We start from the raw sequence: 71,050 nt of genomic DNA, 5'->3' as shown, positions 1-71,050 counted from the left end.
CATTGCTATATCTTAGCCAGACTGTTTTATTTTGGCAGGATATTGATTTTGGTTCCTCCTTTCTCCTGGGTGGTAACAGCTTTTCATTCTTTCAGTCATTCATTTATTCATTCAGTCATTTCATATACATTTCTGGAGCATCTATTAGGTGTTAAACCCTCTGCTGGAGGCTGGGTGTACAATAGCCTGTTGGTCTAGCATGGATGTAGAGATGCCTAAACGATGTAAACCCTGTTAGAGTAGAGACCCAATATACATAGAACAGGGTGTCATGATAGGCAGGGGAGGATCTGAGCTGCGTTCTGCGCGGTTGAGTCTGAGAAGAGTTCACAGAGAGCTAACATCACTGAGTAGTTTTTCAGGCAGAGGGAACAGCGTTTATGGAGACCGGAGGATGAGAAAGCAAGTTGGGTCTAGAAAACTCCAGATGGTTCAGAAATTATCATAATGGAGCAGATGGGTGTTGAGGCATGACCACCCTACTGGCCAAAGGCTAATATAAATGGCAATTCTATGGTATTTTGCAGCCATCCCAGTGGAAATTGCTTCGCCAGGAACTGTTGAAGTACCTTGAATACTTCTTTCTGGCTGTCATTAATGGGTGTCAGATGTCTGCCCCACCCAGCAGGACTGAAGCCATGTGGCAGGATTTTATAACCTGCTTGAAGGATCAAGACCTGATATCTTCTGCAACACTTGAGGCCCAGTCTTGCTACCTCCTAACGAAGACTGCTGTTTCTAGACCTCTGCTTTTGATTTTAGATGACAACTTTTATTATCAAAGTATGAGATATGAAGTCTATCAGCTGGCTCGGAAATGTAATTAACACTTTTTTTTTCTTACAGAGACATGTATTTGCATATCAAAATCACTACTGTCTTTAGTGAGAATTTAATTTGGATTAGGAGGTTTATACGGATTTACTTAATTTTCTTTTTTTTTCTTTAACAATTGTTAACATTTATTGAGTATTTCATGTGGAGCACAGGCTCCAGGTGCACAGGCTTCAATAGTTGTGGTGTGTGGACTCAGTAGTTGTGGCTTGTGGGCTCTAGAGTGCAGACTCAGTAGTTGTGGCGCACGGGCTTAGTTGCTCCATAGCATGTGGGATCTTCCCAGACCAGGGCTTGAACCCGTGTCCCCTGCATTAGCAGGCAGATTCTTAACCACTGTGCGCCACCAGGGAAGCCCTGGATTTACTTAATTTTCAAAGCTGCATGTTCAGTATTACAGATGGTCTTTCCTGCTGCAGGTGGGATAACTTGTCTAAATAGGTTTATTTCACATTTTGGAAAAATAGTACCCTAGTAATTTTGTGGTTTTTAATCGTTTTCAGATTCATTAGGCTTTTGCCAGCTCTTTTTAGAGTGTTCTCTCGAGACCTGTCTACAGAGGAATGGTCAGAGACCACGACCACTGCCTGCCGAGACCATCCACGTGATGGGAAGCAAGATAGAAAAGCCCAACCCTGAGAAAAACGCTTGGGAACACAACAGCCTCACAATTCAGAGTCCAGCATGTACTGCAGAGGCCAGGTAGCCCTCTCAAAGGTGTCCTTCACTAGGTGCCTTGCTGCACAGGCCCCGTGCTGACCGCTTTCCCTGTATCTGCTTGTTTACTCTTCACACAAGCCTTGGAGAGAGATTATGATTTCCCTGTTGTGTCGAAGAGGAAACCCAGTGAGGAAGTTTAGTTTGCCCAGAGTCGCTGAGATTGTAAGTTACAGCTGAGACGTGGGCCCAGGTTTGTTTGCAAACGTGTACTCTTGTTAACGTTATACCGTTTCCCAGAGGTCTGAACAGGGCATTCAGAGTAGGGCACATCTCTGATACTCTTGTGGAAGTAGCATAGTCTAAGTAGATTACCCAGTAGTTTTCTTATAGAGAGAAAAGGAGTGGAACTGGTACTGAATCCTAATTTTGCCTTAAAGCTCATCCAGGTACACTGCTTGTGTAGGTGTGAGGCTTGTGGCTATGGTGTCTAATGCATTTCATTCCTGAAATAGGTCTTGAGGGTTCTAGCGTTCTGGAGAGTTCTAGTTCAGCATATTCCTGTTAGAAGTTTCACTAATGATGGAAATGTTCTGTATTTGCCCTGCCCAGTATGGTAGCTGCTGGCCACATGCGACTGACCATGGAGCACTTCAAATTTAGCCAGGGTAACTTATGACCTGAATTTTAAATGTTATTTTAATCAGTTTAAACTTAACTGGCCGCATGTGGCCGGTGGATGCTACAGGGGACAGCACGGTTCTAGAGGTGTATTGCCCCCAGTTCCTTAGTCCTGACTGTTGTCCAGAGGGGATCAGCAGTTTTTAAAAGGCTGATTTTTTAAAGTATTCCTCAGAATGTTTAGTTCCCAGGATACAGTTTCCATGCATTCTGTATACTCTAACATTCTAAGAAACAAAGAAAAAATTGGATTTAAGTAGCTCTTGTTTATAGTGCGAATGAAACAAGCTATGGCTGAGATTTCTCATGTTGACTTCTGATAGTATCGTGAAACTTTGAGCAGGTGAACATGTAGGCAATTGATGGCTTCTCTTTCTGGACCACGGACAGTGTTTTCCTTCGGAAGTGAATGCCTGGTGGAGGCATTGAGAGACCCCATGAAAGCAGCCTCAGCTTGGCATCACTGCTTTGGGGGCCAGTTCTTGCTCGAAGCAAGGAGGAATGTGAGCTTTACCAGTGCCAACCCTGAGCATAGCCTGCAGTTTTGTCTTGGGTCTTAAAAACAGGGTCCAAAATAGTCACAGCAGGACTGTGATGGGGTTGTCTGGAGTCTGGTGGCCCTGTATGGGAAGTTGAAAGATGATGTGACAAGTATACCTTTCCCAGGCTTCTGTGAAGTACTACTACTACTACCACCACCACACTACTACTATTACCACCACTAGTATTACCACCACCACTACTACTACTAGTACTACTATTAGCAGAAACAGCTATTGAGCAGATTCTGTGTCCTAGGCAAGTTCTGAACACTGTACATATAATCCTATTCAGTCCTCACAACAGCCCTTTGAGGGTAGATACAGTTATCCCCCTCTCACGATGGGACAGCTTTGGCCCTGGTGAGTAAAGTTACGTATCCAGATAGTAAATGGCAGAGCCAAGATTCGGACCCAGGGCAGTCTCCTGCGTTCCAGAACCTGGGCTCTTTTCTTTGTGAGAAAGATCGTGTTGAGGTGAAGATGTAACTCAGTGATTTCACTGGCTCACGTGTTTTCAGTGTTGCTCCTTGTACTCTGAGTAAAATTTAAACTCCTTACCATACCTTACACACTCTAACCCTGATTTTTTTTTTAACATTCTGTTCTTTTACTAAAAATATGCCCACTCAAGGAAAATATTTTGTTTTTTTCGTTTGGTGACTCATAGGGGGAAACGATTAGGTCAGCAACAGCAGGGAGAGTAGAACACTGGGGGAAAAAAAATCTTGTTTTTTAAGATGAATCTATTCTGGAAAACTTAAATTAGAGCATTACTTTGACATATAACTCTCTCATGATGGCATCAGAAGTTTTCATTCCATGCATGGACTTAGAGACTGTCATACAGAAGTAAATCAGAAAAACAAATATCGTATATTAACGCATATATGTGGAATCTAGAAAAATGGTACAGATGAACTGGTTTGCAAGGCAGAAATAGAGACACAGATGTGGAGAACAAACATGGACACCAAGGAGGGAAGGGGAGGTGGGATGAATTCAGAGACTGGGATTGACATACATACACTAATATGTATAAAATAGATAACTAATGAGAACCCGCTGTATAGCACAGGGACCTCCACTTCGCTGTACAGTAGAAACTAATACAACATTGTAAAACAGCTCTACCCCAATAAAAAAAAAGTTTTCATTCTGTATAATTAAAAATCTCATCAGATAAAAATGTGCCTATCATGCATAGGATGTTTGAGTAACAGACTTAATCATTTATATTCTCAGAGACATGACATTTGGTATTTTCTTCTCTTTTTTTTTAAATTTTAAATCTGATCCCTAAGTTTGTTGGGTTTTTTTGTTTGTTTTTTGTTTTTTATTGGCTGCGTTGGATCTTCATTGCTGCACTCAGGCTTTCTCTAGTTGCGGCGAACCGGGGGCTACTCTTTCTTGCAGTGCACGGGCTTCTCATTGCGATGGCTTCTCTTGTTGTGGAGCACGGGCTCTAGGTGCACAGGCTTCAGTAGTTGTGGCATGTGGGCTCAGTAGTTGTGGCTTGTGGGCTCTAGAGCACAGGCTCAGTAGTTGTGGCGCACGGGCTTAGTTGCTCTGCCGCCTGTGGGATCTTCCTGGAGCAGGGATCAAACCTGTGTCCCCTGCATTGACAGGCGGATTCTTAACCACTGCGCCACCAGAGAAGTCCCCATTACAGAGTACTGAGTAGAGTTCCCTGTGCTATACAGTAGGTCCTTGTTAATTATCTGTTTTATATATAGTAGTGTGTGTGTCAGTCCCAACCTCCCAATTTATCCCACGACTCTCCCCTTGCTCCTTTTCAACCAAACTGGCCTTTTCTGTTCCATGAATGTGAGCAGCTTGTTCTTGTGTCAGGGCCATAGTGCTTGCCAGCCCCTCAATCCTCCCCACGTGTATAAGCTTCACTGGCTTCCCTGACCATCCTCCCTAATGTGAATGGTGTTAAATAGACTAGCCAGGCACTCCCTTAATGATCATTAAGTGAGTCTTCACTCACTTATCCACTTGTTACTGTCTGAAACTATTATTTTTTGCTAATTTATTATCTGTCTCTCTCCATTACGTTATCAGGCTTAGACAGGATAGGGATCTTGCCACACCCCTAGCTTAGCACCTAGTTTCACATACATAGTTGTACAATATTTTTCATGTATGAAGATGCTCAATAATATTTATTACATGAATAAATGAATCCCACCGCAACCCTCAACGACCTCTTGTCTGGTGAAGAATTTTGCAAATTCACATCCTGTAAATGAACAGAAGCCAGAAAATAAAGACCAAGCAGCCTTCTTTAGGGAATATAAGGTTCTAGGAGCCCAAAGTTCAGCACTTCATGAGGGGAAAGAGAGAATGTCTTTTCAAAGCTATGGGTATGAGTCTTAGGAAATTAATGTTTTTTACATGAGGAGGTTTGGGGGGCTTATCATTTGTTTTGAGCTTCTACATTTGAATTCTGCAAGTAGAAGGTAGCTTTCAGATCACTTTGGAAACCCTTTTTATTTAGGATTTTGCATATACCAGTTTTATTCCTCTAGAATTCAGCTTAGTACTCATAAACCCAAGTTCTTTAAAAACAGGTGTTTGATATAAGCATTTATTTTATCCTGCTGTCTCTTATAGACTGAAGTTGACTGATCTGTTGCTTACTGCTTTGGAAAATCCAATAAAATATGTGGAGGAGAATGTGGAGCAAAAGGTAAGTCTTCCAGTTTAGATTTAATATAAATGAGAAGGAACTTTTTGTAGGAAGATCTTTTTGAGCTGAGTGTAAAATATGAGTAACGTGTGAAAGACACTTTGTCCCTGCCTGGGCATCTCACCAGCACTCAGCTCCTGACACCAGTGGTGCTCTGGAGGCAGCTTGCCCTGCCTGGTCAAAGCCGACTGTTAACTTCTCAGAAACATTGGAGCCTGTTGACATTGTGTTGGTAGCTTGAAGTGGGCATGGATGGGAATACCTACACCATAGAAAGAGGCAGATACTATAGATAGGTTTGTGTTTTTGTTTTTCTCTTTGAGAGCCCATTCGTAGACACTTACCAGCATGTTACCTACGTGGAATCCAGTTTTCAACTGGGTGTATTTCGTTTAGACCCTCTCCTACAGAAGAATAACTGGAACAGAAGTCACATTTACTTTTCTTTGAGTCTCTTCACCTATGCATCCCCTATACTTATTTCTTTTAGAAAACTAGATAACTGTTCCAATAACAATGTCTATTACCTAGGAAACAGACAGGTTGATCTGTTCAACTAACATTCTTCATCAAGCAGATCAGAACCTCCGAAGAATTCTCTCTCAGACGATGAAGGAAGCAAAAGGTATGTTGAGTAGTTAAGATTCTATTTAGTTGAGACTGTTCTCTCCTGCTTACTCTTGTTCCCTGGACACAGGTAGTTTATTTGCTTTCATACATAAAGTTTACATATGTTTCCAGTTTAAATATGCAACTTGGTTGTGTTAAACTAAAACTTCTACCTCTGGAACCAGGTATCATCCACCCAATACGTTTTTGTTGAGTGGCTACTCTGTACTAGGCTTTATTCTAGGTACTGGGGGGTTGGGAGGGAGCAGAACATCATAGTGAGGAGACAGGCAAAAAAAAAGAAATATGTGAATACATGCCGGTGCTCTGAAAAAACAAAGTAGGGTAAGGCAGTGTAGTGATGGGAGGATTTATTTTTAAAAGAGTAATCAGGAGGGTTTCTCAGAGGAAATAGCATTGAAGCAAAGATGTGAATGAAAGGAAACAGCAGCCACACTGATGCCTGGAGGGTCATTCCAGGCGGTGGACACATCAAGTGCAAAAGTCCACAGGTAAAGCTGGTATGTTCTAAAACAGAAAAGAAGCCATTGACTCTGGGGTGAAGTAAGGGATGGGGAGAGGTAGTCAGGGGCCAGGTGTAAAATCAGCATGGAGTTTGAACAAGCTCAGTTCATCGTCAGCCTGAACTTAGATGAAATACATGGTAATTAGTTTTATAAAATCATTCCTTTAGATTTTAAATATTGAACTCCGCTGTATTTAAAATTTGACTTAAAAAAATAACAGCAACTTAACATTTCTTGAACTTCTTTTATATGCTAAATGCCTTATAAATGTTGTTTCTCATCTTTAGAATCCTATTAGGTAAGTGAAATTTTACAAATGGGGAAATGGAAGGTCTGAGAGGATAAGTAACTTGCCCAAGGCTGAACTGAACAGCTGCTAAATATTGTACTTGGGGAACCTGAAGCTGAGTTAGGTCTGATTCTAGTTTGTACTTTGCTATGTTCACCCACACCACCACTTATAGAAAACACTCCTGCATAGAAAGAAGTTTCACAAAACCCTCACGTGTTTAATGAACTCTACTGTGTTCTGTTTGATTCCATCTTAGAAAAACACTGGTTGCAACTTGCAACCCATTTATGGGTTGTAACCCAAAGTTTGAAAAAAAGAGCTGGAACAAAAATGGTATCACATCAGAATGAAAACAAAAATAGTTGTAGGAGTTCTTTCAACTATTTACCTGTCCATAAAATGAAGGGAAGGGGGAATGGGGTTATGCCCAAATTACTCGACTCTTTTCCTATCCATTACATTTTTTGTTTTGTTTTTGTTGGGTTTTTTTTTTTTTTTTTTTTTTGTGAAGGAGGTGGTACTAGCTTCTAGAACTGTGCTTAAATACAATGTAAAAATTCAGTCCTCCTTCCATCAAGGAAGTGAAAGGACAACCCACAGAATGGGAGGATATATTTGCAAATCACATCTCATAAGGGACTTATATCCAGAATATATAAAGGACTGTCACAACTCAATAATAAAGACAAATAACCCAATTTTTTAAATGGACAAAGAAACTGAATAGAAATTTCTTCAGGGAAGATATACAAATGGCCAGTAACCACTGTATGGTTGGCATCATTAGTCATCAGGGAAATGCAAATCAAAACCACAGTGAGGACTTCCTAGGTGGCGCAGTGGTAAAGAAACTGCCTGCCAATGCAGGGGACATGGGTTCGAGCCCTGCCCTGGGAAGATTCCAAGTGCCACGGAGCAACTAAACCCGTGCGCCACAACTAATGAGCCTGTGCTCTAGAGCCCATGAGCCACAACTATTGAGCCCATGTGCCGCAACTATTGAAGCCCACGTACCTAGGGCCCATGCTCCACAACAAGAGAAGCCACTGCAGTGAGGAGCCTGCGTACCACAATGAAGAGTAGCCCGCGCTCGCAGCAACTAGAGAAAGCCCACGTGCAGCAACGAAGACCCAACACAGCCAATAAATAAATAAAATAATTAATAAAATAAAAAAGAGCACTGGCTTTAAAAAAAAAAACCCACGGTGAGATACCACTGCACATCCACTAGGACTCTAGAATCCAAAAATCTGAGTGTTAGTGAGGATGTGAACTCAGAACCCACGTACACCACTGGTGGGAATGTAAAATGGTGCAGCTGCTTTGGAAAGTAGCCGAGCAGTTCCTCAACAATTGACTGTAGCTACCATAGGACCTAGACATGAAAACATATGTTCCTGTAAAAATTTGTATGCAACTGCTTATAGCAACATTATTCCTAATAGCCAAAATGTAGAAGCAACCCAAATGTCCATCAACTGACAAACAAAAATGTAGTCTATCCATACAAAGGATTATTCAGCCATAAAAAGGAATGAAGCACTACAACATGGATGAACCTTAAAACATTATGCCAAGTCAAGAAGCCAGTCACAAAAGGCTAGGCATTGAGTCCAGTCATGTGAAATATCCAGAATGGGGAAATCTAGAGACACAAAGTAGATTAGTGGTTGCTTAGGGATTGAGGGCAGAGAGAGGGGGAATGGAGTAAGAGGGTGACAGCTAAAGAGACTACCAATGACAAAAATGTTCGAAGATTGACTGTGGTAATAGTTGCTTCTGTGAACATACTAAAACCACCAAATTGTAGTTTAAATGGGTAAATTATATGCTATGTGAATTATCTCTCTGTAGAGCTATTAACAAAAAAATCAGTTCTCAGTCACACTACCCACATGGCTAGTGGCTGCTGGATTGAATAGGGCAGACAGAATATTGCTATCTGTAGAAAATTATATTGGACAACTGTTCTAGGTATTATGTATCAGAGCTTCAAACCCAAGTTGTCATTTTCTAGCTCAGCTTTTTTGCCTTACTACCTGTTAATTCAATAAGACTGTAAGTCAACTTATTTTGTCAACAAAAAGTCCCTTTCAGGTTTGTCTTTTCTGCTCATGCATTTCATAGCAAGTTACTTAAATGATTTGCTTGTATCGCATTAATGTGACCTTTGTCTACATATTATACCAACTCAATTATGATTTATAGAAGAATCTGAATGGTTTGTCTGAAGTAATCAAATTAATTTCCTGATGTCATGAGACAGTCCAGCTTGATTTAATTTACACAAATAATTTGAGAATATCTTTATTTTAGATAAACAGGTGTTTCCACACAACTTGAAGCTTCTAGCAGAAGAACTTAACAAGCTCAAAGCAGAGTTTTTGGAAGACCTAAGACAAGGAAACAAAAAATACTTGTGCTTTCAACAAACCACCGACTTATCAGATGTTATTTCTTTTTTTCATTATGAGAAAGATAACATTGTACAGAAGTATTTTTCAAAGCAGCATTAAAACTTCTGATTTCCAATCAAATCTATTTTGGTTATGATTTTGCAAACTAATTAAAACAATTCTGTATTACTGGATGTTTTCTAGGCAAATGATGTGAATTGCCAAAGGAAACAAATAAAATCACTCTAAAGGATCCATTTGTCATAGCAGAAACTCCTTCACTCTGTCACTTGTCAGATGTGACATGGATAATTAAGCATCAGAGGAAGTCTTCCTCATTTATGTGCCAGAACACTTGGGGGGGGGGGGGTAGGGGTTACACCTTACATAAAGAGAAGAAATTAGGAAGGAGACAAGATGCTGATTATGGAACTGTTTTTAACTCAATGCGACATCTTCTCATGGGTAAGGCATTCTACAAATCCAAACCAAGGTAGCCATAAAATCTTTTCTAAAAAATTAACATTTTACACACTGGAAAATTACTAAAAAAACTAGTTGGATCCTAGTTTTCAAAAAAGAAAAATCAAGATCATTAGAAAGTGTTATTTTTTATTCATATATTATAAAAGCAAAGCTTCATTCACAATATGAACTACATACTAGAGTTATTTCAGCATTAAACTGCTTTCTGGAATCCCTAGTGTGTTTTGCAACCATACTCAAGTTTTATGTTTTACATACAAAATACGTTCTTTACATCAAAGTACATAAAGTACATATTAATAGAACCAAGTTCTAGAAACTGCATACCCTCCAAGACTGCTTAATGAAAAGTCTTTAGCAGGGAATTTTTTAAAAAATAATACATCCATTTGATAAATATATTTATAGAACTTAAATGAGGTTTATCTCTGAACATCTTTTTAGTAATATTCCCTTTGTCAAACAGTTCTGAAGATGAATGGCAAACACATTTCTAAAATGAAATAGCACTGGAAAATATCCAATGAAATTTCTTCAAAGTAAAAGCCTAGCCTTTACTTGAATTTCAAGAAGTTGTAGCTACATACTATATTAATAAAATCTGAAATAAAATTATTCCTTAATCTCTTCACAGTTTCTTAAAAAAATATTAGTGGAGATAAATTATCTACCAACTTTAAAAATCTAAACTTACGTTCACCGAACAAAAATAAGTTTAGTTTCATAACATTGCCTGTTAACAGCAAAGTACTATAATATAAATAGTGCATGTTAAACTTTTCTCAACTCATTTCTACAAAATATTTGATTAAGAATAAAATGAGAGAAACATTCAATACTTAATGGAAAATACTAACATCTTTCCAATACAGAATTTAATACACAAAAAAATTAAATCCTAAATATTTAAAAAATACAATACTAAAAAAGTTTCTAAGGTAGACTTGCTTCAAAAACTTTAGTGCATTTAGAATTAACTGTAGCTTTCAAGCATCGATACCTTTGGAATAAAACTGTGCTCTTTAAGCCACAGGAATTTTTAAATTATACATTCTAGTTTGTAATTTAAAAAAAAACAACTAAAATGCACTTTAAAAACATCTATCTTTAGTTGTCAGAAAAAAATGTGTCTGTCACTATTTGGCCCAGAATATAGTTAATAAGTGGGTTTTAACGTGAGAGTTCTTCCCTTTTGGTTAATGAACGCTTTCATTTTTTCTATTTTGTGGTATTGCTTTTATATGAAGAATAAAATAGAAGAAAAAAATAACCGCAAACGCTTCCAAATGACAGCAGCCTGTTTCTGACAGTATATACATATGAAGGCCAAGTTACACATTTGGAAATGGCTGCACTAAAACTGATCTGAGCAGCGACTCCTCCAAGCAGCAGAGCAGAACAGACTGCAGGCTTCAGACTGACAAGGAGATTTGTCTGGAAAAACTCCTTGATGCTGCTCTTTCAACAATGCTATGGAGATTAGTTTAGATTGGATATTAAACCATAAGAACTCATTTTAATGGCTTTCTAGCATTTGGAAGAGAGGACAGATGAGCCATTAACTTGGCACTTGGGGGGTTTTGGGGACATATACCATCAATATTTCCCTTTCACTTACTCTAAGTGTAGAAGTCCTTTTTAGTTAATGCTTAATAGTTAGAATATTTGCTTTAAGAAGCCAATTAGTAACACTTTCAAATTTGAACCAAATTAAAAACAAAAATTTTGCAAAGCACACAGAAACCAACAGTTAGTAACATTATATTTTATTGTTTGACCAAGCTGTCCTCAGAGTAGGCTAGTATACAATATAAAAACAGCCTCTTATTCAAAATTACTCTAGATTTATATAGCAAGTTTTATTTTTGTAAACAAATTAAATATCATGTTTAAATGCATCTTTTATATCTATTTCTACACTTTTTTTAATCCTTCTCTACTAAGGCGACTATTCAATTCACAGTTTCCATATAGTTTTCTTGCTGTACATTAAAGACTTGGTAAAACTGCAAATAAGCATTAGAACTTGAATTCACAGAAGATATCTTAAATGGCCAATTCTGAAGCGGAGACCAGAATTCGTTTTGGACATATGTTATCATTTTTATAAATATTACTTTACATTTTCCCACATGTTTGTATACCTACCTTTTCTTGAAAATTATGGGCAATAAATGGATAGAAGGCAGGAAAAGGAAACGAGAGTTTTTTGGGAAGGACCACATTTCCTAGGAATAAGATGGATGATTTCCATTGTACCTCTTTGGTCATCAAAGGAATAGAAGAAGTAACAGATTCTCAGTCATCAACCTCACGTGTAACATCAGAATGAAGATTTAAATGAAAAGTTCAAATTAAAAGGAAAAAAGGCATCTTCATAGGTAATCCTCTGATATTTCTAGCGTTCTCATGTGTGTACCTGTAGTTTTTAAAATAAATTACAAGTATAATAAAAAGAATCCAATGAAAAACTGCTGTGTTTACATTACAAATTGAATAAGCATATATTTTAAGTATTAAACTTCATTTTCAATTTAAACTCTTAAGTTTCATTTCTTTTCAGAACTTTTACCTCATATTTTTATAACTTTAATTTTAAAGAACTGAATGTTTTACATTTTCCCTTATGGAAAAAAGAAAGATTTACTACACTGAAACTGCTTTACTATTATCAGTTGAAATTAAACTACTGTTTCAACTAAGCTATTTTAACTAAATAGTTTTCAATTAAGGGCAATTTTAAAGGCAATTCCTCTACTTAACATTGAAATAAGTTGTAAAAGATTTTGCAAGAGAAAGTAATTTATTCTACCATTTTGAAATTATGGCAGAAATAACATCTAGCTGCAGTGTAGATGTTGAAATACCAAGAGTATCTATCAGCCTTGAAGTTCTTATGGACCATAAATGTGAGAAATATAAATGATCACTTGTAAGATTATGATTGCACTCCAATTCTCAAATGTCTAAATAAAAGGAAAAAATGGGCACCAATGTGTCCAACTGTTCTAATACATAATGACCTTGACAAGGGTACTGTGGGGGGTGGGGGGGAAGAAAAAAGAAATTTTGTTTCCACTGTCAAATTTATACTTTATATGTATAGACTTTAATTAGCAGACACATTATTAGGGATGACACCTCCCACCCCCCTCCTGCAAAAAACAACAGTAAACTGCAAAACACAAAAAGGCAAACCAAAGAAAGCATAACGTGATTGTTTACAATCAGTGTTGGTTATGTTGCCCTCTTGCAAAATGACAGGCAAAATCATACTTGTTTTTACATTTGCATCCACATATGTTACACTGAAAAGGATTTTCATACCCATGACATCCCATGTGAATAGTGTAAAGGATATTGTCGGCAAAGTACATGTCACAGTGCTGGCAGTGGTGTAGAAGCTGCGGGTCCTGGACAGGCAGGGTCGGAGCTGGAGTGCTTGGCTGGCTGTTTCCTATGCTAGGAGTACTCGTGTGGGCGCTTGGTTCACTGCTTGGACCCGCCACCGGACTATAGTTCCTCTGACTATGTGATGGCCGAGGTTCGGGGCTAGTGGGAGAGGAGCTCTGAGGAATACTTGCTGACACAGCAGAAACGACTGCTTGGGCAGAGGGCTGCTGCATCATGAAAGGCTTCTCATCGGGGCAGGGAACTACATCAGGGGATGCGGGGTTTTGGTTTTCAGGTGGCAAACTGGACAGCTGTCCTGCTAGAGTTGAGAGCTGGTTTAGAGGGTTGTCAACCATGAGTTCTTGGGGGTCCCTTGGCAGGCCACCAGTTGCTGTGGTTTTTGCCATACTTTCATAGGAGTCAGTCTGGATATTTGGAATTTCATGGGTAAAATCATTAAGGTAGTCTGGCTTCTGAACCACCATGGAAGGTGGGCTTAAGTTGATTAGTGCTCGTCTGCTGTAGCCCAGATTGCTTGTTTTCTTCTGTAGAACCCCCCACATTTTCTTGCTGCTTAAGGAAGACCTAGTACCTTTAATTGGTACCATTTTATGCTTGCGCCTTCGATGATGGGACAGGTTACTTCGATCACTGCAGCGGAAGGAACACAGTTCACATTTATATGGTTTTTCTCCTGTATGGGAACGCATATGGGCTTCCAGATGACGTTCATAAGCAGATGCAAATGGACATAAGTGACATCTATGAGGTTTCTCACCTGTTTAAAAAGAAAAATGGGGGAGAAACTGCAAGAGTAGCTCATTTATGAAAAGTTTCATATTTTGTCCATTCATTAGATTTAGAAATTGATCAAAAAATAAAATGCTTTTCAGAAATACACGTTTGCACAAAAGATTATTAAAATTTATTAAGAAACCTGTTTTAACAATCTTTATACTATATTGACTAGTGGAATGAATCCCTTTCACAGAAGGGATGGCTAAGGGGACATCTGAGGGCTAGCAGGGTAGCCTGCAACCGTATGGAAACCTTTTCCCTGGTCTGCAATGGAAACATAAGGATAAAGATAAAAACATTTTATCACTTCATGCTGTCTTCAGCATTAACCTGCCCAACCTGAGAAGCAGAAAGATGCTGAGATTATTTGAATCAAGAATAAAGATGGCTAAGGAAGGGGAAGCTGTACAAGGGGCCTCATTTCTGTGTATGCTGTTACGCTACTGCTGTGTAAAAATGGAGTCACTTCTCCACTTATTCCAACCTTACATCAACCTTCATTTTCAAACTATCACAACTATTTATATGATAGATCAACCTGTCCTCCTTGGCCCCTCTCCTGCCCGTAAAGAAATGCCCTCTGCGGCCACTTCTCCATTACCTGTGTGGATTCTAATGTGTTCGATGAGCCGGGCAGTGCCTTTGCTGGCATAGTTGCAGTACCGACACTTGAGCTTCCCATCAAAGGTCCTTTCAAACCCGTCTACTAACATTCCTGAGTTTTCATCCAGGGAAACTTCGACAGATGGGTGATCAAGTCCATTCTGATCACCATCTGTTCCAGCTATAAACAAAGAATAGCAAAAGAAATTATGCATCTCAGAATTAACTCAATTTAGCAATTTAGCGTTGAGTGGTAGAAAATCTTTCATAAATTGACAGTTCACTTAGCACAAAAGCTAAATTCACAAAAATCACAGTCTTTCAGAGGTTAATTTTATACAAAAGCAGTATTATATTAGGGGGATTTCAAATTACTAAGTGGTATCAGTCAACACGCTTTTGAGGAAGATAACAGGGTATTATCATTATTTGACAGGTAAGGAGACAGAAGGGGGTAAATAGTGATGGCAGTTACACATGTTTGAGATTCTAGCCCCTTCTACAAATACAGTGGGCAGTCCTCATAATCTCCCCAAATCCTCATCTATTTTATCTAAAGCAATTCATGTCAAGTTTTGCAGTTCCACTCAGCTTACACATTATGTTCTAGATTTTGGATTTAGGATCTTAAAATTCTAAATAAGCACGGAAAGGGAAATATTGTATATCCGATACCTCTGAATGTTATGAACTGTAAGAATTTCAGAGTTAAGAGATGTTTGGCTATTTGCTTTTAGTCTAATTCAACTACTTCTTTCTACAGATAAAGAAACTGAAGGGGCAAGTGTTCATAAGCTGGAAAACCAGCAGATGGGGGGTCTGCAACCCTGCTTGCTTGCATCCAGTCCAGGAACTGCACACTAGAGTATTAGGAGGGAGGTGTTTATTCCTACAGCCTCATGGGAAAAGCACTTCTAGTCCATCTTCAGGTGGTAGCAGTACAGGTGTAGACAATTCAAGCCCTTTGCTCTACTGTTTCCTCTATCCACTAGGAGGAGAGAAGTGACTTTGCTGGTTGGTGCAAGTCCAACATCCAACAGCTCCAGTGCATTGGAGGGACAACAAGGCTCAGTGTCCCCCTTTCTCCCACTGCTTTCCCAAGCCAGTGACTCCTGAAACCGAATGTGTATATGAAATCACTTGGGGATCGTATTAAAATACAGCTTATGATTCAGTAGAACTGGGGTGGGACCTGACATTTTGCACCTCTCACAAACTCCCAGGTGATGCCTGGTCTCTGCGGTTGCTGGTCCCTGGATTACAAGGCCCTAGACCATCTAGGTCAAGGGTTAGCAAACTTTTCCTGTAAGGGTCAGATGACAAGTACTTTAGGCTTTGTGGGCCACATGGTCTCTATCACAGCTACTCAACTCTGTTGTAACTCAGAAACAGCTATAGAAAATAGGTAAACAAGCCAACATGGCTGTGTTTCAATAAAACTTTATTTATGGATGGTAAAGTTTGAATTTCATGTAATTTTCACGCCATGGCATTATTTTTCTTTTTTCTTTTCTTTTCCCCAACCATTTAAAAATGTAGAAACCACTCTTAGCTTGCAGGGTGTATAAAAACAGCAGTCCAGATGGGACCCACTGGCTATAGTTTGCTGCCTCCTGAGCTAAATTCAGAAACAGATTCCAGTTTTCACGTGAAATAGAAATAGATTCTGTTTCGTGCAAAACAGACAGTCTATCTATAGGTCAGACAGGATAGGCTCAAGTAGGTCACTGCTTTCTCTACTCTGGTTTCTCCTCCTAGATGGGTATACACGGTTGGCTCCCTTTTCATTTTAAGAAAAGAAACCCCTATTTTGTCTCAGGTCTAATCCAGATTTCCTAATGGCCAAACCCCTTGTGTAATGAAGCTGGACCCCCTTTGGGTTCCTTGCATCTGCTGTTAGCTAATGGAACCTGGAGGATGGGAAGGGAATTTAGAACCACTAACCTTCCCACAAGACCATGTTAAGCCCTGCGGGAGCTTTACTCTCCCTCAGCAAAAAGCTGACATGTTTAAAGAAGGGGAAAAAAAATTGCCCATATCTTTCTAAGAAAAACGGAATGATTTACATTAGTGAACAGTAGTGGGCTTCATACTATGGATAACAACACACAAACACGAAGTCATCTATAAAAAGTGAATTGTTTAATAGTATTAGGATGAGTCTACCTCCCTGAAGAGCCTCTGCTTCTTTGTCCCCACTAACGGATCCAGAAATCATGTTGACATGATGGGTCTGCTGAGTCAGATATTCCTGGAAATCTTTCACAAAGTCCAAAGGCTCTGGTTTCTTTTCACCCATCTTTGTTTTTGATTCTTTTTTTTCTTTTACTTTTCTTTTCTTTTTTTTTTTTTTTTTGAGTTTACAGTTCGTTATACCTACAGGGGAGAAAAATGAAATAACTGTACATTATTTAGGGAGCTATAGTGCATATTAAAACAACAACAGTGACAAAGATTATTATGTGCCAGGCACTACAAAGCAACAGAGAACACAGTCCCTGCCTTTAAATACCTTATAATCTTCCCGGCAAACTAAAACACAAAATGGTGAACAATTAACATATTTAATATTTAAAGAAACTGGGATTCAAACTTAGTTTTAGAGGATAGAAAGAAATTACAAAGAGAAAATAAATCCAGATGAAAGAAATAGGCACATGAGCAGGGATTATCAATGAAGGAGACAGCTGAGAAGCCAAGCGGCTAAATCAGGGCTGCTGGAGAGAATTTCTGGATGATGGACATGGTGCATACCTGCTACATGTAGCTACTGAGAACTTAAATGTGGCTAATACAGATGACCTGAGTTTCTTATTATCTAAAAGTGAAATAGCTGCGTGTGGCTAGTGACTACCATACTGGAGAGCAAAGCCTCTTAAAACACAGGGTTCACGTGAATGAGTGCTCTAGAAGTAGGTGACCCAGAGAGGGAGTGGCAAACTTTCTGTAAAATGCCAGACAGTAAATATTTCAGCCTTTGCAGGTCATGTGGTCTCAGCGGCAACCATTCAACTGTCATTATAGTTAAAAGCAGCCACAGACAATATGTAAAGGAATAAGTGTGACCGTGTTCCAATAAAGCTTTACAAAAACAGGAACAGAGCCAGGTTTGGCCTATGGGCCAGAATTTCCTGACCCCTGTCCTAGAAATCCAAATCACTACCTCTGTCACCACCCATCATCCTATTCATTCTAAGAAGAAAAAAAAAAAATTAAAGCAAAGAAAAAATCCCTGATGCTGATGTAGAGAGAATAAGTCTCATGTCAGATTTTGTAGTCATAAACAAAACTGGCCCTCACACAGGTTTAGGGCCCAAATTCACAAATCAAATAACCAAAACATTTTCTACTAAGAACAAGCTGAGGAAGTCTAGCACCTAGGAGACAACAGGTCTTTTCCCGCCAATAACAATATATTTATGCAACTGTATATGGTCTTAAATATGCCATATGCTAAAAATTTCTTTTCCTAAACCCCAAGTATTTAATGAGTAATTTACTATCTAAAAAAGTTCTCATGTTTAATAGCCAGTAGTAGGCCTCTAAAGCTAAAGATGAGTTACTGCTCAGTAATATATGCTTAGCTTTTTCTCAAAGCATAGCACACACACAGAAGAGCACATCAATCCTAAAGGTAGAGCTAGGTGAATGGTCACAAAATGAACACATCCCTGAAATCAGCACCAATGTCAAGAAACAAGGCCACCAGCATCCCAGGAGCCCCGCTGTGCACTTTTCCAATACTAATCCCCCGCCCTGTGCGCCGACAAGGGCTCCACAGCCCTAGCTTCTGAAATTGCTGCGCCACAGGGTATGCATATATTCAGCTTTAGATAACGCCAAATCATTTTTAAAGTGGCCATACCAATTTACACCCCACTAGTGGGGGCAAGACTTTTGTTGCTGCACATCCTCACCAACACTCAGGTATTTTTTGCCTTTTTCATTTTAGCTGCTCTGGTGGGTGTATGGTGGTATCACACTGGTTTTAATTTGTATGACTTGATAATTAAGCTGTGTAGTTTTTATGTCAGTTACGCACTTAGATAACCTCTATTTCATACCGAGTGAAGTATCTGTTCAAGTTCATTTTTCTATTAGGTTGTCCATCTTTTTCTAATTAATATATAAGAGTTCATCATAATATTCTGCATATGTGTATGTTAAGTACTTCTCCCACACTGTGGTTGCATTTTCATTTTCTTAACGGTAACTACTCATGAACAGACATTCTTAATATAGTCCAATTTACTCCCCCTCCGCCCCCACTGCCCTTTACATTTAGAATTGTTGGTGTCCTTGCCTATATTTTACATGAAGATGTTCTCCCATATTTTCTTTTACAATTTTTATTATTCTTTTTACCTTTCATATTTTTATCTGGAATTGAGTTTTGTGTATGGTGAGGTAAGAATCAAAATATACTTTTCCCCCCAAGGAGATATCCAACTGTCCTAGCAACATGCATTTGATAGACCAGCCTTTCTCCACTAGACTCTTTTTTATCACCTTTCTAAATCAGGTGATTATATATGTGATTCTATTTCTGGATTCTCTATTCTGTTCCACTGATCTATTTTTGTCTATCCTCACACTAACACCACACAGTCTTAATAATAAAAATCTTAATATCTCAGTAATTGAAGTGCACCAGTTGTTTTTCTTCTTCAAGAATATTTGGACTACTCTGGGTCCTTTTCAGCCTAAGTTTTTCAGTGGTAAGAAATGTGGGGTTGTGGAAATGAGATAAAAGCACATTTTCCAATTAACAAAAGCTTGATAAACATTTTAAGGACTAAAACTTCTATTTTAATTGACTTAAATAGAAGTCTACTGGAAACAGACTACCTTGACTGTGTTGCTACTACAGATTATTGTGCTGTATAACAATTAGTTCCTTATTAGGAACTAATAAGGAACACAGGACTGGTTTTGGTTTCCCTTGTTTACTGGCCCTAGACTGATATATTTTCTTTTTGTATTTCTTGTCTTCCTGCCTCCTTACATTTAATTTGTTCTTTATTCTGAACACATTTAGCCAAATAAGAACCTGCAGGTAACCAGATTCTCACTTTTCTTAATGTAACATGTATGAAAACTTCCTCTCCTCCCTTCTTAGATGCCAAGGGGTTTATTATTATTACTATCTCTTTTCACTGTTTTCTAGAAAGGTGAAGCTACTGAAAGTCTGTCCTCTGGATGAAAAGAATTATGGTATCAGGTCAAATTTACTAGCTTAAAGACTCTGAACAGGGTCTTCTCTACCCTTAGTTTCCTATTTTGTAAAATGATATAGTAATACCAACTAGCAGTGCTGTTTTAAGTTTTACAGGTTAAGTGTAAAGTATCTTGCAAGATGGTATGTTCTCAGAAGATAGTAGCTATTTCTGCAGTCAAAAATGGTTATACCTTGGATTAAGAAATTCCTCACTGTCCCAGATTCCTAGCATCTTCTGTTACCATTTTATATATCTCTTCCTTAGTTACAATGAAACAAACATGGTCCACCTTAGTCTCAATTATTCATGTATCCCAATCTGCAACTTTCCAAATCAATTTACAATTTCCCTAATTCATCTGTTCTTATTTACTCTTTTAGACCAACTCTTTAAATCACTAGCTTTAGTCTGGCTTTCTCAGTCTTAAGGATTACTGCTGGTTTCTGAACAAATTTGTTTCAGTTGCATTTTTCCCATCTTACCTTGTTGACTTGAACTGCTTCTCTAAGTTTCCTAGTCATTGTATTAGTATTTATTTTATGACTATACTTGATTTTGCTGATTATCTGTCCTTTAAAATTTGCCCTTTGGTTGGGGGGGAAAAAAAGGTGGGCCAGTAAGCTCCAATGAAAAAGATTATCAAGAATAAGAGAAAAAAAAATCTATAATAAGATTATATCTCAGTAAAACTGAGAAAAAAACCACACCTCAAAACATACGTAAAAGTATACATAAAAAGAAATATAGCAGATACAGATGTAGATTGAGTTTCAAAAAGACAGAAAATAAAGAGAAATGCTTTTTAAAAAATGATTGAGAAATTTCCAGAATTAAAGATTCAATTCAATCTGAAAGGGATCATAGAGTGCAAAATAGAATATATAATAAAATAACACTTAGACACATTATTGTGAAATTTTAAAAGCTCAAAGACAAAGAGAATAATATGAAACTTTCTAGTGAGAAAAAGCAGCCCACCCACAACAGGCTGGGTTGTGGAAAACAATCAGATATTGAGTACCAATGGCAACACTGGGTGAAAGGAAACCACGGAGTAATTATTTACTCAAACTTAGAAGGTTTTCACCTCAAGCTGCTAAAGGCTAGCTAGCTTCCAAAAATCTACATCACAATTAATGAAGAAAATTTAGATGCATTCCCTTTGGAATCAAGAAGGCAAGAATGCTTGCAATTACTACTGCTATTCAACACAGTACTGCAGGTAGAGACCCCCCCCCCCATTATAGAAAGGAAAAAGGTAATAAAAGGTATACGGACTGGGAGATACCCCTGCTCCCCAAAAAAAGAAAAGAATAAGATCTGGAAAACTGTGTTTTAAATTGTAAAAGCTCTAAGGCCCTACAGATTGTCTCTGTTTTAATTATAAAAACTATTATTTAAAAAGAAATCCAATGGTATTTCATTGCAACTTAGCATCACTTCTTGCCAATCAGTTCACATGAAAACTGATGTTTCCACTGGAAAATATCTGAATATACTCTGATAGGCTTCAATAAGCAACATAAATCTTACCAAATCCTGATTAGAAAGCATGACACTGCTAAGGTACATGTGACAATGCAGAAAAAAAATGCACAGGACTGCCATTAAGCAAGAAGAAAAAGATACTTTTATACATGCATCTCAAGTTTTAAGAACACAAATGAGCCTGATCACAGAGAACGACTGGCATATTTTGACAGTCTTGGTTATTATCACGTTGTCACATTATAAATTTCACCGTGTTCCCTGCCATAAATTGTATGCCAATTTTCAATCAAAATGCATGATGGACTTAAAAACAACAACAACAAAGGACGCCAGCGAAAAAAGGGAAGATAACATCGTAAACTTGAGAGAAACTCTATTCTTGAGAACTTTAAATATATCGATATGGTCTATACTTGCAGACATTCTGCAACGATTTAAAGCCTATCATTCCATCCCTAAGCATTTTTTTTGTGTGTGCCCCCTCAGGCTATATTGCCTCTCCCCATACAGCATCACAGGCCTTGCAGAGCTCTAATCTGTAGAACAGATGAGTATGCGTGAAAGATGCCTAAATCTGAATGGAGTCTATGGTTCAAACTCCAGCTTTCTCCACCTCAAGTCAGTATTTTTAAGCACAATAAACAAAAAAAGAACAATAATTCTGAAACTACAGAAGAATTCTTGTTATCAAAAAAAAAAATGTATCCAAACCTGTCTTTAATAAAGTAATCATCAGCCTCAGGACCAAATGTTTAATCTAAGAACTCCACAAATTAACTGGTATCTAGAGACGCACCTAAGACAGTGATAAAATTTAAAACCTTTGCAAATGTAACATAAAAATCTGTTAGGAATCAGCAAACTATAATGTTCTCATTCCCATACTTTATGATTATCATTTCTTATGATACAGGAAAATTACGGAGTCCTCCCTGTGATCCCTCTGATTAAAGTTAAGCTGGGAGGGTATCCCATGGCATATAGATACATATCTATATAAAAACCGGCTAGAATGCCCCAAATTATTTTTATGCCAATAGCTCTCCCAAACTATCCATTCAAAACTCACAAATAAGGTTCTTAGAAAACAACCAGAGACTACCCATGCTAGTGAAGGAAAGAAGCATTTGAGAAATAAGCTTTGATATCCCGAAAGAACACAAAAACCTCTTTATCTTTAAGCAGGTAAGTTAAACTCTTCTTGACTTTCCTTGGGTTCTGATATTCAAGTCCTGTTATCTTCTTCAGTCTCTTATTATAAAAGGGAAATTGTTGATCAGTACATACACAACCCCTCTTAACCAGGAGCTAACAATTTAAAACAGAGGCATCATGATGCAAATTAGAAGACAGCCACAACTATGAAATAGAGGTAACATAAGAACCAGAAGGGGCCCTTTAACCTACCTTCCTCCCAAACTCTATCTTTTTAATAAGCTATGGGAGGCTTGGAGAACATGATTAGGCAATAGTAGTGTTAGGGGAAACACTGACTGAAACCGCCTGCCCTGGCCAGGTAAAGACAATAACAATTTGCATAAGTTATTTTACCACAGGAGATCCTGGTAAGGAATACGGAACTCACAAGCCACCACCAATCAGAAGACTATGGAAAAGTTCAAAAGGAGAGAGGAGACGTCTCGTCAGTCCACATGTCCTACCAACCTCCCGAATCCTCCTTGCTGGAATCCACCTTGGCTGAGCTGTTGTGTGCGCCACCAGAAAGGACCCTGAGTCCGAGTGATTGGCCAGAGACAACCCAGAAACATTCCATCACCATAAAACCCGAGACTGCGAGCCACGTGGCAGAGCAGTCCTCCTGGGTTCCCTCACCCCGCTGCTCTCCGCCCGGGCGCCCCCTTTCCCAATAAAGTCTCTTGCTTTGTCAGTACGTGTGTCTCCTTGGACAATTCATTTCTGTGTTAGACAAGAGCCCCCTCTCGGGCCCTGGAAGGCCTTTTAACCATCTACCATTTCTGGTAGGGTTATTAAACATAAGGTAACTAACAACTAACTTCCTTATACAGTAACTTAATTTGGGGTTTAGGCAAATACATAAAAAGTGACTGCAGTTCTACTGAATGAGTTTATTTTTATAGCTTAATAATTATGGTCACTGAAAGATTTACTCTGTCATGGAATACATATCAATGGAGAAATCTAACACATGAGGCTGCGTTTGTACACAGAATAACATGCACTTCAGAATTAGAACACAGTTCCTCAGATTACATAACTGTCAAAAAACCAAATTCTTCGAAGGCAAAAAGGGACATTATGAGGCGTTGAGAAATCATAAAACATAATATAAAAGCAAAACAAATACAAGTTGGGAAAAATAAAAAGTTACACAATCTAACCTTTTCACCCCAAATCAGTTCCTCCTTTTTCTTGCCACTCCAACATTGATGAAATGTAGAGTAATCGAAATTTACTCTGGAGACACACCAAAGGACTCCAAAAGGCCATGGAGGGAATTTCAACTAAAATTGAAAAGCCATACAGAGGTCTGCAAAGAAAAATATACCACAAATCAAAACCTTTGTGACAAAAAAATTAGGACCTACAGGTTTAACAAGCTAATAAAATAACTTGTGCCAATTTTACCACTACCAAAAAAGAAAACTAAGCTAAAAGATAATCAAAGGGCAAAGCAGCACGTTCACTTCAGCAAAAGCTCCAAATAATCACCAAAGAGAAACATGCATCAGTGTGACTATCTCTTTTTTCTTCCACTGGTGGGCTTCTTAAGGTTTCATTTTTGGGCAAAAAAGTTATTGTCTTTCTAAATTATTAATTTCATTTGCTCACAGTACACGTCTAAAAGACTCAGGCTTAGTATTGCTGAACAGCTATAACTGCATACAAACAAGGTACTAGCCCCAGAGGGAAACATCTGTAGGAAAAGGTTTAAAAAACAAAACCCACCAGGCACGCCCAATAACCGCACATCTGATTCCTATCTTTATTATCCTCTCTATGGCAACTCAAACTACTTAAGGTTTTCTGGGAAACACTTGGGACCCCTAGGGGCAAAAAACACAAAACATCTCAACTCGCTGCAAGGAACTCCCAAGATTACATTAACCTGTAGCTGTGTTGAATGCACAACATAAATCAAAATTAAACGGGGTTTGTAAAATTGTTAATCCAGACGTTTAAAAAGTTCTAAAGAAGTTCAGTCTCTTCCAGGACTTCCCTGGCAGTGCAGTGGTTAAGAATCTGTCTGCCAATGAAGGGCACACAGGTTCAAGCCCTGGTCTGGGAAGATCCCACACGCTGTGGAGCAACTTAGCCCCGTGCACGACAACTACTTGAGCCTGCGCTCTAGAGCCCCCAAGGCACAACTCTTGAGCCCACGTACTGCAACCACCGAAGCCCAGATGCCTAGAGCCCCTGCTCCGCAACAAGAGAAGCCACCTTAATGAGAAGCCCGCGCACCCCAACAGAGAAACTAGAGAAAGCCTGCGGGAAGCAAGGAAGACCCAAACGCAGCCAACAAATAAGAAAATAAAATACATTTTTTAAAAAGTAGAAAAAAAAAAAGAAATTATGTTTCTTCCAAACTGGAGTTCTTGACAGCTCACAATTTAAAATGTCTTAATTTCTTCTCCCACTTGTCACTCCTCTTCGGGCCTAAACAGCACACTAAGGGGACACTAAATGGGCCACGTGGTTAGTGGCAACTGGAACCAGTTTAACTTCAATTTAGATTCACAGTTACCGAACATTCACTAGGTGTGTGGCTTGGCTACTCGCACTTCGGACAGTTTATTAAAAGACTTAAGTCCTACAAGAACCTGAACAGTTCTTTGCCGCAAAATTCTCCCCAACCCTCACATCTCCCCACAATGGGAGTGCACAAGCAGTAGAGACGGACCTAGGCAGGACCGCCAGAGAAAAGTCCTCCCAACGAGCAGCCCGGAACTGGCGTCGGGGCGACAACCTCCCCAGGACTGGGAACACCTAGGAGACCCGCGGCTCGCCCCGGCCCCGGGACCTGGTGAAGACGCAAACCTCGGGGCGCCCCCCGCACGACCACCTGTCAGCGCGACAGGCAGCTCCCCACCCTGGAGCCGCCAAGCCCCTGCCCGACGGCGACGCCACCGCGGGGAACGCTCACTCCCTCGGGGCCCCCGCAGCCAGACACCGCACCCTCCGCGCTCGGCCCAGGAAGGTCCCGGATCGTGACCCTGCCTGCCGACCGACCGACCGACCGACCGACCACACCCGCCCCTCCGCTGGGGCGGAGTCAGTCGGCTCGTGGCGAACACCCGGCTCTCTCCTCCCGCCACTCCTCCTCAACCGCTCTCCTCAGCCGTGTCACCGCCGTCCGAGCCGGTAACCAGCTACTCACCACCTGACAGCCGCAGCGAGTAACCCCCACCGCCTTGTTCAACGCCGCTGCTGTCGCCGTCGCCCCTGCCGTCTTCGTCTCCGCCGCCACGGCCGCCATGTTTGTTGTGTCTCCGGTTCCCTTCCCGCCCCACTGCCTTTCCTAACTCTCGCGTGAGCAGGGCGAACGCGGATAGGGGGGACTGTGTGTCTCTCTCGGCGTTCCGTAGGTGCTAGGGGGCGGGGCCGAGTGGGTGGGGCTCTGGCTCCACCCTCCCCCCAGGTACTGGCGTGCGGCCCGGGGAAGCGCGTGAACAGCTTCCGCGGGTCCTCCACGGCACTTATTTTGGGGCGCAGATGGAGGGAGCCATGATTCGGCTGCTGCGCGGCGGCGCGCTGGTGAGTGCCCTCGTGGCGGGCGGCTTGGGGGTCCCGGATGACCTTGGCCCCGGCAGCGGGGTCTTCTCTTAACGGGACTGGGGCGCCCAGTCCACGTCCCGGGCCCGCGCTTCCCACCTGTCGCCGGGTCTCTCTCAGACCCCTCACCGCGGGCCGGCCACGACCGCGACCTCTCTCCAGGCCTGTGGCCGAACCGGCCTTAGTTACTGTAAGGAGGGCTGGGAGTGGCAGCTGGTGAGAAGGGGGCTAGGGGCTGGTCTAGAAGCTTCTCTGGCGGAACGATAACCTTGCATGGACTCGGAGAGACACAGCTGCAGAATATCTTTTGCAGGCCGTTGGGTCCTGAGAGCCGCTGAGTCTGGAATCTTTGGCGGCATTTAGAGGTGTCATTTCTCTGATGCCGCCTTTCCCCAGTGATTACATTTCACCGCCAAACCTTTCCTAAAAACCCTTGTTGAAATATGAGCGCAGTCATTCTGCACAGCGTTCGCCAGTCCTTCTTTCGGCTGCCCTGCTCCAAAGCTGGGAAAGGACCTCGGAGTTGGTCGGACTTAGAGGCCAGAAAATTTCCTCTGTCGCTTATTTCACGGCTGGTGCATGGGCATCTTGCATGGATAGGGTCACCACTGCACAGGGAAACCCTTTCCTGTCCCGCTTCCTAGAACTTGAACTGAAACCTGCCTCTCCGGAATAGCCAGCTGTACCTAATTCTGCTCTCCGGACCTACAAAAACTGTTGATTCTCTCACAGCTCTTGGCGTCATGTTCTCGTTACATTGAATGTTCAGCCCTTCATCTTTTGGCATGCTTTCCAGAACTGTCAGACATTTGAATACACTCCCCTTTGTCCGTACACTTTATGGGAATTTTCCCACTGCTGGCTCTTTGCTTTTTATACTTATTTGCATTTGTCTTTAATGAGGTAAAGGCGGTCTGCTGTTTTAGTCTGATGCCCAGAGGCAAGACTTTTTGTTTCGTTAGAGTTAATTAGTTTAGAGATAATTAATGTTGTTTGACTCTTTTACAGGCTTGGGGCATTAAGGAAATTAAGTAAAATCATATTAGTGTATGGTTGCAAAGAAACGTTTCTATGGTTACTGTTTAATACTATTTTATAACTGTCGCATAGTTGTTTATTTAGCAGAGAAAGTTCCCTTTATTTCACAATTTGAGTTGTTCTAGAGCCAACGTTTATTAACCACATACTGTGTGGCAGGCATGTGCTTGGTGCTCTACCTGTATCATCTCATTTAATTCTCACAGCCATTCTAAAAAGTAGTTTCATCTTTCAGACTCAGAGGCTCACGCTGAAAAAGATTAAGTGATTTGCTCAAAGCCACTCAACTAGAAAGTGTTAGAGCTGGTCTTCTAACTCTGGTCTGTTTCTAAACTTCAACTTTTGGCAGTCCTGCCTCCCCTTCCTCAGAGATATCAGAGACCTATTATTTGGATTTTGGGGTTTCATTGTGACGTTACATCTTAGGTAGCTTTTGGAGCTCTTTTACTTAAGTTAGCAAATGTGATTGATGAAATGTTGCCTGTAGCATAGTGGTTTAGAATGAGGGTTCTGCAGACTGACTGCTCAGGTGTGAACCCAGGCTCCACTGCTTCCTAGTAGTATAATCTAGTCGTATAATCCTGGGCAGCTTACTTAACCATTTTGGGTCTTAGTTTCTTGATCTGTAAAATGGGGCGAATAATAGTACACATACAATGGGGTCATTATGAAGATTAAATTAATTCATATGTAGGGGTGACGCACTTAAAATAGTGCCCAGCATAGGGTCAGCTGTCATTAAGTGTTAGCTTACTGCTGCTGTGCATGAGTTATTGCCAACGCTAAATAAATAGCTTGGACAGGTATGCTTATAGGAGGTGGGACTTGCACTGAGCATCAAAAGAAGGGATGTCTTAGGTTTAGGTAACGCAGCAGAGGCATGAAGATTCCAAGCCAAGGAGATATGTAAGCAAAGGTGTAGAGGTAGAAATATACTCTGCTTGTTTGAGGAATAATTACGCCACGATAGCTGACGTGATAAGTTTGCAGAGGATGGAATGAATTCAGCTGACAAGACCCTGTCGTGTTCAGGGGTTCGGTCTGTACATGTTCCTATAGCAGTGAGTATAGCCTAAGCAGGGTTGCCCGTAGTCACAGATAACAGCCCTTTTGTTGACTAAAACACAAACGTTTATAATGTTATTACTCATTAGTACAGATATGACAGTTTCCTTGCAATTTGCTTACCACCCTTCTTTCCCTGTGGTGCCAGGAAGACTAACCATAAGATCTTCCCTGGCCGCTGTAAATTCTCTCTCTCTCAGGATCCTCAAACCCTAGGTCTATCTGGGGCTCCTGTTGTCTTGATTCCTTTTTTTCCTAACTGCTAGACCAGGATTTCTCAATTTTGGCACTGTTGACATTTGAGGTCAAATAACTCTCAATTGTGGGAGGCTGTCCTGTGCGTGGTAGGATGTTAAGCACCCCGAGTTGTGACATGTGTGACGTGCCGAGCTTGGCAACTCGGGGTGAATCACGGATGCCGCAAGCTTAAAGAAACACAGACGCAGATTTAAGAGAAAAATGGGACCAGGGGACTAAAGACCTCTAGGATCAAGAGCCCTGCTGATTCATCCCACGTTGCTTTTATTGAGCTCTCGGCATTCAGGAAGCAAGATAGCATAAGGTTCTCACACTCCCAGTTCTGTCCCACAATCAAGGTTTTCTTGGAAGTAACCAGATTTCTTTTTTGGATATCTTTTTGCACAAAGGGCCTCGCATGATTGGGGGCAGTGGTCTTTTGCAAGAACAGCAGAGGGACTATCAGTGTGTGCGCCTGCAGTTTTCTGACTCGCACTGACCCGGCTTTCCTAAGTCTGCACCCTTAGCTCCTCCACTGCTCAAGCAGGACATCCTGCACCCAGTTGCTCGGCCCACAAATTTTAATTACTTTTAGCCATATTTTCTGTAACATTTTCAAGGCTTCAGAAAGACTTCTGAATGTTTTCCCACAGTGACAACTAAAAATGTCTTCAGACATTGTCAGATCTCCCCTTGGGGCAAAATTGCCCCTGATTGGGTACCACTGGTGTAGACCTGTACTATTTTGTGCTCCAGAAGGGTGGGAAAAGGTGACCATTCTCCTTACAACCTGGTAAACAAACAAACAAACAAAAAAAACAAAACCCAAAAAACAACTCTCTCTACCTATTTGCTGTACCCAGTTTGTTGACTCTACAAATTGATCTTCAAGATTCAAACAGGAGCAGATGAGATTCTGAGGTGCTGTTTGCCAAAGGGTGTTACAAAATAAATAAATGGTCAGTAGCTTACAGAAGGAACTCAAAAGCACAGATACCGCTTAGACCCATTTCAAAAGTTCACCTGTGGTAGAACGAGGCCCTCAGCCAGGGTGATACCACTGATGGTTAGAGAGGAAGATACATTAATAAAGGAAGACTTGAGGGAGATTGGGATACCAAATTGTACACTCTAAATATATGCAGTTTATTGTATGTTAACTGTATCTCAATAAAAGTTCTAAAAAAAAAGAGGGAGGACTTGAAAAGAGTTGGTAATTACCTTGAGATGGAGAAATTAGATGGACTCCACATTTTCTAAATGAAGTGGCTTAGTGATGGGCAAAGATTGGGATATCCGGAGGAAAAGTAGTTTAGGGGAAATAGAAGGACAATTAATTCTCTTTTAGACTTTAGACTTTAAAAGTGTCAGTAAAACATTTCCCTGGAGAGTTTTGGAAGCTGGGCAGGAAGAAAATCTGGAAACCAGCAGAAAAATAAGAAATAGAGAAGTAGGTGATAGGCAGAGCCGCAGATGAGTATGGGACATCGGAGGGAAGGAAAGCACAAGAGAGTGCAACTCTGAGCCTTTGGAGTACATTACAGACCATTCTGGGTGAATGTTGAAGAAAGGCAAAGCCAAAGGAGAATAAATGTAGGATATCAGAGGAGGCTTTGTGACAAATATGCTTTATTCAGAATTGGAGCAAAAGGAGGAGAGAGAGAATTCAGTCCTTTCTTAAGAGCAAAAGTACGAGCAGAGTTTGTGCCATACAAAGAAAACAGCCCAAGGAAAGCAGAGGCAAATATTTTTTGAGAAGTTCAAAATACAGCCCCCTAACCCAGGGTCAATTTATGGAGATACTAGACTGAAAATAGAGGCAGGGTGTGAGCTTGGTCTATTGAACTGCAAAGAACTGCCTGAGGTTCTGGTGCTCCCTTGACTCGGTTTGGTATCCAGCTGGCCCCTGTGGGCATTGCAGTATGCCACGCCTGGTCTGGAACTCAGGTGTCCTGACATCTATCTTAACTGTTCTTTCTGCTACCAGCCTGGTTTCCCTGAAAAGGAGGGTGGGTCCAAGAAATTCCCAGTACCCGGTAAGGTATTGAGCCCAAGTTAATTGCACAATTAAAAAAAAAAAACAAGTTCATTAGTAATCCCATCTTTTACGATTCCTTTGGGAATAAGGGGAAGTGAGTCTCTGGGTTTGTTTTTGTACACTGGTAATTTGGGAAAGAGAACTTGCTGACTTGGCCAAGGTCACACGGAAGGCAGACAGGTCTCCTTTATGCTGGTCCCTAGCACTGTGCCCTGTCTTGGTTTATTTAGCTCACTCCTGAGGCAGTCTCCTGTTCTTCTAGAAGGTGGTGGCATTGTTAGGAGGTACTAGTGACTGAAATGGGGAGCCCAAGACTAACGGAAGGGAAAGGTTACTTGTTTAGCAGTTTTCGAGAACACCTGAGAACAGAAACTGCTGCTTTGGGAGACAGGAAGCAAGGATTAGATTCTGATGCCAAAGTTTTGTGCAGGGTTATGAAAACAGAAGGGATCAACTTTGAAAATATAAAGTGAGATATGCAGTACTTACGTCACATCTTGAAATGGACATGGCAAGTTTCATCAGAGTTCAGTAAAGTTCTGTTTAGTAGAAGACTGGGAGTCCTTGAACCATTAGGGCATAGAGAAATAAGCATTGAATAATTTACTGAACTAAAGAACATATAAACCCTGAAGGATAAAACAGCATTAATAAGTACAGGAGAGGAAAACTCTTCCCCTTTTCCCTTCTAGGTTCTTTAGCTGGTCTAGTAATTAAATTGGCTTGACAGATTAGTAAGAGAAAAACAAATTTTGTACTTAAAGGAACCCATAAAAATATGAGACTCAAAGAAGTGACCAAAACATGCAGCTTTTATGCTCTTTAGACAAAGAAACAATGGATTTGTGAAGAATTGACAAGACAAAGAAGTTTGGGCTTGGGTTAGCTAGTTAGTGAAGAAGTAACAAGCTTTGTTTATACAGCCTTCTCTGCCCTCAATTCCCTGTCTCTGGTGATGAGGATGCCTTCTTCCCTGCTGATACAGGGAGAGTACCTTTCACAGGGGAGATGTGGTTCCTGTTTTCAGGGGGAGAAAGGAGGTCAGTATCCTTCTAGCACTGCTGTTTCTTAAGCATCTTTAATTCAAAATTATCAGTGTGGGCTTCCTAGGTGGCGCAGTGGTTAAGGATCCGCCTGCCAATGCAGGGGACATGGCTTCAGTCCCTGCTCCAGGAAGATCCCACATGCCGCGGAGCAACTAAGTCTGTGCGCCACAACTACTGAGCCTGCGCTTTAGAGCAAGTTAGCCACAACTGTTGAGCCCCTGTGCTGCAACTGCTGAAGCCCACACGCCTAGAGCCCATGGTCCACAAGAGAAGCCACAGCAACGAGGAGCCCGTGCACCTCAACAAAAGAGTAGCCCCTGCTCTCTGCAACTAGAGAAAGCCTGCATGCAGCAAGAAAGACATAGCACAGCCAATAAATAAATAAATTTATAAAAAAAACAAAATGATCACTGTGCCAAAGCGGCATATTTAGGGGTGGAACATTTTGTTCCCCTTTATAAGCAAATCTTTATCACACCTCCCATCATTCTTTTTAATTTTTTATTTCTCCATGCTTCTTTGCTGTAAGGGAAACTTGCATCGGCGGGACTTTGCCTCTGCCTCCCTCAGCGCCTAAGTCAGTAGGAGAAGGTATGGCCGGTGTAGTTGCAGCATCCGCTGATTACAGAAGGAGCCGTATCTGTCAAACCTAAATTCTGTGTTAAATATTGGTCTATAAACCTGCAGAGCTGTTCACATGCCACGTTAACGCTTACATCCACAGAGCATAAAAAACATTAGAAAAATCACTGTTCTCATTTTGATTAGGGTGATTAACCTAAAGCAGTAACAAGCAATGGACATAATTAAGCACATTGGTGTTTAATCTTGTATTATAATGTAAAAACTTGGCATGAAAGCCCTTCCTCTTTCTACTACTACTTTTTGGAATATATATGTTTGATATATGTATAAATATATATGTTTAATATATATAGTAAATACGAGGGTGAGTCAAAAATTATCTGCACTCTGGTTATATTGAACCTTCCGGGGACTTCCCTGGTGGCACAGTGGCTAAGAACCTGCCTACCAATACAGGAGACATGGGTTTGATCCCTGGTCCAGGAAGATCCCGCATGCCGAGAAGCAACTAAGCCTGTACGCCACAACAAGAGAAGCCACCACAATGAGAAACCTGTGCACCGCAACTAGAGAAAGTCCATGCGTGGCAACAAAGAGCCAAATGCAGCCAAAAAAAGTAAAAAAAATAAATAAAAATTAAAAAAAAAAAAAAACCCAAAAAATTATCCACAGTCTGGTTATAATAAAACTTCTGTTGGCCACACTGTCTTATCAGCACTTTCCGTTCAAGGCTACTGTCTCCCCAGTCAGTGCTGTGCAGGTGTGAACGTATTAACAGCAATTCATTTGTAACTGCAGTGCGAGCAAAAATAGATGCTCCACTTGTGATTTGCACAAAAGAAGAGTAGTGTGCAGTGATTTGTTTCTTGTGGTCTGAGGGTGTACCTGGTGCTGTTATTTTTCGGAGACTTTGTGCGCAGTATGGAGAAAGTGTCTTGTTGCAAAGAAGTGTGTATGAGTGGATAGAGATGCTTATTGAAGAGCTGAAACCTAAACTTTGGATTAAACACAGAGGACTGCTATCCAAGGGTGCTCTGATCTTTCATGACAGTGCACATCCACACTTCTGCCCACACTGTTGACACCCTGCAAAAACTTTGTTTTAAGGTGTTAAAGCATCCTCCCTATAGTCCTGATCTTGCTCCATCGGACCTTCACCTGTTTGGTCCTCTGAAAGTAGCCCCATGAGGACAAAGATTCACTTCTGATGAAGTGAAGACAGCAGTGAATTTGTGGCTCACAGCTCAGCCTAAAACATTTTTTAATGAGGGAATATGAAAGCTTGTTGACAGATGGACAAAGCATATTGAAAAGCAAGGAGATTATGTCGAAAAATGATGTATTTGTCTTTTCTAAAAGTTAATTAAAATAAATTCTATAGCCAGAGTGCCTATAATTTTTACTCACTGTCTTATTTATATGTTTTAAACAACTAGTACACACTATTTGGCATAAGAAATACAATGTTTAAGAATTCACTAATTCTTCTAAATCATTGATACAATTCTCATAAACCATACCAATTCGTGTAATTTTAAAGCCACAACATTTGGTTTCCCTACATTAAAGGAATTTAATTTACTTTTTTGGGTCGGGGAGAATGATACAACTCTTTAAAACTACTTATTTTCAGTAGATAATTGTAGAATCTCACGCAGTTGTAAGAACTAATACAAAGAGATCCTGCACACCCTTTATCCAGTTTGCCCCAATGGTAACATTGTACAAAACTATAATACAGTATCACAACCGGGAAATTGACATTGATGCAAACCATCAATCTTATTCAGGTATCTTCAGTTTTACACATAAATTTATATATTTAGTCCTATGCAGTTTTATCATGTGTGTATGCACCACCCTAGTCAAACTACAGGACAGTTCTGTCAGCACAAGGATCTCTTGTGTTATCCTTTTATAACTATGCAATATCCCTACTCCCCCCATCCCACCTGTTTCTAACCACAGATCTGTTTCCCTCCTGTATACTGGTATCATTTCAAGATTATTAGATAAGTGCAATCATATATTGTAACCTTTTGGAATTGGCTTTTTACATTCAGCATAATTATGACATTCAAACAAGTTGTTGCCTGAATCAATACATGGTTCCTTTCTATTGCTGAGTAGTATTACATTGTAAAAGAGGAAAAAACTTCTACCCTCTTGGGTTTAGTATGGTGGAGCCTGCGAACCAAACTGACAGAAGACAGATTAACAGGAGGTGAGGATTTACTTGATATGCATAGGGGAGCCAACAAAAGAATTAGCTGACTCTTTATTCCCTAACTTAGTAGGGAAATGGGAGGGGGGAGAAATTGATTCTATGGAAAAAAACAAGTAGGGTTCTTTAGGAAAGACCAATAGACTTTTGAACAGACGGGAGGTAAGAAAGTTGATGACAGTGTTTAAGTATGAGTGGTTTTTCATAAACTCCCCCAAGAGGGGATTTATAGTAGCCTCATTTCCCAGCAGTTGCTCCTTTAGTCAGATAAGAAGACTTTTTTCCTGCATCTGTTGAATCTCAGATGTTTTCAGCTTGGAATAATCTTTATTGGAATCTGAGGTTCCACGTGGGTCCCCAGACCGTGATAGGGACGTGCCATGGGTGCTTAACCGTTCACCTGTTGAAAGACACTAGGTTGTTTCCAGTTTTTGACTCTTGTGAATAAAGCTGCCATGAACATTTGTGTGCAGGTTTGTTTTTTATTTTTTGGGTTTTTTAAAGATTTATTTAGTTTTTTTTATTTTTGGCTGCATTGGGTCTTTGTTGGTACACACAGGCTTTCTCTAGTTGTGGTGAGTAGAGGCTACTCTTGGTTGTGGTGCACGGGCTTCTCATTGCAGTGGCTTCTCTTGTGGAGCACAGGCTCTAGGCTCGCGAGCTTCAGTAGTTGCAGCCCATGGGCTCAGTAGCTGTGGCTCGCAGGCTTAGTTGCTCCGAAGCATGTGAGATCTTCCCGGCTCAGGGATTAAAACCTCGTCCCCTGCATTGGCAGGTGGATTCTTAACCACTGTGCCACCAGAGAAGCCACGTGTACAGGTTTTTATTTGAACTTAAGTTTTTGTTTTTCGGAGATAATACCCAAGAGTACAATTACTGGGTCATATGGTAACTGCATTTTTATAAGAAACCACGAAACTCTTTTCCGACACGGGCCTACCATTTTACGTTCCTACCAGCAGTGTATGAGAGATCCCATTTCTCATCCTTGCCGGCAGTTGGCATTGTCAGTAATTTTTTTTTTATTTTAGCCATTCTACTAGGTGTGTAATTGTATCTCACTGTGTTAATTTACTTTTAAAATATTCTTTAGTTTCCAGTAAATTGGAGAATGAGATCTCCTGGTTATTTGAGCTAAAAGATCCTTCTTTGAGTATTATACTGTTAAAACAAAATTCAGCTGAATAAATTTTAAAGATTTTATTGGCTTGGGGCTTCCTAGGTGGCACAGTGGTTAAGAATCCGCCTGCCAATGCAGAGGACATGTGTTCGATCCCTGCTCCAGGAGGATCCCACATGCCAAGGAGCAACTAAGCCCGTGTGCCCCCCCCCAAAAAAAAAAAAAGAATAAAAGATTTTATTGGCTTTATTCAACAGTTCATAAGTTGGGCAGCATCCCATCTAGTAAACAGAAGGAAGCTCCAAAGAGCTGTACAAAATAAAAGACTTAGAGGCAGGAGGGGGTGGGACTAGGAAGTTGCTAGCAGAGAGATGATTGTGGCAAAGTCACCTTCCTTTAGGGGATGGCAGGGATCTGTCAAGCAGGTCACCTCCCTAGTGCCGACCAGGTAATTCCAGATTGACTTGTCTGAGATTCCACTCCTGGGAGGAGTTGAAACTAATTAATTTAGGTATTAAGTCTGGTTTGGTGATGTGGGCTTATTAGCACAAGTGAATCCATTTTGGGCCTGTTGTCTTTCTTTTTTTCTTTTTAACATTTCATATTTAATTATATCATAACAAAATTATTTTACCTTTCCTTGATCTGTAAAGTTGATTCGTTGCAAGAGGACATTAAAAATATCAAAGTGTGCTTACCAAGAGTGAGCACTCTACCTCTGGAATCATCATGTGATCTTTGTGGACTTCTAAGTCAAAAAGGACTTAGAAAAACTTTTTGTTCATGCATCTGTTATCTTTAGCCAGTATAAAAATGCAGATTAAATGTAAAAATAGAATATATAAAATTCTAAAAAGAAACATGGGTAAATCCTTTTATCAGAGTAAGGAAGGTCATCCTAATTAAAAGCTGGAGGCCATCAATCAAAGAAAGGTTAATAATTTGACAACATAAGAATAAAAAACTTTTGCATGACAAAAAAACCCAAAAAACTACAAGCAAAATCAAAAGATAAATGACAAAGCGGTTGAAAAAAATTTGCAACTCCTTTGTCAACTTAGAGAAAAATACACAAGATGAGAGTTGTGAGTTTTTTCATTCAGGGACTTACTGAGGACTAAAACCTGGGAGACAGCATCTCAGTAAGTAGCTAGAAATAAACTGCTCCAAAAAAGGTAGGTGAGGAGCCAGCACACATATGAATGTTTTGCCTGGGAAAGACGTGCAGTCACGCATACATCTTGATAAAAGGCTAAGGCTAACCACAGAGAACAAATATCTCAAGTTAATAATTTTAGTGCTTTTTTTTTATGCACAGGAAGAATATGGGGTCGTTGAAATTCTTCCTGAGATAATATACCTAACTATCTAGGAACCCTTTTATAGAAAGTATAGAGTGCTTCATTCAGCCTGCAGGTTTTTTAAAAATCTGAATTCCGTTTAGGGTGCACTGTCAGTGGGAGACTGCATTGGGTTGCAACTTTACCCTCATATAAATGGATGATGGGTGAAACTGGTTGTGTTTTGCTCACACCTGTCATCAAAAAGCTAATTTCCTTAGTTTATATAGAGCTAGAAATCAATAGGGGGAAAAAAGAAATTGAATAGGAAAATAGACACAGGACATGAATAAACAGAAACAGTTCTTAAATGTATGAAAAGGTGTACAAACCCCTAAATGAAAGACAACTGTAAGAACACTTTGTGATACAATGTTTTTTTACCCATGAGATGGCTGTGCAGAAATCCCCAAATTGGCATTCAAGCTGTTTTGGCTAGATTATAGGGAAACAGGCACCATTAAATATTTGCTAGTGGAAGTGAGAATGGTTTAACTGCTACAAAGGACAATTAGAGAAAATTTATCAGTATTTTGAATTTATTTTGTCCTTTGACAGGGAATTCCCTCTTCTAGCTTGTGCTGCAGATGTGAAATAATGTAGGTCAAAAGTTACACATTGCAGCATTTTTTAAGAAACTATTTTGTATGTAATTAGATTCATAGGAAGTTGCAGAAATACAAAAATACGCCATCCGTCACTCAGATTGTCCCATGGTCATATCTCAATGGTACAATTATTGAAACCAGGAAATTGCTATTATTGTAATGCCAAGGAAATAACAGCCCACCAAAGTGGTATGAAAATTACTCTAAACCTAAACATTTGACCATTCAGCAGCCACAAGAAAGAAGCATCTAAATTTAAACAAAGCCTCCTGAAAGTATATCTGCAGATAAAAAGAAACTGTCTTTACTCCTATAAATCTGTTTATTGTCAGTCATTTCCTAGCCCCCACCCCAACCCCTATGTGTACATATAGTTGGATGGTATTTTATCACCTTTAGATTTGTGTAACCAAGTCCACAATCAAGATACAGACTTCACAACAAAGAGCTCCCTTGTTGCAGCATTACTTATAATAACAAAGGGAATTCTGTTACATGTAGAAACATCTCCAGGATATATTGCTACATGGAAAAAAGGGGGGGGGGAGGGCAGAATATGGTACATACTATGCCCTTTTTTAGAAGGACCAGGAAGAAAATAAGCAACTATATTTCTATTTGCTTATGTTTGTATGTGAAGAATACCAGAAGGATATGTAACTATGGGGGAGGCTGAAAGTGGGCTGGATGGGGAATAGGACAACAGCTTTTTTGAACACAGTTACCTGTGCAACCCCCAAAATTTTAAGTAAGACAGCTTGGGGCGAGGTGGAGGGGGGAGCAGGGAAGGCATGGTTGTGGATCATTTGTCGTAGACAACAAGTGAATAATTTGGCTTCTGAAAGTTATAAGAGGGGTTGAGTTTTTACTCTCCAAAGTCAGGCATGTGAATCACAGATTCCAGCTCATGCTGCACATTAGAGTCACCTGTCAACTGAAAAAACACACAACCTAAAAGTTGAGAATTACGTTTTATTCGGTGGACATTCTGAGGACTTCAAGCTGGGGAGACAGCCTCTCAGATTGCCCTGAGGGACGGCTCCAAAGAGGTAAGGGAGGAGCCAGGATACAGAAGGTTTTTGCAACAAAGACCGGGTAGTCAGAACATCAGATTACTGTTAATTAAAAGAAAACCAGACATCTCAAGTTAATGAATTTAGCGCTTTTTTATGTATGGGAAGATGCGAGAGTCTGGGGTCACTGAAATCATTCCTTTGATGTGCACCTCAGCTGCCCGGGGCCCGGGGCCTGTGCTTTCTCCTCCTGAGTTTCCTCATGGCTCGCCAGTGGGGTGGCTGTAATGCGATGGCTTGATGGCTGCAACAGCATTTGTTTACTGGTTTGGCAGACAACATTTTTTTTTTTTATTCACACACCTCAGGGAGCTTTTTAGAAATGCAGAAGCCCAGGCTTCATCCTGAGTCTGTTGAATCAGAGTCTGAACTGGTGGGGCTGAAATCGCTCTCTTTTGCTCTAAGTTCCCCCAAGTGATCTGGGTATGTAGCCAAGAGTGGCAACCCCTGATTTAAATCTCGGGGTGGGAGGTGCTTCCCCGGTGGCACAGTGGTTAAGAATCTACCTGCCAATGCAGGGGACACGGGTTCGAGCCCTGGGCAGGAAGGAATCCCATTTGCCACAGAGCAACTAAGCCCGTGCACCAAGACTACTGAGCCTGCACTCTAGAGCCTGCGAACCACAACTATTGAGCCCACATGCCACAACTCCTGAAGCCCACAGGCCTAGAGCCCATACTGTGCAACAAGAGAAGCCACCGCAGTGAGAATCCCATGCACCTTAATGAAGAGCAGCCCCTACTCGTCGCAAGTAGAGGAAGCCTGCGGACAGCAAGGAAGACCCAATGCAGCTAATAAAAATAAAGTAATTAATGTAAAAAAAATCTCGGGGGGGGGAGATACGTGTGTTTGTGTGTGTATCTCAGGGGGACTTGTTTCAAAGATACTAATAGAGTCATTGGTAAAAGTTCCCAGAATAAACTAATTTCTTTAGTTTAATTATATGTAACTGTATTTGGCAGTTAGATTCTTACGAAATCCATAAAATTGTTGTTTAGTTTGATGCTGAACATATTATTTAAGACCTACATCTAGCATTTTTAAAAACAAGCCTACTTTGAAAGCCCAAAGAAAACATAGTTCATGCATTTATACATTTTAAAACATCTTAATACCAACATTTTTATTATTAAATATTTGTAATAACAGAGATGTGTGGGAAGCAATGTAACTGGCATCCATTTCCACACAACCCATTTTTGCTATCTTTTTTTTTTTAAAAAAAGAAAACAATTCTGACATAAACTCTGCACTCCCACCCCCTCCACAGTGGTAACCTATAACTAGGGCCCAACGGTGAGGCCAGTTACAGGTCACGGGGCCACAAGTCAGGTGAAAGGTGGCTGATATCATTCGGTTTACTGCACACAATTAGCACACAACACAGGTCAGTCAAAGTAGGGAAACTAGACAAGGGGATAAGGAGCCCTCCCAGGAGAAGTCCGGCAAGGAGGCATCACAGCACAAGCAGCAGTCCTCGTCCAGCAGCGGGTCTCGAGACAAGCATGGGGGCAGAGTCGCCTTCTGCTCCAATAGTGTCCATCTGCAACAACTCAGCAGCATGGAGTCGGGTCCTCCAACCAAGAGCCTTCAAGTCATCTCAGTGTTCTTTCTAAGGAGTCTGCCAGTAGGTATACTGGTTACAGCCCAAGGGGTCTCGCCTCCATCAGTTGCTCTTTCTGTTTCAGTGATGTCTTTTCTCAGACTTTGCCAAACAAATTCCTTAACACACTTATTTTATCACACTAAGATGCTGGGAGTCCACATTGGCCACTGTGACTCCATCTTGACTTACTGAACATACCTTAACTCCCGTGAGTTTCAGCAAGATGAGTAGGAATCCTAACACAAGAGAAATCACAACATAACCACACTCTGGAGGCTGAAGTGTATGCTTCCTCTTTATGTTTTCAAACTACATCTGTGTGTGTCAATGAGAATATGTACTAACATTTGGTGTGTTTTTAAAGTGTACATAAATGCTGTCTGCCCAAATAAATCCTTTTGCAAATTGCTTTTTTTTTTTGCTTAATATTATATTTTCAAGACATCCGTGTTAATGTATGTAGCTCCTTAGTTCACTTTTTAACTGCTGTAAAATATCCTGTTAAATCAATATACCACAACTTATGCATTCCTTTGTTGATAGATAATTAGAATTTTAATTTTTCCCTATTTTAGATGTCATTTCATTCTTCGCATGTTTATAAATGTGCGTATCAACTTGAATGGAATTGCTGGTCCTTAGGGCATGTGTGTCTTTATCTTTACCATCACGTATGACAGTAATTACATCGGTTTTTACAGTAACCCATAAAGTATGAGTCCTTCCATCCCCCCCCAACAGCTTGCTAAAAAAAAACTTAATTCTTGACCCTTGTAAAAAATTGTAAGGAAGACTTTATTCAGGGAGGGACTACTGCATTGGGGGTTTGCAGTAGGGATGTGAGATCAGGCTCAACTCCAAATACAACAAGGACAAGTGGATATTTATAGCCAAGAAGCAGGGTGGGGGTCAGTGGGTGGAAAATTAAAAGAGAAAACATCAGAAATAAGGGGGATTCTTGCTAGACCCATACTCTACAGGATCTTGCCTAAGGTGGACCAAAGCGATGAGATTCCAAGGGTGGGGGATTGTCATTAATCTGACCCAGCAGGATTCTTATTAAAACTGGGTAGAGTGGGACTTGAACTCAGCCCAAGATTGGGGCCTAGTCAGAAAGAGGATCTTGACTCCTTTGGTTAAGGACAGTCTTTGTCAAACTTCTCTAACACTTCAGGGTCAAATGGGGGTGGGGAAGAAGCTGGAGAAGGAAACTGAGGAACATGGGGCAGAAACGAATGGGAAGAGAACAAGGAGAGCAGTGTCCTGGGAGTCGGCGAGATGGAGTATCTGGAAGGAGGGGGTGCTCCACTGAACTGAGTCAGCTGCAGTCAAGAAATTGAACTCTGAAAAGCACAGAGATGTTTGATCTTGTAGGGAGGAGATTCTAGTGATTGGTGGGGGGGCAGAGCCATGTTGGGGTGGGCTGAGGAGTGCAGAGGTAGAGGCAGCTAGTAAAGTAAGTCTTCAGCTGTGAGTGGCTGTGCAGGAAGGAGGGAGAGGCTGCTCGCCCGAGGTAGATAAAAGGCTCAAGGATGGTTGACACGGTCAGAATCAGAGCAGAGAGAAATGGGAAAAACATGGAAGACAAAAGTATGGCTGAGGATTCTGCAAAGGTAGGAGAGGTGAGATCCAGAGAAGAGGTAGAGGGACTGGCCTTTCTTAGGAGGGAAGAGAGAAAAAAATAGGTGCAGGTGCAGGACAATGTATGGGTTTGGTGGTGAAAAGTTCAGGTGCTTCCCATTTGTTCCCATTTTCTCCTGTAGAAGAGGTTATAAGCTGCCAGTGAGGGGTGAAGCTTTGAGTGCTCTGAGATAATCATTTCAGAGGATGGGAGAGACTGGGTTGTGGTTGGTGACTATAAAGCTGTGTCTGTCTGTCTGTCTGCCTGCTGGATGCTGGGAAGAGGTAATCATTAGGCACATTCTTGGTGAGAGTTTCAGTTGCACTTCCAATGAAATAGGAGGAGTTGATTACAGAGTGGGCAACGTGAGGGAATTTGGGGAGTGATGAAGCTATTCTGTGAGGCATTGTGTTTGTATACACAACTCTGTGTGTTTGTCAAAACCCATGAAAGCGTACACCAAGAAGAGTGAATGTTATATATAAAAATAAAATTGAGCCGGCATGTAGAGGGAAGATGGAATGCAGGCTGTGGCAGATGAATCTTAACTGTGTTACAAGTTCTGAGGTTGTGATTTATAATAATGTTAAAAAAATTCAGCCGAATACATTTGAAGATCTAACTGGCTTTATTCAGCCATTCTAGTAAATATCAGATCATTCTTAAGAGTTGTACAGGATGGAAAGTTTTTCTGTTGTTAACATGCACAACGTGAGAGTTGTGAGTTAAGTTTTATTTGGAGCAAAATGAGGACTGCAGCCTGGGAGACAGCGTTTCAGATAACTCTGACAAACAGCTCTGAGGAGGCCATCATTCCTTTGATATGCACCTCAGCTATCTGGGGCCCTGTGTTTTCACATCCTGAGTTTCCTCAGGGCTCACTGCAGGGAGTGGCTGCAGTCTGTTGGCTACCAGAGGGCAGGTATTCCTTTCAGCCCTGAGTTTCCCCAGGGCTCACCAGCTCACCCTGCAGGGCTGTTGATGACTGCGACAGAGAGTTGGGCATAAGAAAAGAAAGGGCTATTTGGGACCAGGACGTCTGGGAAAGGGGGTGCACCGAGGTTGGTTTTTTTTTTTGCTTTTCTTTGTTTTTAACCAAGCACATTGCTGCCTCTTCCTCTTGGTGCGGGGGATGGAGAGGGCCCGAGTGACATCTGTCTCATTGGTACTGACCAGAAAATTCCAAATTGGTTAAGATTATATTTCTTGGGAAGGTCAAAACTGCAGTTAGGTCAGATGTTAAATCTAGGTTCGATATCATGCACTTTAGCACAAGTGATGCCATTTTGGACCTGTGATTTCTCTCTTTAACAATAAATATATGTTTTGGTCTTTCTCCACGATGCCTGGCTCACAGCTCCTAAAACTTGGGGACTTCCTAGGTAATAAGAGCAATGGAAGCATTTTTTGTTATAATATTAGCTCTGTTGTCCGCAGTTCCTGAAATCACTTTAGAGCCATAAAGGTTAAATGGGTGTCTTGTTACTCAACACAAGCCCCTTTCAACCACTCCTGCATTTATGTTAATGAGGTGACTTGGGAAACATCTAAGAATGGGGGCTAGTTGCCAGGGGAATGAACCTCAGGCTTGGAGGGTTGGAACTGTCAATCCCACCCCCCAACCTCCTGGGAGGCGAGAGAGGCTAGAGGTTGAATCAGTGGTCACTGGCCATTGATCAATCATACCTGTGTAATGAAACCCCCATAGAAATCCAAAAGGATAGGGTTCCTGAGTTTCCCAGTTGGGAGTACATTGAGGTGCTGTGAGTGTGGTTCTCTTGGAAAGAGAGTGTGGAAGCTCTGATCCCTGTCCCCATACCTTGCCCTATACACCTCTTTATCCTGTTACCCGAAAAACTGGGTTCGCTTCTTGGTGGGTGTCAAGCCAGAAGACACAACCAAGCCGAAGATCAGGTGGATTTATTATTTGCAGCAAAGTTAGGGGATCTTTCCAAGCAGCAAAATTGGGGAAGTTTTAAGCTAAGGGTACCTACAGATTCTTGAGGGGGCTTGAGCAGAGGAGAATTAGCATAGAATTGCGGCAAAGGTTGATGGAGTCCAAGCTTTAGTTGACTGAAAGGTCAGAAAAGGTCAACATCATCCTCTACTTGGATGGGGGCGTTAGTTCCTTCAGAACTCAAAGCAATGTGTCAGTTTGTTATATGTGTCCATTAAAGAAGACCTTGGGATTATTTATTTTATCACTAATCTATGATTTGACGACTTCTTTTCCTTTTCTTCCTTTCCTTTTCTCCTGCATTCACTCACTTTCCTTAAGATCATTGATTACTGAGACCTATTTTAGTGCAAGCATGGTGGCCAAGCTTAGATCACAAAATGGCTTAGGCCAAAAATGGCTTCTCATGCCAAGAAAGCCATGTTTAGTTCTCTTTCTTCGGGGACCCCCTACTCTATCTGCTTACAATCTGACTGTTCCTGACTAGTATCCTTTTATAATAAACTTGTAATCCTATAAGTAAAATGTTGTTCTGAGTTCTCTAGAGCTGTTTTCGCGAATTAAATGAACCCAAGGAGGGGTACTGGGGACTTCCCATCTATAGCTAGTGGGTCTGAAGCACAGGTGACAACTTGGGCTTGCAGTTGGTGTGTAGGGGTGTGGAATGTGGGCTGTCGTGGGGCTGAGCCCTTAACATGTCTGATCTGGTGCTATCTCCAGGTGTTACCAAACTCAGGTTCATAAATTTTACCTTACAGATTTAGGCGAGTTCCTTACTTTTTGAGAGTCCCAAAATACCTTGAGATTTTTGCACTAGTTAGGAGGTCACCTTCCTAATTTACCTGAAAAAGCTGCTGGGAACCTAAGACTTTCCAGTCTCGGAGGGATCAGGAAGAGAGAAAAAAATAAATGTTTCAATTCTGCTTACAAATGTATAATTTACCAAATTGCTATAAGTCATAATTAGCTTAAGGGGAAAGGTTTCCTTATATCTGGAAAAATACAGATTAAAAGCCATTAGTATTTCAGACAAAACCAAAAAATTATAACCACATTCATCAGTTTACTCAAGTTTATGTAGCGGATCCTTTTTTGTTAACAGTTTTATGAAATCAGTTTCCGTTAGACTTTTTGAATATCTTAACCCAGTTCAGCAGTATGATTTAAAAGTTATCAAAAACCTGTACTTGTCAGAAAGTCCTTTCTATGAATCTTCTTGAAGATAAAGCAATTTTGCAAAGCATCAGTTTAAGTGTCTATAAATGACAAAGGACTTAAAAGTCAAGGTTAACAATCTGATTACAGTGTTTTTGACAAAGTAGCTTAACCAGGTTGCTGTGACATACAACATTTTAAGATAACAGCTAGAATTATATTATTATACCAGGACATAGCCAAATTTTAAAAATTTTATATAATTTGTAGAATGTCTGTATTAATAGCATTTATCCATACGGTATATTCTAGTTTTGTCACTCATGCGACAATGCTCTCCATGCAATTTAACATACTAGATGATGCTATGAAATATTTCTCTCTGAAATGCCTAGGGCCCCGCTGAAACATCCCAAAGTTAGCTGGATGTCAAAGGAACTTTAAATAAATATTTGGGAAGTTTGTGAAAGATATCAAACAGATGCAAAACACTAGGTGGCCAAAGTGACAAAAGATTTCAAAAGCAAATACAGATCGCTTACAGGCAAAGAAACTCACTCAATCTGTTATCAAAAGCAGCTATCCAAGATAACTTTGTTCTCTTAACAGTCAGAGAAAAAGAAGTCCAGTCTTTACCTGCTGGTCCTGGAGCTCATAAGCTCATCTAAGTACACATTTCCATTTCCACTGACTGAAAGTGGAAATTGGCAGCCGGCCAAGCAGGAGAGAGGCAGGGAAAATCCCTGGAATGAATCATTCCAGCAGCTGCTGGGACTTACTTGAGAATCCCGCCTCCGGGCTGGCTAGCCACCAGCAGCTGGTTCCCTGAGGTCAACCCTGCAAGTCACTGCAGCTGGCAGCCTCATCTCAGGATAGAAGAAGCAACTAAACGCCACAGGAGCACAGCCCCACGTCGGGTGCCAAAATCTGTTCCTGAACGTGAGTTTGGCTGTCCACCACTCAATAATTGAGAGGCAAGGATCAGAAGAAAGGAAAGATGCTTTAATCAGAAAAGCTGGAAATCTGGGGAAAAGGTGGGCTTAAGTCCTGAGACCAGCTCTGAAGATTCTGCCCAGCCTGACAGTTTTTAAAGCAAAAAAGGGAGGAAGAACCTCAGTGACTCACTGAGGCAGGAGGTTGGATTCTGCATCATTCTTTGTGTGCAAACTGTCTGGTTCTCTTCAAATGTTATCTTGCCCAGTGATCTGCCTGCAGCATTGCTATGGGGGATATTGGGGGTAGAGGGCTGGTCATTCTTAATAGAAAAAGAATCAGCAGGTTAGGCCAGGCATGGTGTGCGTTCAGGAGAGCACAAGTCAGGAGTAGGTTAACGTGCCCAGTGCTTTCATTCCTGTATTTAGGTTCTTTCAAGGTTAGAGGCGGACAGAGATGGCGAAACAGAAATGGGATGAAAGAGCTGGTTTCACAGGTAGATAGTGTCAGAACTGAGTTGAATAGTAGGACACCCAGTTGGCGTTGGAAAATTGCTTGGTGTGGGGAAGCCCCTCGAATGTTGACATTGGTCCCAGAATCATTACAAGTGAATCACACAACCACACTGAGATATAGGGATGGGGAAGAAAGAACCTTCAGAAACAGTGTTTTGACTGGGTACCATGAGGCTAAAGACAGAACTGGACACAAGCACTCTGATTAATTTGATTCTCATAGTGGTGTGTGGCAGTTCTGAAATGATTTTATATGTGAACTAGGTTTGAGTAAGCACATTCATCCTAGATCATGAGTCTTTGCCAGGTTTCTCACCGTCAGGAGTTACAATAAGAAAAGCTGGCTCGAATGAACCCTGTGAACTCTGGTACAACATGAGTTGTGAGTTGAGTTTATTTGGGGCAAAATTAGGACTGCAACCCGGAAGACAGCATCCCAGATAGCTCTGAGAAACTGTTCCAAAGAGGCAGGGGAGAAGATTAGTATATATGTATTCTTGGTAAAGGAAGAGTACATGCAATCAAACATTTTTTTGTAAGGGGTTTCAGCTAGTCACGAGGAGTAGACGTCACCATGCAGGGATTTAGTGCTTTTCTAAATGTGAGGGGATGCAAGAGTTGGGCTCATAAAATCAGCTCCTGAAAACATCTAACTCTCTGAAGACCTGTTCCGCCCATCCTCCAAAGCACAGTGTCTCATTCCTGGTCTCCACCCTGAATTCCCTTCAGGGGATGTGGAAGGTAAGCAGCAGTAGCAGCACAATGTCATTTAGGCCTTGTACAGGTGGGTGGCAAGTTCCGCTTTGTAGTTGACACTGGAATGCAATCGAAGTGTGAAAAAAACTATACACATTCATGCACACATGCAGTGGGGAGAGCCAGGGGGCCACGTGTGGTGGGAACCAATGACTGTCAGGGTTTAAGGTGCAGCCCTCTTGTTATATCAGAGCTTGTCCTTTGGAAAAGCTGAGGTCGGTCTTCGCAGTTAAGCGCAGCACCTCTCTGGTGTCTTCCTTCTTACCTTTCAGACATGTGAAAGCTTCTCTCTCTCTCTCTTTTTTTTCCAGATCTTTATTGGAGTATAATTGCTTTACAATGTTGTGTTAGTTTCTGCTGTAGAACGAAGTGAATCAGCCATATGTATACATATATCCCCACGTCCCCTCCTTCTTGAGCCTCCCTCCCACCTCCCCATCCCACCCCTCTAGGTCGAATTGATCTCCCTGTGCTATGCAGCAGCTTCCCGCTACCATCCATTTTACATTTGGTAGTGTGGACATGTCAGTGCTACTCCGGACATGTGAAAGCTTCTTGACTTGAAGCACTTTGAGGGTGTTTCGAACACTACTTCGTCAGCTGGAACGTAATGGACGAGGATTGTGACTCACTCAATGAGTTTAGCAAAAGTTTCACCAGAACGCTCATCAGTCAGGCATTCTTAACCTTTTTTGTATCATCTGTGGACAGTAGACAGCAATGTAGGTGAGTTTATAGAACTTTGCTCAAAATGTTTTAAAATGCATAAAGTTAAATATGTAGGATTACAAAGGAAATCTGCTGTAATACAAGAGATAAAAATATTTTGCTTTGATATAGGAATACGTGCTTCTTAAATAAGACCTGACAGCAGTTTGAAAAACTACTATAATTCTGAAGCGATGCACACTAACAGTATTTCAGCTGTTATTTGATGTAAAAATATCTGTAATTTGGTGACAGGCACAGATAATACTACCCTAACTTGTTGCCTGCATTCATAATCAATGGGAATGCTACATCTCAGTTAGAGGTTAGTGCAATAAAATATAATTTCCCCCCATCTGAGTTCATGGACTTTGTGGTTCTGCCTACAGGAGTCTGCAGACCCCAGATTTGAACATCAGGACTTCTAAGTGGAACAGAACTCTGGGCAGTTGAGTAGGAAACAGATTAGACTCAAGCTTTGAAAAGTATTTGGCAAGGCATAAATAACCATTCCTCCACTCAAGTAGCAATTGCTGCTCTGTACAAAAAAATGTGATGATGTGGTGCAGTGGGTTATAACTGTGGAAAATCATTTTGATGGAGTGGGTACCAAATCTGCAGAGGCTGAGGTCAACACTGAAGGGCAGGGGACAGTTGAAAATCATCGTGGAAACCTTGGGCTGAGTGGTTAAAGGCAAGGCAAGGAAGCATTTCCTTTATTAAAAACTGTCATATTAAAAAGGAGGTTTTTTTTTTTCTCTGCCAAAAAGGATAGGTGTTATCTTTCAATGCTTTGGTTAAAAATGGATTTCATTCACTCAGCATATATAGCCACTGTATTTTATGATGAGTATCTTCAATAATCTCCCCCTTCACTTTATACCACTTTTTAAAGTACATTTCCCTCTGTTATCTGGTGTCTAAAGTAATTGCTATGTGTTGAACAGTCATACTTTATCAGTAGCAATATTGAGACTAAGGGGGTCACCATTGTGTCAGTGAGGGGAAATGGGTGTAGTAAGACCCACTGGCTTCTTAAGTTTCTCAGTGCTGGGCATTCTGCTAAAGATAAACTTTGATAGAAAGGTGATATATTGACTAAGAGACAGAACAAATTCTGTAGTGGGCTTAGTGAAGTATATCTCCCCTAGATGTAAGAAATGTGGGCAATGTATTGCAACTTTTGAAATGTAATAGGCAATTTTTATGAGCATTTTGTGGTGAGGACTGCTTGGCCCAGTCTTTCATTTATTCAAATGTATATTGAGGGCTCCATCCAGCCATTGAGCAAAATCGCACCCACACTTACTTCCATCTTCTCTTTGTGCCGCTGCTACCCATCACTGTCTCTCCTTCTAATACCTAGCAACACTCCTCGCTCCCACCCCCCCCAGCCTAGGCCTCTTCACATTTGCATTTCTTGTTTTTTTTTGTATTTTATAATTTATTTATTTTATTTTTCAGATCTTTATTGGATTATAATTGCTTTACACTGTTGTGCCAATGTCTGCTGTACAACAAAGTGAATCATCTGTATTTATACATATATCCCCATATCTCCTCCCTACTGAACCTTACCTCACTTCTCTGTACCCTGCTTTTTCATTCTTGTCTGTTTCATGAGGAAGAAGACAACATCTCATGTCTTCCCCATTGCGGAAATCGAATCGGTCTGTTGAGAAACCAAGCACCACACTCAGAGGGTTGGAGAACTCAGGTGTATTTAGCCAGCAGTCCCAGACAAGCTAATGCTCTAAAGTTCTGGGGCCCCGAGCTCCGGGTGAGCTTTACTTTTATAGGGGTCAGTGCACATGGTTACAGTTAGCATTGGTTGATTGGTTACCTAGTTACTATAGGTTATGGGCAGTTCCAGAGCGTGGGAGTTGCTATGGGTTACGTGCAGGGGGTTTCCAAACAGAAACTTGCAGGAGCAGAACATTCCATACTTATCAGAACATCTTAAGGTTACAGTTGATTGCTAGGTCATCTTGTTCTTACCTCAGCTCAGCAAGCAGATTTTACAGAAGCAGAGCAAGCATGAAGTTATTTCAGCTGAGCACAAACTTCTAATTTTCCTCTTCACCCCCTTCCTTTTATCTATTCCAGAGTTTTTATGTCCCAGCTCTGTCTTCTAATGAGGAAAAAAAAGGTCCATGCAACTTTGCCCTGTTATCTGTCTCCTAATTCTCAAAACAAAATTAGCTAGAAACATTGAGACACTTTTTTTTTTCCTGACTGGCCAGTTTTTCTTTCTCCCAGGTGAATCCAGAGCAGAATACATCTACTCTTAGGCACAGAACTGCAAAGATTGACTAATATGTAGGAGAGATGAACAGTGGTTTCAAACATGGTGACTCTTGCTTCCTTTTTTTTTAATAAGTTTATTTATTGGCTGCATTGGGTCTTCATTGCTACACACGGGCTTTCTCTAGTTGCAGAGAGCGGGGGCTGCTCTTTGTTGCAGTGACGGGCTTCTCATTGTGGTGTTTTCTTTTGTTGCAGAGGTGGCTCTAGGTGCAGGGGCTTCAGTAGTTGGGGCACGTGAGCTCAGTAGTTGTGGCTCGTGGGCTCTAGAGCGCAGGCTCAGTAATTGTGGTGCACGGCCTTAGTTGCTCCACAGCATGTGAGATCTTCCCAGACCAGGACTTGAACTTGTGTACCCTGCACTGGCCAGTGGATTCTTAACCACTGCGCCACCAGGGAAGCCCTTGCGTCTCTTTTTATCTTTTTATCAGTAAGCTTTTCTGTGTACAATCAAAACTATTGAGAAAATATATTGCAGCATGTAGCTACATTTGCATTTAATCTTGACAAAGCTTGACTTTGTTTCTCGCCTGTTCTATGAACAGTATCTTGTGCAAACTAGATCCTAAGCTTCTCAGAAGTTGGTGAAATTTGTCCCTACATGGGTTCTCAGGCATTTGGCAGATGTCCAGTGTGTTCTGTTAATTTTTTTTTTTGGCCATCCCTCGAGGCATGTGGGATCTTAGTTCTCTGACTGTTGCCGAGAAAAACCTGGCCTCTGTTCACAGATGCCAAATAGACATACAGAGACAGAGCTTTGGAGGAGTAGAAAGGAATAGCTTTATTACTTTGCCAGGCAAAGGGGGAACACAGTGGCTAGGACCTCAAGAACTGTGCCCCCCTCTCTGGGGAATAGGGAGAGGTCTTATAGCTGGGGCTCGTGGTCAGGGGTGGGCGATGAGGATCAAGGCAGGGACAGTCCTGCATTCTTCCGACGGGTGGGTGGTGAGGGAAGCAGGGGTCAGCATCACCAACCTTCAGGTCCCCCGGGTCTGGGGTCTACACGCTTGTGGGCCGCACACCATCCTTAATCATTAACTTCTCCCCCCTGGAGGGGGTCTCGACTTCTGCAAAACAGCTCAAAGATATTGTCGTGTGTATTGTTGCTGGGGAAGCAGGACCTGCCCCAAGGCTGCTCTGGCCTGTTTCTCCCAGGTCTCGTGCATCCCCTCCCTTCATTAATTAACAACTGCTGGAATCTGCCCACTGGAGCTCAGGGAAGGTCCTGGAGGCTGAATGGAGGCTGTTTTCCTATCATCAAAGAAATAGGGGCCACAGAAAGGCTTTGTGCCGAGGAGCCCACAGGGCCCTGCTCGGTGTCACGACCAGGGATTGAACCCGCGCCCCCTGCAGTGAAAGAGCAGAGCCTTGACCACAGGACTGCCAGAGAAATCCCTTTTTTACCCCATTCTGTTCATTTTTGTTGAATGAAAGGAAAAGACTAAATTTTTTTAACAGCTTTATTGAGATATAATTTACATAGCAATACAATTCACTTTTTTTCAGAATGTAATACAGTGGTTTTCAGTAAGTATATAGAGATGCACCGCCGTCACCACAGTCCAGTTTTAGAGCATTTCCATCACAGCAAAGACGTCCTTGTGCCCTTTGCAGGCTTCCTCGTCTTCACCCCGAGCCCCAGGCAACCCCTGCTCTACCTTGTGTCTCTATGGATTTGCCTTTCTGGAAATTTCGTATAAATAGACTCATATAATATATGATCTTTTGTGGCTGGTTTCTTTCACGTGGCATGTTTTTTTTATGTTCAGGAAAAGACTAATTCCTCATTTGTTTCCCCTGTACTAGAATTGTACAGAATAAAATTGAGAAAGTGTAACAAGCATTTGAAATCAGACGGTCTCTTTTTTCCAACAAAATTGTAGCCAATCCATTGCTGACTTGAAGGATTTGGGACCCCGCAACAGGGGGACACACTCATGGCAGGAAGAGCTAGCCTGGCAGTTTAACTGAGTTACAACCATGTCTACTTCTGTTATGATCACAACTACTACATTAGGGCTAAGAGTAGAATTAGTCACGACCGTTTGTTGAGCTCTTACTATACGGTGGGAACCACACTGAACCCTTGCTGCGGATTGCTTCATTCATCCTCACCAAACTTTCCAAAAGGTTATTATCAACATTTTACAGGGAAGGAAACTAAGACTGAGAGATTTTAACCGAGAGGTTAAAAACCACTTGCCCAAGATCATCACATAGTTAGTAAATATCAGACGGAAACTAGTCCTTTCAGCCTCCAGAGCCCATTTTCTTAACCCGTACTCTCTCTTACTAATGAGAAGCTGAAAACACAAAACTGGCCTCGGAAACCAAAAAAGCACAGCTGCGTGCAGCCAGGCAGGGTGGGCCGGGTGCTCTGCTCCCTCAGCTGCATTCCTGCCCCGTGAGAGCCTTCTCTTCAGCGTGGCCAGTCAGTGCTGTCACAGTCCGCTTTCCCTATCCAAGAAGTCAGAGGAACGTGACATTTTAAGAACGAGTTCCACCTAGAGAGCTCTGTTTCCTTGAAGGTAAAAGTGAATTATCTGGGAAATGTGTTCATTTAGAACAGCTCATTGCTGGATAAAGGAGATATGTGTTAAACCAATTTGTGATTTTGGTCAGAAGATGGTGAATCTTAAAATAATGTGCCAGGTTAATCTCCCTTATTTTGCTGAAAGAAGTTATAAGAATGGGTTATAAAGTTATTCCCAAAGAAACTGATGTTCCAGTACTTTTCTTCCCTTTTGTGTGTGTGTTTCCTCTTCAATGGGGACTGCTCCCACAGCTGAGAAGAAACTTCCCAACCTGCCTATCTTCCTGGAAAAATCCTCCTCGTGTCCTAAAATCTTCCCAGGCAGAAGCTGAACTCGTAACAAATAACGGCCTCCTCTGTGCCCCTCTACAGACATTTACAGAGGAGGAGATGATGGTAAAGAACACAGGTGGGTGACCGTCTCAGTTGCACCGCGGTATTCCTCTGGCATGACTTGCGCCTACAATGTGAGATCACATGACATGATTGGGGGAGGTGTTCGTCTAAGTTTGTGAATGAAATTTTTGACATTAATTTTTAAACATTTTTTTGAAAAAAGTAATACATGTCATATTAACAAAATAAAGACTTATCAGTATTTTTTTTTTCCCCACAGTTAAAAAATTTGCCCAGGAACAAATTGCTCCTTTGGTCTCAAAAATGGATGAAAGTTCAGAAATGGAAAAATCAGTCATAGAAGGATTATTTCAACAAGGGGTATATAATTAATGATTCTTCCAATTGCAAACTTGCATAAATACCTTTCAGTGTTAAAACGTATGCATACTTTTAAATTTAGGAATTGTAACGATAGCATAATTTCCTAATCAGAATTATCTGAGTTCTCTTTTCGATTGAGATCCTAGTTAAAATTTTTAAATTGAATGCACATTTCAAATTAGAAATACTGTGCTTTTTAAGTAAAAGGATAAAAGCAAGAATGATTTCTTTAGACCAGTGGTATTTAACTGGGGGCTGTGTTTGTCCCCCAGAGGACATTTGACAATGTCTGGAGACACTGGTTGTCACAACTGGGTGTGCTACTGGCATCTAGTGAGATAGAGGCTGGCATGCTGCCAAACATCCCACGGGGCACAGGACAGCCCGCCAAGACATAGAATTATCCAGCTTAGTAATGCCAAGGCTAAGAAACCCTGCTTTAGTAAAACTTCACACCAGAGCATCTACCTGAATCCCTATGTATGTGGAAAACTTAAAAGCAAGAGGTGGTATCTGAATTCCTCATAATCAGGGCAGCCAGTTTCCAACTTTTTAATGTCATAGTCCTTTATTGGAAGCACAATATATAGAATGAATAAAAGTAGAAATGTTCCGGCTGTGAGTACAGGGAGAGGTTATCAGCATGGGAGCCCCAAGGAGAACATTTCAGAATCATTGCCCTCTTCCTCTCTGCCTTCTCTATAGGTGTGAGGATTTTCTGTTTGAGATACTAAGGCTGTCCCAGAACTAATAGCTCCTACTCAGAACCATTGGCTTAAATCTTGTCCTGTTATCCTGTTTGAAAATTAGCCTTTTCCACGTCACTGTTTTATTTCTTACTGTTTAAAAGGTACCAGCTTTATTGAATTTGGATTTTCAAAAAATAAAAAATAAAAAAAAAATAAAAGATACCAGCTTTCTTTTTTTTTTTTTAATACCATATACAGTAGTGGTTTTTCCAACTTTCTTTTAGCAATGAAACTTGGGGAAATGGAATCTTACCTGGAGCCACAGTGGGTCAGACAGCATCTGTGAGTCCATTTCTCAGCCAGGTTTCATCTTCATTGTCTGCAGAGCCTCTAGGCTTCTCTGAGAGGTCTGAAGTGACACTCTCCTGAGGAGGCAGTTCGTGCAGGCACGGTCATGCCGGGCAACAAGTTGCCTGCCACCTCCACAGCTGCTCCTGCCTGGGTGTCACACCCTCTGGAGGGTCTGCTTCCTTGCACATCCTGCACCAGCTATTCCCAGCCTCATGTGACTCCTAACTTCTGTGGTCCCAGTTCTGCGGAGGTCACCTACCATAGTAACTGACATATTTCCAGCGTAGAAGAAATCGGGACCTTTTCCAGAAGTGGTGTCTCTGACAGCTGTTAAAGATGTGGTAGTTGAATATTCTCATGCTCCCCCAGTCTTTAGGCCCACCCCAGTCCTTGACTTCTTCCTCCTAGAACATCATCCCTGGTTCTCAGCCTTTCTATCCTCCCCCATGTGGTTCTGACTTCATATCAGCTGTTTCCCATAAGCTTAAAATAGAACAGCCGCATCTAGGCTGCAGCCTGTGTGACTCCATTGTGCCTGGAGAGGGTGGAGAGAAGTGTTACCCTTTTACCTGTTCACAGCTTTGGGTCCTGAATTGCACGTGGACACATTCTCTTTCTGAAATGGAGTATTATGGATGTTTCACGCTCAGACTTGGCACTGGTTACCGAACAGCCAGGCAGTTACTGGAAAGCCTTGACCAGCATTTGGCCATGTTTACCAGGCACCGGGGCCTTGTCTAATGTGGTTCTAGGAAACACCACCACATGTGGTGTGCTAACCATCTGGACTTGCTAAAATGCCCCAAAAGGGAATGGTCATTCAATTATTATCTTGGCTGAAAGAGTTGAAGTGAAGGGGGCTGACTCGAAGAGACTACGCTAAATGAAACTGTAGATATTCCACTGCTTTCTTCAATTTCCTTATTATCTATTTTCTCACTATTCCATTCCATTATCCTTCAAAGCATTTTACTTCTCTTAATTTGTTTTTTAGATCCCAAAAGGAAACAAGTGATAGTTCTAGCATGTAATTTTATCCTTTGCAGATATGTTTAGTTTCTGTTATATATTTTTGGTTACTTAAAGTGAAAGAGCCATACTGAATTAAAATGATATACATATAGAATTTAAAAATTAAGCTGATGTTGTTACAAATTATTTTTGAACTTGTTGTTGCAAGGGATTGTCCCATATAAAAATATCTTTCTTAATCTACGTTTCCTTGTTTTTCCTTTAGTTAATGGGTATTGAAACTGACCCAAAATACGGAGGAACAGGAGCTTCATTTTTCTCCTCTATCCTAGTGGTAGAGGAATTAGCCAAAGTGGATGCGTCCGTGGCTCTGATATGTGACATACAGAACACAGTATTTAACAGGCTGATTGGAAAATTGGGAACAGAAGAACAGAAGGCTACCTATTTGCCCAAGCTAGCTACAGAACAAGTGAGTTGAGATGAGTTATTGAAGTAGATCCTAAATTTAGGATATTTTCAGAAGAAAAGCAGCCGCAGTATTGGCTTTTCTGTTCAGGACCACAACATAGCACCATTAATTACGCAAGCAACGATCAATGAAGTAATTAATGCTACTAGAAAAACACACTGTGCCTCGCATGTGCCACTTGGAAATTTAGAGAATTATCATTGGACAAAAAAAATATTTCTTTTTTGGTCCCAATTATATTGTTTAATACCTTTAATGGTGGTTTCATTTACATTGAGATGTCATTCTACTGCAATTATGAAAACCAGTTTAATTAAACTTAACACTGAGTATGTGTGCTTAGGTCTTTAAATCTGCCTTAGACAAATAGTGGGGTATAGTTTGGAAAACAATATTGTAAGAATACCATTACTATTTTGATATGTACAAGCTTTTAGAAGTAGCCGAAAGTTTGATTTTCAAATGTTTGTTTTGCTATAAGTGGGCATTTGTTATGCAGAATATAAATATGGGTATTAATTTGGAATTTTTTCCTTGCATGTGTAGGTGGGAAGTTTCTGCCTTTCAGAGGCTGGAGCAGGTAGTGATTCATTTGCTTTGAAGACCAGAGCTGATAAAAAGGGAAATTATTATGTCATCAACGGGTCAAAGATGTGGATTAGCAACGCCAAGCATGCCAGGCTTTTCATGGTGATGGCAAATGTAGACTTTACTCTTGTAAGTTTGAAAACAAAGCTGCTCCCCGTTTTTCCCTCCTAATCTTTTCTCTTCCTTTTTCCTTCTCCACAGTACTGAAAAGGGTAGGCAGCTGACATCTTTTCATTCTCTGATTTACTAATCTCTGAAAATAAATATTATAATTAACAGTAATAAATATTAGCTACAGGGACTTCCCTGGTGGTGCAGTGGTTAAGAATCCACCTGCCATTGCAGGGGACATGGTTTCAAGCCCTGGTCTGGGAAGATCCCACATGCTGTGGAGCAGCTAAGCCCGTGCACCACAACTGCTGATCCTGTGCTCTAGAGCCCACGAGCCACAACTACTGAGCCCATGCACCACAGCTACTGAAGCCCACGTGCCTGGAGCCTGTGCTCCACAACAAGAGAAACCACTGCAATGAGAAGCCTGCGCACTGCAACAAAGAGTAGCCCTGATCGATACAACTAGAGAAAAGCCCTCGCACAGTTACAAAGACCCAACGCAGCCAAAAGTAAAAAAATAAAAGCTATGTGGCAGACCACTTAATTAATCTCCTAATCTGTTATATAGGAGGCTAATCTTGAATTTTGTAGAATTTCAGATTTTCTACTTAATGAAGAATTTAAGTACCTATTTAGTACATTTATTTTTAAGAATGTTTTATTCAGTTGGAAAATAGACATAGTAAAATGATAGACATCTTTTGTTTTTTCTCTGGTGTAACATTTAATTGAATTAAATTTTAAAACTTTACAAGACGTAATAAAATTAAATTTAAAATGTGGAATTCATCATGTAATACTTTAGTGTCAGTAATTTTAATACCCACAATGGTTTCTGAAAGAGTAAAATAAATAGTAAAGTTCTTGATTTCAAATCTAATGCCCTCCCATCATCTTGTTTCGTAATACACATGTTGCAATTCTGAGTCCTTTACTATTTACTGTTAGAGTCTGTTTTTAATTTTCTGTTTATTTGAACTCTTTGGAAGCGAGGGATCTTATCAGTCAAAGTGGTGATAGCATTTTAAATCTTCATTTCAGGGGTATAAAGGAATTACCTGCTTCTTGGTAGATCGTGATACTGAGGGCCTTCATGTAGGGAAGCCAGAGAACAAACTGGGAATCAGAGCTTCTTCTACCTGCCCATTAACGTTTGAAAATGTCAAGGTAGGTATCTTAGATGTGGAATAAGCTTTGCCTGGAAGTATAGTTGTGCAAGAAACATGTCAAAATATTAGGCGTGCATAGGAGAATACTTTGTAAAACTCTTGAGCAATGATCTTAGGTTAGGTTATGACCTAAACGTACTTCTCACAAGAGTTTAGGCCAGAGGTGGAAACCCATCTGCCCAGCAGCTGGCCTCAAGAGCCAACCTGAGAATCTCATTTATACTTTATAAACCTGGCACTTGTGCATCAAACGTGGCCACTGAGGAGTGTGGTGCCGGCACAGCAAGGCCACAAGATGGGGATGTTGCTCAGTGAGAGTGGAAAACAGCCAGGCAGCGCCCACAGTTTAAAGTTGAGTCTTAAAGAAACGAGGAAGAGCTAACCAGAATGCTGTGCCTTAGAGCTTCCCGTAGACAGGACAGGATGTGATGGGTTTTCTACCGCCTGTTAGAGTGTGACCTTTTCGCTCACGGGTAATAGTGTGTGCTCATGGGGTGTCCTTATGGATGTCATGGGAGCCTCACTACTGCACCCCACCTGTCTTCTCCTGATTTCCCTTTTCTGTTTCCATTCTGCCCACTCTGTCTCCTAACTGCCCATATTAAGAAGCTAAGTGTATTTTTAAAAATTATTCCTTGTCTAGATCTTTTTTCACATGTGAGTAAACAGTTTAATAGTTTTACCTATTTCTTCTCTCCTCTGTCGTGGTCCGAGTGCAGGTTGGAAAAGGATTTCCAGGCACAAGGCAGAATGTAAGGAAGTTAGAATTTATTAAAGAGAAGGGATGCTGCCGTAGCAGCGGGCCAACTTCCTGGTAGCAGGGGAGAGTCAACCATGAGCAATGGGTTGCTTGTCTGTTTTTATAGCCAGGGATCGTGTGAGTCATCTGCTAACTGGGGAGAGTATGTACACTTTCAGTGTGCTGAGCGGGAGAAGAACGGGGCAGATATCTCTCCTTATCCGGGACGGGTAAGGGACAGGGCATGCTGCTTGGGAGGACTCTGGGACATTGCAGTGGTCACATTGTGACAGAGTGACAGGAGTCCTGCAACTCTTTGTTCCCATAATAATGAGCCTTTGAGTTTATCTTGTTCTTTGTTCTTGGAGCAGACCACGTCCTCCTTTCTGTTCTATACACATGCCTCTGTACACACACACACACCCCTCAGTTGATTTTTGTTGTGATAATAGTCTCAACAGAAGAAAGGCTTACTACCCTTATATGTTTTCTGTTATTTCTAATATTTTATGTCACATTGTAGCATACAGAGAAGAGTTTGGGGGAGAATTGTTACTCATTTATGTTATTGATTAATGGTATGAGATCTCATTTTTCTAGATTCTCCGAATGTCTGCGCTGGACTCTGGAGGGTGCCGTTGGGAGCAGCGTGGACTTGAGCCTATCTCTCTGAGAGCGTGTGGGAAACAGTTTAGAGGGAGACACAGAGACATAGCGGACAATTTCCTTGCAGTTTAATAAGTACTGTGCTAGAGGATTATCACAGCGATGGGGGGGGTATATGTGCATTTAAAAGTATGTAACCAACATGAATTATGTCAAATTAAATAACTGCATGTTTTTCTTTTCAGGTTCCAGAAACCAATATCCTGGGACAGATTGGGCATGGCTATAAGTACGCCATCGGGGGGCTTAATGAGAGTAGAATAGGAATCGCTGCACAGGTTAGTCAGAGTTTAGCCCTTTAACTTGACTTTTCCACACAATTAAAATATAAAAAGAAAAAATGCGGTAAAACCAATGAGCATTTGGAAGCTTGTGAACACAAGATGGCGCCCTTCCCTTCCATGAGGTAAAAGAACAGCTTCTGGCTGTGATTTCTTTAAAATTCCACTTTGGTCAATTATATAAAGTCCTGAGAACCAAACAGTGGCTTAATGGTAACAGTTTTTCTGCTTTGAGAGCATTAAAGTATTATCTGATGCCTGGATCCATCACTTCTTAAATACACTGTAGATTAAATGTGGTAGTTTTTTTTAAATCAACTTTTCGAAGTATGCAATTCATGCTGAAATTTTTATAAGTAAGACTAAGGGACATTCTATTGTGTAGTAAGAGTCTCTATAGATAATGAAAGATTTGTTGCTTAATGTTTTGCATGTGAAAATCAGACAATTTTTTTGGTGTGGCACTTAAAATGGTGACAAGTAAACAGATACATATGATGGGAACTATTCAATTTTTTAGCAAATTTGCCCTTTATATATAGGATATTAAATTTTCCTATTAGATGATACCAGTTATTTTCTAGAAACACAAAATGAATAAAGTCTCTGGTTTTACCATGAATTATTTCATTTTTGTAATGTATTTTAAATCAATGAATATCCAAAATTCAAAAATTTATAGCTTTTAGATTTTGAAGATGTTGCATATATTAGCTTTTTAGGGTATTTAAATTGTAGTATTACTCTAGATTTTTTTTTCTCTGCTGTTGATTTGCTAACAAAGTATTCTTAGATCAAAATTTAACCCACGTTTCCTACAAAACTAGATAATATGTCAATAAAGAGAACTCACTTATCTGCTCTTTTTAAAGTTTTTCTGTGATTCAGCTTCATTAGATATGGCATTAAAAACTACAGCACTGGATTTCCTGGTTCCCAGACATGTAAATAATATAAATATCTGGCAATAAATACACAGCCTGGGCTTTAGTCTAATTACTCCAAGTTATCTTATAACCTAATTAAAAGTTAAGGTCAGAAAAAAGAAAGGTAAGGTCTGGTAGCTATTATTTCTCAGTTAATACTGTGGGTGCTTTTTAGAGAAAGAGGCATATGGAACAGTGAATCTAAGGCATCCATCCTCAAAACTCTGTAGTTGTAAAGAATTTAGTTTTTCAGTATTTATTTATTTATTTATTTTTAATTTTTATTCTTTATTTTTTTGCACTCCTTTTACAGAATTTATTTTACACCTGTTGTACCAAAAAGCAGCATTTTAAACATGGGCATATCAACTCCCTAATAAAGCAAAAACAAAGGCATTTCCCTTATTAGAAACAAGATACACCACCACTTAGTCTTCAAACATTATTGCACTTTCATAATTTGACAATGCTTTCAATGAAACAATCTGCAGACACCTAGTTTTAACAGACAAAAAACACTTTTAAGCAGACACGAATGTCCTAAATTGTTTATTAGGTAGGAATTTTACAAACATCACTGATATTAGAGGTAACAGTGGAGGTGGAGAGTATTGCGCCTTCTCCAGGCTGCGCGGCGAGGTCAGCCAATCACGGGGTGGAACTTGTGGCCCTTGCCAAGGCCGCGGCTCTTCCTGCCTGCAGACGTCAGCCCTCTCATCTCCCTGTGCTTGTGCACTGGTTTGGTGATCCACTGGGTGTCAGGGTTCCTTCTGGTAGCTTTATGTAATGGATCAGTGAGGATAACCTCAAAGAATTTGTATGTAGAATCTTCACCAACCCAGTAAGAATTCAGGACCCTCAGGGCCCCACAGTGGCATCCAGCTCTCTCCTTGGCAACAGACTGAAGGCTTCCAGCAAACGTGAGCTGGTTGACACTGTGGTGGACAGGCTTGCCATAGGTGGCACCCTTAGGAACTGGGCGTTTGCGGCCACAGTGGTGCACATGACTCCGATATATGACATAACCTTGCTTGGCCTGGTACCCCAGCCTGCGCGTTGTTGAGGCAGGGGACCAGGTGCAGCGCTGAGAGCTGGCGGTACTGCCAGCAGCGCACCCCGAGCAGAAAACACATCACCCTCTGACTGCTTCTTCCTCCATAGGTCCTGGATGTACTTGTAAGCGCCCGTCTCGGCTCCCCTGATGACTGCCACCAGAGGGAAAGGCTTCACTATTTATAGTGAAAACATTTTACACTGTTTTGGAAAAGCCTGTTTTGATTGACAACTGATAATTACAATTTTTGTGTCAATACACCATATTGTTGGCATACTGTAAACATTAGTTATGAGAGTTTAGTGACATCATCTCCTCTCACAGCCAAAAGTGCAGTGAGTTGCTGCCTCACTTTAATTTGTTTTGGGGGTTCGTCCTTTAATTTTTTGCATAATATTCCATCCTACAGAAAGTTCAAACTAAAAGGCTAAGGGAAAATTTGAATGAACACTAATGAAATACTGATAAGTGATAAGTTTGTGGCCATTTCCCCCAAAAGCTTTAACTATTGATTTTTTTTTTTTCCTTTTTCTAAAACCTACATGGTTTGACATAATTAGTTGGTGATTTAATGGCTACCTAATGTTAGAATTTAGAAACAGTTTCTAAGCTTGAGTCATTCAGTTGTTACGGAGATCAGTTTGCAATGAGACAGTCCAGCTAAAACTGTCACTGCATCCTGATTTGTTCTTCAGATGTATCAGTTGATGTTTGTACCAGCTCCTCTGTGTCAGTTGTCTTCAACACTAGCTGTGTGTTAAAACATTAAAGAGTGTTTAGAATGCTGGTGTTTAGGCCACACTCACACCCCCCGCCACCCCCACCCCACCCCCATGCCCAAGGTTTGGATTGTTAGACCTCCACATTGGTATTTTTATTGTTGAGTTCCCCCAAATGATGGTAATATGGTGTTGGGTTGAGAAACTCTCCCCTTGTATGTTCTGACGCCCTACGCCCCAAAGCTCTTGTTAATCCTCATCATATACAAAATAGAGCAGAAGATAGAAGGTTCAGAAGTGACCTTGCACCCTGGACTTTCAGAAGGACTAGAGGGAGCTACTCTGCAGTCTTTGAGGCCAGTCTTTGAGCAAAATTTCTGAGGCTCACTTTGTGCCTAGAGACTCAAGATTAAGGGAGGAGAATCCCAAGGAAGTAACATGGGTGCGTGAGCATATCCACACCAGAGAGTTACCTCCATGCTGGAATCAAGTGTCCTCTTCTTCATAGGAAATTGCTCAGATTTTCTCCCAATTACTAGAACTTAAGTTCTATAAATGCGGTGGGTGATGGTCATCAACATAGACCTCACCATCTCAGTATCTCTAGTCCTTTCCCTACCCCAGTTTTTCAATTTGCCTGTAAAAGGAATTTATAACTTGCATAAGTAAGAGCATAAACTTATAGAAAATAAGAAATTCTGATTTTTTTTTTTTTTAACAGATGCTGGGACTGGCTCAAGGATGTTTTGACTACACTATTCCATATACTAAAGAAAGGGAACAATTTGGCAAAAAAATATTTGATTTTCAGGTATGTAATTATTAGTGTTTTTCTACAGTGCTGTACTCTCCCCTCTTCCATTAATGAAGAGCTTGGTTACACAGTGGCAAGGGAATCCCCTCCGGGGTTTTAATGGGAGAGGCGCAAGGAGGAAGGAATAGGTCTCGGTGATACTTGTGACCGCCTCAACCTTCTCCAAGGGCAGGACAGCAGTCCTTGAGGCCTGGCTCACCTCCTGGGTGAGCACTTGGGAGCCGCCTCCTCCCTGCTTCAAAGTTCCAGGGCATGGGGTCTATAGGCAGAATTCCTGGGTTCAAATCCTGGTTCTTCGTCTTACTAGCTGTAGTCCTTAAGCAAGTTACCTCACCTCTCCAAACCTCCATGGCCTCATCTGTAAAATAAAGATAACACTATGTATCCTCAGGGGTGATTTGGAATCAGGTAGATGTTTTAAGTGTTTGACACATTATTAAAAATAAAACAGTCAAATTTTTAAACCTAATTTTGTGATCATTTATTTTTTCAATCTTGGCAGTTGTTAACAATTACCTGAACTTTGGATATTTTTAAAGAAGCAATACATGTCGTGGTTTTACTTATTTATTTGTTTATTTATGTATTGTGGCTGCGCTGGGTCTTCGTTGTGGCGCACGGGCTCAGTAGTTGCGGTACGTGGGATCTAGTCCCTCAACCAGGGATCAAACCTGGGCCCCCTACATTGGGAGTGTGGAGTGTTAACCGTTGGACCACCAGGGAAGTCACTGTAGTGGTTTATTTCAGACTGCAGATTTTAAACTATTTTTGCAAGATGAATGTGAATTTTTGGGCAGGTGTATTTTGAATCTGTCAGTGTTCCACATCCAGGCAGGACTTTGAACAATGAGCTGTGTTTTCGGAAATCGTAATTCTCTACTTTGGGCCTGAATGTTACAGGGGCTCCAACACCAAGTGGCTCAGGTGGCCACCCAGCTGGAAGCTGCAAGATTACTCACATACAACGCGGCGAGGCTTTTAGAAGCTGGAAGGCCATTCATTAAAGAGGCATCTATGGCCAAGTACTATGCGGCAGAGGTAAAAAGAAAAAAAAAGTAATTCAGTCTTTTAATTTTTTTGAAGATAGTTATTAACCTCTTCATTTGGAAATGTTGGTTGGGCATTTGTTTGTTTTTCAAGTGAGATAACATGGACTTTCTAGTTCCTACACCAGAAATGCAAAAATGTTAAGCTGCCACAGGGAGGTGCTTTGTTTCTGTGAGGTCTCCATGTTTCCATAGGCTCTTAGGTGGAAAGCAAGTCGCCCAGTTCAGGTAGAAGGCCCACCGTAAATCCCTGCATGAACAATGCTTGGGACGAAGTGAACGCCCTGGAGATAATGTGAAATAGAAACGCTGAGAAGAGACGGTCCATGTATCGAATGCCTCCCCCTCGTGCACACGTATTCCATATTCTACATGGAAGACACTGGACTCAGCTGAAACTTAGCCTCATCACTGGGCTACTGTTCGCAGCCTTGGCAGTATGTCTTGTCATTCCCTGGCTTCAAGTATTTATGTAACCTCTTCAGCCCCCGATTTAATCTTCTGCCTCAACCCCCCTTCTGAGTTCCAGACTAATAGATCCTGCCTCTGCTTTACCTACCCTCCAACCCCACCCCCCACCCCCCACCCCTCACAGTCACAGACCTGAGTCCCCTTAACGCCCTCCTTTCCCTCATCCCCCTGTTGAATCCATCATCCATTCTGAGAACTCGACCCCTAAATATTTCTTGAATTGTTTTTCTCTCCCTTCGTACTGCCACCTGTTTTGTTAAAGCTGCACCGTTTCTTTACCAAACCATTGGAGTTACCTTCTAACCTCTCGTTTTCCCCTGTTGCTTCCTCCAGTCCAGTGTCCCTTGTCAAGGTGTCCATGGGGCTGTGCCGCTCTCCAGCTTTAAACCCTTCGGCGGCTCCTCTCGACAGTTGGGACCTTTTTATTTGTTTCCTGTTGCTGCTTTTAACAAATTACCAAAAATTTAGTGGTATAAGACAGTACAATTCTATCATCTGACAGCACTGGAGGTGAGACATCTGAAGTGAGTCTCACTGGGATAAAATTAACATGTCAGCAGAGCTGCCTTTCAGAGGTTCTCGGGGAGAATCCATTTCCTTTCCAGCTTCTAGCGCCTACCTGCTTTCTTGGACCTGTAGCCCCTCCCTCGGTCTTCAGAGCCAACAGCGCAGCATGTTCAGATCCGACTGCTTCCTGTTTCTGTGGTCACATGGCCTTCTCTGCTCCCTCCGTCCCTTATAAAGACCCTTGCAGTCACGTGGGACCCGCCCAGATAGTCAGGGATCATCTCCCCATCTCAGGGTCCGTAACTTAGCTGCACCTGCCAGTCTCTGTGCCACGTAGGTGAGGAACATATGCACTTCCTGGGGATCCTCCTGAGGACACCTTTGGGGGCCAGTGCATTATTCAGACTGCTCACTGTCATGTGCGGCCCGCCTGCCCCCGTTCCCTTTTCACAGCTCACCCTGATCCCAGCCCTTTGGTCCTCAGGCCCCTGAGGCTGATGAACCCATTTTCCCCTTGGAGCCTTTCCACGTGTCATTCCTCGGCTTGAAGTGGCCCTTAACTCGTCTTTTAGTTCTCAGCGAGGCTGTAATTTCGTCACCGATCCCCCATCTAAATCGTGGCAGCTTCCCTTGCAGGCTCTTCTCTGCCCCACACAGTTTTTCAGTTGCAGTGACTGTGGTTCAGTGTCTGTCTCTCTGAATGACCAGCAGAACCAAAGGGGCACTGACTGGCCACCCCCCACCGTTGTGGCTGGCAGAGTGGGCGACATAAGAAGGCCCTTGAAACATTTGCTGAGTAAATGATACCTGTCGACAAGTGTATGAGTCTAAACAAATACCCTAATTTTCTTAAGAAAATAAGAATTTTGTGAATTAATAGGATATTTTACATAAATGGTATGTACAGAGAATGGGACTAAGGAGAAATGCTAATTTGTAAAATAACTTCAATCCTTCCAATTGCCAGTAACAGTGAATCCATGTTACTAGGAGTATTCCACAAGCGTGTTTATAATGCATAAGTTATATGGTTTCAGCGTGTGATTTGCTGCTGCTTTTTGGTAGATTGCAGGCCTAACAACCAGCAAATGTATCGAGTGGATGGGAGGAGCAGGCTTCATCAAAAATTACCCTGTGGAAAAATACTTCCGAGATGCGAAGATTGGTAAATAGAGTTTTCACATTTATTTTGTTTTATTTGACTCTGTAGGTGTTTTAGGCTGTTATATTTGTTTGATTTTTTTATTACTGGTGCGTAGGCAAAGGCCATTTTAATCTCCAGTTATTATGTCTATTGGCTCTCCTTTTCTTGTGGCAGGGGTTTTTCCCCCTAATTCTTCCTTCAAAAAAATAGATTTATATATATATATATTTAAAACATCAGATTGCCTTTTTAAAGGCCTCTGAAGGCCTTTCAGTAAAACCACAACAAAATCTACTGTCTTAATTTTTCTTTTATTAAAAAGGTTCATGTTTTGATTAGTTTAATGCTGTCGTTTGAAGCTCAGTTCTAATTTTAGACGCTACGTGTCTGACCAAGCCTGAGGCCCCGCGGCTCCACAGCCAGGCGGGAGAACAGAAACACAGTGGCTGTGAAAGCTGCCTGTTCCTGAGGAACCATCCAGGCTTGGGTGTTGATAGTTTAGGAGTGAAAATCTTCAGTTGCTTAATACTGATTGTGGAAATCTGTAAACCAGTTGGAAAATTGTTATCTCTTAAGCAAAATTACCTTGTGAGATAGTACCATATGCAGGGGACATTGGTCAGTGTTCCCGGTAAAGTTTTATAATAAATGCAGAGGTCATGTTTGCAGAGCTGTTTCTTGTATAGACTCTTAACCATGGTTCCGCTCCTAAGTGTTCCTTTTCTCCCCTTTGTTTAAGGTGCAATATATGAAGGAACTTCAAATATCCAGCTAAACACCATCGCAAAGCGCATCAGTGCAGAATACTGACAGCCACGGGAGAGGGACCCCTCACTGGTGTCGCTGGTGTAAGACTTTACGGTGCCTTGTCTGGGGCTGTGAACCTCCGTCTCACTGAATGATTTAATTAGGCCCTTCACCTGGGGTCTGGAGGTAGACCTTTGCTGTTTTCTCTTTCCAGTCTGCTTAAGTTAGGCACAGAAAATCATTTTTAAAATTTGGGAAGAAATGCACCCATATTTTCTCCAGAACTGTTTTTAAAGCTCTCTGCATTGTCCTTCTGGCTTCAGGGTGTACTGAAGCTTCACTCTATTAGAATTTGGAAAAATAAAGACAATTTAAGTATTTCTTGCATACGTGGCTATTTTATATTCCTGTCGTGCATCAGTCAGAGAGATGTTTGTGATGGTTGGCAATTCTATAGAATAAATAGATTCACCTCTAAGTTGCTAAACTAGGTAGAAACTGATAAAAATTATTTAGAAAAATCTAAAAGTTTTACTTCTGAATATCAGAAAGTGAGTGGAAAATGAGGGCATAACTACTTTATATGATCAAAGAAGACATTTTAACAAAGGAAAGCAATATAATTTGTGACTATAATGGAACAGTATGAAAGATGCATTTCATTATGGTTTCAGTAGATCATTTTAAAAACAAGTCTCGCAGGATACAAAATTAATGCACAGAAATCTCTTGCATTCCTATACGCTAACAACGGAAGAGCAGAAAGCGAAATTAAGGAAACTCTCCCATTCACCATTGCAACAAAAAGAATAAAATGCCTAGGAATAAACCTGCCTAAGGAGGCAAAAGATCTGTATGCAGAAAACTTTAAGACAATGATGAAAGAAATCAAAGACGACACAAACAGATGGAGGGACATACCATGTTCTTGGATTGGAAGAATCAACATCGTGAAAATGTCTGTCCTACCCAAAACAATTTACAGATTCAATGCAATCCCGATCAAATTACCAATGGCATTTTTCACAGAACTAGAGCAAGAAATCTTACGATTTGTATGGAGTTGCAAAAGACCCCGAATAGCCAAAGCAATCTTGAGAAGGAAAAATGGAGTTGGTGGAATCAGGCTCCCTGACTTCAAACTATACTACAAGGCCATAGTGATCAAGACAGTATGGTACTGGCACAAAAATAGAAAGGAAGATCAATGGAATAGAATAGAGAACTCAGAAGTAAGCCCAAACACATATGGGCACCTTATCTTTGACAAAGGAGGCACGAGTATACAATGGAAAAAAGACAGCCTCTTCAATAAGTGGTGCTGGGAAAATTGGACAGCAACATGTCACAGAATGAAATTAGTACACTTCCTAACACCATACACAAAAATACACTCCAAATGGATTAAAGACCTACATGTAAGGCCAGACACTGTAAAACTCCTAGAGGAAAACATAGGCAGAACACTCTATGACATCCATCAAAGCAACATCCTTTTTGACCCACCTCCTAGAATCATGGAAATAAAATCAAGAATAAACAAATGGGACCTCATGAAACTTAAAAGCTTTTGCACAGCGAAAGAAACCATAAACAAGACTAAAAGGCAACCCTCAGAATGGGAAAAATAATTGCCTATGAAACAACGGACAAAGGATTAACCTCCAAAATATACAAGCAGCTCATGAAGCTTAATACCAAAAAAGCAGATAACCCAATCCACAAATGGGCAGAAGACCTAAATAGACATTTCTCCAAAGAAGACATACAGATGGCCAACACACACATGAAAAGATGCTCCACATCACTAATCATCAGAGAAATGCAAGTCAAAGCCACAATGAGGTATCACCTCACACCAGTCAGAATGGCCATCATCACAAAATCTGGAAACCACAAATGTTGGAGAGGGTGTGGAGAAAAGGGAACTCTCCTGCACTGTTGGTGGGAATGTAAGTTGGTACAGCCACTATGGAAAACAACTTGGAGGTTCCTTAAAAAACTACAAATAGAACTACCATATGATCCAGTAATCCCACTCCTGGGCATATACCCAAAGAAAACCATAATCCCAAAAGAAACTTGTACCATAATGTTTATTGCAGCACTATTTACAATAGCCAGGACATGGAAGCAACCTAAATGCCCATCAGCAAATGAATGGATACAGAAGATGTGGCATATGTATACAATGGAATATTACTCAGCTATAAAAAGGGATGAGATGGAGCTATATGTAATGAGGTGGATAGAACTAGAATCTGTCATACAGAGTGAAGTAAGTCAGAAAGAGAAGGACAAATATTGTATGCTAACTCACATATACGGAATCTAAAAATGGTACTGATGAACTCAGTGACAAGAACAAGGACGCAGATACAGAGAATGGACTGGAGAACTCGAGGTATGGGAGGGGGCAGGGGGTGAAGGGGAAACTGAGACGAAGCAAGAGAGTAGCACAGACATATATATACTACCAACTGTAAAATAGTCAGTGGGTAGTTGTTGTATAACAAAGGGAGTCCAACTCGAGAATGGAAGATGCCTTAGAGGACTGGGGCAGGGAGGGTGGGGGGGACTCGGGGAGGGGGGGAGTCAAGGAAGGGAGGGAATACGGGGATGTGTGTATAAAAACAGATGATTGAACCTGGTGTACCCCCCTAAAAAAAAAAATAAAAAAACAAGTCTCTATATTAATTTTCAACTATGACGTTTAAAGAATTTGGTTTAATAATCAGAATATACTCAATATAATAATATTCATTTTACCAATGGTACAGGTTTTTTCCATCTTTAAATTGAATATTGTTTTCTCAAACTTAGTTATTGAGCTTTATCATGAATAGTAATTCAGAAATTGTATATTGGTTCAGTGATTCTCAAGAGGAGCTGTCTTGTCCCCAAAAAGAAGTGTATTAAAATCTTGTACGGAATGAGAGAGAGGGGGGAGCTATAGAATTTGAAAAGCATATTTGTTAATATAAAAAATGCCATATCTGGGACTTCCCTGGTGGCACAGTGGTTAAGAACCCGCCTTCCAGTGCAGGGGATGTGGGTTCCATCCCTGGTTAGGGAACTAAGATCCCGCGTGCCTCAGGGCAACTGAGCTGGTGCACAGCAATTACTACACGCACGCCACAACTAGAGAGAGGCCCATGTGTTGCAACTAAGACCCAACACAGCCAAAAATAAATAAATAAACAAATATTTTTATAAAAAATGACGTATCTGGGAAGGCAAAAATAAATCTGTTGTTTTACAGTCAAATTATGGAAAGGCAAAGCTCAACAAAATAGATAGCTGGCAATGCCATTCTTGAGTATCAGGGATTCTCCATCAGGAGGCGAGACCTTGGAGAGTACAGATCCTCAGTCCCCTCAGGAGGGAGGTGGACAGTGAAGGGGGTAGTGTTTTATATTTTCTGGAAGGGGGCACAGGATGGAGATGTTGGAAGATGTTTCAAGGCTCATGCAGTTGCTTAAAGTAATCACTGCTGTCAAAAAGAAGGCACTTTAGTACTTTGAAAGGATAATGTTTATTAAGAAAACTTGACATTTCCAAAGTAATTTTGCTTTGCCCATGCATGTTCATTGAATTGGGTTAATTTCTAAAATGCATGTCATAATTAAATATTCAGAGTTGGGTAAATACAATTGAGATAGGAATTATATTAAAATATTGGGAAGAAATACGGACAGATTTAGACCTTAGATCAAGAGACATCAAGTCTACTTGACTTTCAGATAGGGAGCTGATGGAAGCCAGTCATTCAGTCTTTCAGAACAAAAAGAAGGAAAATAGAGGATAGATGAAGTGCCCTAAAGCAGGGCTCGGACATCTTTAATTTCTGTGATTATGTGAGAGAGGTAGACTTTTCAGGTGACGGAGTAGAAGCCAACGTTAGTAAAGCCAGCTTCCTCCCATAGATTTACAAACATGTGAAGCTACAGTAAACCTCGTTCAGATTAGCAGTATGAGAGAGGCTCCCATGTACATCTGGACCTTGAATTTATAGTTCATATTGATACAGTTCTGTTTGTGTGTATATTTTTTGTGCACGTTCACAAATAACAGTTGAAAATGAATTATGTATTGTAGCTAATATCTGTACCTGCCTTCTTCTGTTAGTGAATTGTGTTATTGTACCATTTACCAAAGAGGATGTTGTGGGTTTTCCCCGTAGTTCTTCCGTTATAGCTTTTCTTAATAACCCGTAACTTTGGGGGTCTTGAGTTTGTATCGAGTGGAGGACAGGCTTGTTTACCTCACGAAGCCTGTCACTGCTGTTTGTTCATTTGAGGATACTGCTGTCATGGGGCCCAGAAGGAAGAGATTTGAACACAAGCACCAAGTCGTATTGTGTGGGCAGAGCCGGACTCACCCCAACTGCCAAGTTCGTATTGTTAGACATTTCACTCTACAACACA

General features: G+C 41.0%; 3 protein-coding genes across 8 annotated transcripts in view; 2 read left to right on the top strand and 1 right to left on the bottom strand.

Moving 5' to 3' along the window:
- Window positions 1–9,440, top strand: part of PSTK (phosphoseryl-tRNA kinase) — an 11,802-nt gene extending 2,362 nt beyond the window's left edge. The window contains exons 2-6 of one of the 2 annotated variants that reach the window (XM_057734544.1): window positions 528–819; window positions 1,338–1,536; window positions 5,331–5,406; window positions 5,938–6,031; window positions 9,151–9,440. In XM_057734544.1, the coding sequence (XP_057590527.1) occupies window positions 528–819; window positions 1,338–1,536; window positions 5,331–5,406; window positions 5,938–6,031; window positions 9,151–9,350 (861 nt within the window). In that variant the 3' untranslated portion in view covers window positions 9,351–9,440. The remainder of the gene's footprint in view (window positions 1–527; window positions 820–1,337; window positions 1,537–5,330; window positions 5,407–5,937; window positions 6,032–9,150) is intronic. The other variant, XM_057734545.1, reaches the window with a different exon arrangement.
- A 2,026-nt stretch (window positions 9,441–11,466) lies between these two features.
- Window positions 11,467–25,725, bottom strand: IKZF5 (IKAROS family zinc finger 5). 3 transcript variants are annotated; one of them, XM_057734541.1, is made up of 5 exons: window positions 25,578–25,725; window positions 23,581–23,729; window positions 16,677–16,886; window positions 14,509–14,691; window positions 11,467–13,887 (listed from the first exon to the last, which is right to left on the bottom strand). In XM_057734541.1, the coding sequence occupies exons 3-5, from the start codon at window positions 16,807–16,809 to the stop codon at window positions 12,944–12,946; spliced, it is 1,260 nt and encodes a 419-aa protein (XP_057590524.1). In that variant the 5' UTR covers window positions 16,810–16,886; window positions 23,581–23,729; window positions 25,578–25,725; the 3' UTR covers window positions 11,467–12,943. The 3 variants fall into 3 exon arrangements, with proteins under 3 accessions (XP_057590524.1, XP_057590526.1, XP_057590525.1); XM_057734543.1 differs by lacking the exon at window positions 25,578–25,725 and adding an exon at window positions 24,808–25,529; XM_057734542.1 differs by lacking the exon at window positions 23,581–23,729 and having other exon boundaries at window positions 25,578–25,723.
- A 92-nt stretch (window positions 25,726–25,817) lies between these two features.
- Window positions 25,818–67,010, top strand: ACADSB (acyl-CoA dehydrogenase short/branched chain). 3 transcript variants are annotated; one of them, XM_057734538.1, is made up of 11 exons: window positions 25,818–25,954; window positions 52,687–52,843; window positions 53,051–53,151; window positions 55,432–55,638; window positions 56,185–56,355; window positions 57,382–57,507; window positions 59,100–59,192; window positions 62,616–62,705; window positions 63,609–63,746; window positions 65,798–65,897; window positions 66,616–67,010. In XM_057734538.1, the coding sequence occupies exons 1-11, from the start codon at window positions 25,913–25,915 to the stop codon at window positions 66,684–66,686; spliced, it is 1,296 nt and encodes a 431-aa protein (XP_057590521.1). In that variant the 5' UTR covers window positions 25,818–25,912; the 3' UTR covers window positions 66,687–67,010. The 3 variants fall into 3 exon arrangements, with proteins under 3 accessions (XP_057590521.1, XP_057590523.1, XP_057590522.1); XM_057734539.1 differs by lacking the exon at window positions 52,687–52,843 and having other exon boundaries at window positions 25,912–25,954; XM_057734540.1 differs by lacking the exons at window positions 52,687–52,843; window positions 53,051–53,151 and having other exon boundaries at window positions 25,831–25,954.
- Window positions 67,011–71,050: the final 4,040 nt, after the last annotated feature.

The sequence above is a fragment of the Hippopotamus amphibius genome, chromosome 5 (genome assembly GCF_030028045.1).
Source record: "Hippopotamus amphibius kiboko isolate mHipAmp2 chromosome 5, mHipAmp2.hap2, whole genome shotgun sequence".
NCBI lineage: Eukaryota > Metazoa > Chordata > Mammalia > Artiodactyla > Hippopotamidae > Hippopotamus > Hippopotamus amphibius.
Note: the sequence above shows the minus strand (reverse complement) of the source record. Positions and strands in the feature narration are given on the sequence as shown.

Excerpts from the sequence above, each read along its gene's own strand:
- IKZF5 (XM_057734541.1), bottom strand. The coding sequence starts at position 16,809 with ATGGGTGAAAAGAAACCAGAGCCTTTGGACTTTGTGAAAGATTTCCAG. Across the intron at positions 14,692-16,676 it reads AGCAGAGGCTCTTCAGGGAG|CTGGAACAGATGGTGATCAG; the intron begins GTAGACTCATCC and ends CTTTGTTTATAG. Across the intron at positions 13,888-14,508 it reads ACACATTAGAATCCACACAG|GTGAGAAACCTCATAGATGT; the intron begins GTAATGGAGAAG and ends CTTTTTAAACAG.
- ACADSB (XM_057734538.1), top strand. The coding sequence starts at position 25,913 with ATGGAGGGAGCCATGATTCGGCTGCTGCGCGGCGGCGCGCTG. Across the intron at positions 57,508-59,099 it reads TAACGTTTGAAAATGTCAAG|GTTCCAGAAACCAATATCCT; the intron begins GTAGGTATCTTA and ends TTTTCTTTTCAG. Across the intron at positions 65,898-66,615 it reads CTTCCGAGATGCGAAGATTG|GTGCAATATATGAAGGAACT; the intron begins GTAAATAGAGTT and ends CCTTTGTTTAAG.